At 51.3% G+C, this 68,581-nt stretch overlaps 4 protein-coding genes and 1 long non-coding RNA gene across 9 annotated transcripts; 2 read left to right on the top strand and 3 right to left on the bottom strand.

The window, feature by feature from the left end:
* Positions 1–1,950: 1,950 nt before the first annotated feature.
* Positions 1,951–11,748, top strand: TRIM41 (tripartite motif containing 41). Of its 4 annotated transcripts, none has more exons than XM_079772770.1 (7): positions 1,951–3,072; positions 3,889–3,945; positions 6,949–7,044; positions 8,791–9,021; positions 9,551–9,573; positions 9,716–9,843; positions 10,248–11,748. In XM_079772770.1, the coding sequence occupies exons 1-7, from the start codon at positions 2,224–2,226 to the stop codon at positions 10,850–10,852; spliced, it is 1,989 nt and encodes a 662-aa protein (XP_079628896.1). In that variant the 5' UTR covers positions 1,951–2,223; the 3' UTR covers positions 10,853–11,748. The 4 variants fall into 4 exon arrangements, with proteins under 4 accessions (XP_079628896.1, XP_079628895.1, XP_079628898.1 ...); XM_079772769.1 differs by having other exon boundaries at positions 8,758–9,021; XM_079772772.1 differs by lacking the exon at positions 3,889–3,945.
* Positions 11,749–13,005: 1,257 nt separating this feature from the next.
* Positions 13,006–17,413, bottom strand: RACK1 (receptor for activated C kinase 1). Its single transcript, XM_079772823.1, has 8 exons — positions 17,192–17,413; positions 16,056–16,227; positions 15,458–15,605; positions 15,156–15,251; positions 14,679–14,789; positions 14,114–14,254; positions 13,442–13,552; positions 13,006–13,139 (listed from the first exon to the last, which is right to left on the bottom strand). Exons 1-8 carry the CDS (start codon positions 17,298–17,300, stop codon positions 13,074–13,076), a joined length of 954 nt encoding a protein of 317 aa, XP_079628949.1. The 5' UTR covers positions 17,301–17,413; the 3' UTR covers positions 13,006–13,073.
* A 95-nt stretch (positions 17,414–17,508) lies between these two features.
* Positions 17,509–22,942, top strand: LOC307100418. Its single transcript, XR_013813603.1, has 2 exons — positions 17,509–18,173; positions 20,281–22,942. It is a non-coding gene; the product is annotated as an uncharacterized lncRNA (long non-coding RNA).
* A 4,715-nt stretch (positions 22,943–27,657) lies between these two features.
* TRIM52 (tripartite motif containing 52) lies at positions 27,658–31,881 on the bottom strand. Its single transcript, XM_079772825.1, has 2 exons — positions 30,720–31,881; positions 27,658–28,509 (listed from the first exon to the last, which is right to left on the bottom strand). The coding sequence occupies exons 1-2, from the start codon at positions 31,506–31,508 to the stop codon at positions 28,504–28,506; spliced, it is 795 nt and encodes a 264-aa protein (XP_079628951.1). The 5' UTR covers positions 31,509–31,881; the 3' UTR covers positions 27,658–28,503.
* A 10,614-nt stretch (positions 31,882–42,495) lies between these two features.
* Positions 42,496–58,048, bottom strand: LOC307099453 (BOLA class I histocompatibility antigen, alpha chain BL3-7-like). Of its 2 annotated transcripts, XM_079771025.1 has the most exons (8): positions 57,794–58,048; positions 53,554–53,661; positions 49,110–49,370; positions 47,804–48,079; positions 44,501–44,776; positions 44,283–44,387; positions 43,953–43,985; positions 42,521–43,702 (listed from the first exon to the last, which is right to left on the bottom strand). In XM_079771025.1, the coding sequence occupies exons 2-8, from the start codon at positions 53,600–53,602 to the stop codon at positions 43,683–43,685; spliced, it is 1,020 nt and encodes a 339-aa protein (XP_079627151.1). In that variant the 5' UTR covers positions 53,603–53,661; positions 57,794–58,048; the 3' UTR covers positions 42,521–43,682. The 2 variants fall into 2 exon arrangements, with proteins under 2 accessions (XP_079627152.1, XP_079627151.1); XM_079771026.1 differs by lacking the exon at positions 44,501–44,776 and having other exon boundaries at positions 42,496–43,702.
* Positions 58,049–68,581: the final 10,533 nt, after the last annotated feature.

The raw sequence follows: 68,581 nt of genomic DNA, 5'->3' as shown, positions 1-68,581 counted from the left end.
CGGACCGCCTGGGGAGCCCACCCACCAGGGTTCGCGGCCTGGGCCCCACCCCCTTAGGAAGCACAGGTCCACCTGGAGTTTCCCCTCCCGCACCCCGCAGCGCCGGCACTCGCTGGGGATTCTGTACTCCACGCAGTCTTTTTTTTTTTTTTAATTAAACGACACATTTAAAAAAAGCTTCAAGTATCACAGTATTTTTCTCGCACAAATAATCTATCTGACAGAGATGCGAACAGCGACATCTAATACGGTGCTACAACCTGGATACGATTTTCTCAAGTAAAATCAGTACCACAAACCCATTCGGAGCCCCTGCTCTGAGACTGGGACCCCATGAAAGCAGATCTCGAGGTATTTTGGGGCTCGCGGAGCAAGAGTGGTGCACAGCTGACCGAATCGATGGCACTTAGAAAAAGTTTTTTTTTTTCTTTAAGGTAATACATTTATTTGGTTCGAAATTCAAAAGATACAGAAGGACATACATGAAAAAAAAGTACCGTATCCTTCCCATCCCGGACCCTTGGCATTCCCAGAGAATACCTGCTACGGGTGTTCTTCCAGAGATGGCCGACGACGAGGGCAATACCGGTAGCTAAATCTTATTATCTCACTGTGTGCTGAGCAGCATTCTATCGCTTTGCATGACATTAACTCTGGTTGCACAAAACAAAACCCTCTAAGATAGGAACATTATCCTTATTTCATGAGTAAACACAGGACTATAAAATATCAAATACATTTAACACTTCCCCCCTCTCCCTTTTTTAGACGGCAGTACACTCTACACAGCTGGGTGCCTTGCTTTTTTCACTTTATCCGTATTGAAGTGCACGCTCCCCCCCGGAGCTCGCCCGCGCCGTTCTTTCTCCGCTTCTCCCGCGGCGTGCACCCCGTAAACCCTATGGGTCCTACGGGTCCTTACCAGGCCAGACTTGGAGTGGGGGGAGCAATGGGCGCCGAGCTCACCGCCTGGACCTGCCCCAAGGCCCCCTTTCCTTTGCCTCTCCAGTGAGCTGACAGCATCCCCGCCTCGGCTCACTCATTTCCCATAACATTTCTAGAAAGCCAAAGCAGAGCACTTGTTCGCTTGTTGCTTCTAACTTTAGCCCTTCCTTGTTTCACTGTCCCCAGCTTTAATAAACGTACTTTCTCTCTCTCTCTCTCTCTCTCTCTCTCTCTCTCAAGAAAAAAAAAAAAAGGCTTGACGAACACGCCTTTTTACAGTTCAAGTGCTCCATCCAGTGAATGTGCATGCAATGACTTGCCACTCCCTATCCCTTTACTGTGTGCGGTTAGGAAAGTTCCTCTAACAACGCGGAGCGACCAGACGGCAGTTTCTAAAAGGGGGTGGGAATGCCCTGGAGTGCAGAGCGGGGGAAGTCTCTGGTGCCCCCACCACACTTCCTCAGACCCCGCCCCGTGACGGTCACCGAGGGACGCCCCGAGTCCTCAGACACCCAAGTCCTCTGCCTAGAAGGGCCGGAAATACTTCAGGACGCTCACCGGGGCCCGCCCCTCTGCTTCCGGCATCAGCTGTGAGGAGTGCTTGCTGCAATCTTTGGTGCCCGGCCGGTAGGATGGCGCCCGGCCGACGCGGTCATAGCACCGGCAGCGGACGGCCACAGAGGGTCCCATCGTCTCCCGAAATTTATCCCCAGTGGCGGGGGCTGGGAGTGGCCGGTCTTTCTGTTTCGTCCGTGTTGCTCACGCCCCCGCACCACAGAGATGTGGACCTCCATCGTCCTAGCCCTCCCGCCCTCTTCCAGAGTGGATGCTAGAGCGTCTCATCGCTTCCTGTCGTCCGCGTCGGGGCGGGAAGGGAGCGTTGCGCGATCGCGGAAGGAACTCGCTAGCTAGGGTGGCTTGGCGGTACCGGAAGTGTTGGGAGGGAGAACGGAAGTGGGGGGGCGGAGCCAGGAAGTGAGGAGGGGCGGGGGTTTATGAGGAGGCCCGGAGAGCGTTGGGGGCAGATTTGCACTCAGGGCTGCCTGAGGGACTTGGCGGCAGCGCTCAGCTGTGTTCTCTCCCGTGGCAGAGACACGCTTGCAGCCGGGGAGAAGGGGACTGTGTGGAGGGTGGGCTGTCGGGAGGACATTTCTCTACCTGCGCTTGAGGCGAGGTGTGCAGAGACAGGGCTGGGGGTGGGGCCGGGTCGTCAGGGCGTCTGAGAGGGAAGACCTCCCTCGGCCCCCTACCTTTTACCCTGGCTGAGTGGACACTAAGATGGCTGCCGTTGCCATGGCACCCAACCCTGTGCAGACCCTTCAGGAGGAGGCGGTGTGCGCCATCTGCCTCGATTACTTCACGGACCCCGTGTCCATCGGCTGCGGGCACAACTTCTGCCGAGTGTGTGTGACCCAGCTGTGGGGAGGGGAGGATGAGGAGGACAGGGACGAGTTAGACCGGGAGGAGGAGGAGGAGAATGGAGGAGGGGAGGAGGAAGTGGAGGCTGTGGGGGCCGGTGGGGGCTGGGACACCCCCATGAGGGATGAAGACTATGAGGGCGACTTGGAGGAGGAGGTCGAGGAGGAAGAGGAAGGTGTGTTCTGGACCGGTGGCATGGGCGGGTCCAACAGGGATAACATGGACAACGTGTGGGAGGAGGAGGAGGAGGAGGACCCGGACTACTACTTGGACATGGAGGAGGAGGAGGACCAGGACTACTACTTTGACATGGAGGAGGAGGACCCGGACTACTACTTGGAGATGGAGGAGGACGAGGAAGAAGTGCTGGAGGAGGAGGAGGAGGAGCTAGACCCTGTCACATCACTTCCCCCGCCTCCAGCCCCTCGGAGGTGCTTCACCTGCCCCCAATGCAGAAAGAGCTTTCCCAGGAGAAGCTTCCGCCCCAACCTGCAGCTGGCCAACATGGTGCAGGTGATCCGGCAGATGCATCCAGCACCTGGTCGGGGGAGCCGTGGGAATGAGCAGGGCATTTGTCCCAAACACCAAGAGGCCCTGAAGCTCTTCTGTGAAGTGGACGAGGAGGCCATCTGTGTGGTGTGCCGAGAATCCAGGAGCCACAAGCAGCACAGCGTGGTGCCATTGGAGGAGGTGGTGCAGGAGTACAAGGTGAGAGAAGTAGAAGATGGGAGTTTAGAGGGGGAGGAGAGGAAGTGAGGAGCTGGGAAAAGGAAATGTCTCCCCCCCACCTCCCGCCAAGAATCTCGTGTAATCGCGAGGTAATAGTCCTTGTAAACACCTTTGGCACCAGGGTTAGAGGGAGAAGGATCCTGTGCACAGACAACGCAGACATAGTGAAGACCAGGAGGACTGGCTTTCTCAAAGGAAATTGGGCAAAGCTGGTGATGCCATATCACTGGGCTGTGTCTGGGGGGGGGGGGGGGGGGAGGGGGGAGAAGGGGGACCACTGCTCTTTCACACTTTCACTGTCCCTAAGGGTAGGAGTGCAGGTGACAGGCCCCTAGGGCCTTACCACCAGTCTCATGTTTCTTTGGGTGGTCTTACGTCTGTCCTTGACTGAGACCCCTGGAGATGGGGCCTCAGGAACAAGAAGGGCTCTGAGGAGTAGGCGCATAATAACTCCTAGCATCAGACCCAGAGGCTCTGAAATGGCCTTCTAATGGGTTCTCCGCCCATCCCATGATATGGCTTGGTTCTCCCCCTGAGGACTTTGGCTTCAACTGCAGCATTATGATGTACTGGCCAGAACTTCTTACCTTTCCTGGGAATTCAGAAAAAAGGGAGAGACTTTTAAGTTTCTGAATGTCTTTGAACTTTATTTTCTTCAGGATTAAAAGTTAATATTTATTGAACATGTACTGTGTACTCCAGTATATACTATACTAAGCACTTTTCATGGACTGTCTCATTTAAAACTCAAAACAACCCTGTGAGTTTGATATGGTTTCTATTCCCATTTTACAGATCGGGAAACAGAGTCAGAGAGATTTAAGTAATATACACAGGGCCACACAGCTGCTAGTAAGTGATGGACTTGGTTATGACCTACTCCCCTACCCCTACCCCATCCCCCCACCCTGGTCTATACTGTTAACAAGGTCACTACTATTTGGATGTCTGTTTGTTTGACTTTTCTGACATACAACTTCATCTTGGAGTTTGAGTCTGTTTTGCTTAATATCTTGCCCCCTACTTTTGACCCTCTTTTTGGACATTGGTAACGGAGATTTGGCTGTGAGACAGCCAGCACAAATATCACTCCTTAGAGAAGGCCTGGATGTGTTTGAAGCAGTGGGACTGGGAAGAGGAGAAGGTAGTTTCTATGTGATTGGCCCAGAACTTTTTTGTTTTATGACTTGTGTTTTCATATCTCCTGATTCCTATGGTAACCCCCCCTTTAGGTATTATCATTGCTCTGATTTTAGAATAATGAGTCTAGAACTTCTCAGCTATAAGTCGTACAGCTAAGACAAACCAACATCCCTTCATGACAGGTTAACTCTTCCTTCCAAACAGTGATTGTCAAACCTGGCTGATTGGCCAAATTACTAGTGAGTGTTTTCAAAAGTAGAGTGGACCTTACCACTAGAGATTCTGAATCAGTGATGGGAGAGTATCTTTAGGAAGCCCAGCCTGTGATGGGACTCACTGCATTAGTAATATCACCTGCTTTTTTTTTTTTTAAATATATTTTATTGATTTTTTACAGAGAGGAAAGGAGAGGGATAGAGAGTTAGAAACATCGATGAGAGAGAGAAACATCCATCAGCTGCCTCTTGCACACCTCCTACTGGGGATGTGCCCGCAAACCAAGGTACATGCCCTTGACTGGAATCGAACCTGGGACCTTTCAGTCCGAAGGCTGACGCTCTATCCACTGAGGGCTCACCTGCCTTTTAGGCCATGCAATATTAGGGGAAGTTGCCAGCTCCTTTTGTTCTTCTTTTTTATATCCCCTCAGTTCCTAGACAATTCGACCCATGAAACAATGTGTAGCCAACTTTGTTAACTGGATCCCAGGGTGGAATATCAATGAGCATTCCACCCCTTTTCACGCTCCCCTGGCAGGACTTTTGAAGAGTTTCTGAAACTGGATTTTAATTTGTGTTAACCACATCTATTCAGTTCCACTCCAGTAGGCTCTGCAATTTGGGGAGGTCACATAGACACAAATAATCTGACAGTAACTGATCAGCAAATGTCAATACGTAAGTTTTATTATATAGAACTAATTTGAGTGATTCCCTTTCTAAGTTATAGGCTATTTTACAGACAAGTAAGTTTGTTTTGTTTAGATACGTACACTGACTAGCACTAGCTTGGCACTGTGTTGTAGAAATATTTCTTTATTGAGTAGGTAGTAACATACAAATGCTGTATAAATAAAGCTCCAGAAAAGTTAAAGGTCCTTGAAAATTTTTCTTACATAGTACTCTGGATTTCTGCTTATGAATTTTTAGTCAACAATTTAGGAAAAATATTAAGTGGAAAATTTAAGCATCGTAAATTCTGTATTAATAGAGTTGAAATTATTGACACTACTGGACGTAAGTGGAAAGTGATATCAAAAGGCAAAGTTTTGTGTAGTTTATGCTGTTTTCATGTTATGGATCGATTGTAATCTTATTATTACTATGATTTTTGTCTGCAACTACTTATCTGTGCAACTATGGCCTTTTGGCCTCGCTGGCATGGCTCAGTGGTTGAGTGTTGACCTGTGAAGTAGGAGGTCACAGTTCGATTCCTGGTCAGGGCACATGCCCAGGTTGCAGGCTCCTATCCCCAGTGGGGTGTGCAGGAGGCAGCCGATCAATGATTCTCTCTCATCATTGATGTTTCTGTCTCTGTCTCCCTCTCCCTTCCTCTCTGAAATCAATGAAAATATATTAAAAAAGACAACAAGAGCGGCCTTTTGTACCCTGAGTCAGTAATGTCTGTAGTTCAAGGGTCATTGTCAGGTTTTCATTGGCAGCTTAAGGCCTAGGTAGGGAACACTAGGTAACATTTACTGATCTGTTGCTATATACCAGACACTGTGCTAAGCATACTACCCAAGGGGTAGGTTCTAGTATTCCCAATTCCCATTTTAAGATGAGGAAACTGGAATCATGGCTTGCTTCAGGACACTTGGCTGCATTTAGGATCAGATTGGAGTCTAGGCTTGAGCTTTTCTGCCCTGTGTTACCCCTCAAGGAAAAGGAGGGATAAATGCAGAAGACATAAAAAAGGAAATAAATAGTTTGGGTTAATCTCACCCATTTTGGTCTCTCTATAGAGAGTCCTTTAAAGAAAAAGACTGCTACAAATAATTGGAACACAGAGCTTAAGTGCATATTTGTTGTGAAGGTTAAGTATTTAGGAGGAGAGAGTTTTTGTTTTTCATTCAGCAAGTGATTGAGTGGGAGAGCAAGCAGATGGACAGGGAGAAACACAAATTAAAGTGGCGACCCTGTCCCCAAGAGCCCCTGTCCTGGGAAAGGCAGGCAAACTTATAATGATTACAGTGCCTGGGAAGTATTATGAAGCCAGAAAAAGACAAGATATGGCTCAAACTAAGACTGTAGAAGGGGTAGGCTAGAAATGTAGGGGCAGTTAGTCTCATACTTTGCAAGTGGTGGTGAACGACTGATGGATTTTTATCACATGAAAATAATCAGAAAAGTACTTGGAGATGAAAGTAATGAAGAAGATTGCTATGAGGGGCCGGGACCACAGGCAGGAACTTCATATGGGAGGACTTTGTGTGGTGAGGTGCTCAACCAGGCACACTCCACCCGAGTGGGGCTCTCTAGTCAGGGTCCCACCTTTAGAAAACGCACCCAGGGCTGTGGACATGAGTGCAGGTGGAGGGTTGGAGCCTTTGCCATCATCTGAAGAGAAGGAAGAGGAGGATGGGAGTATGATGCTCATTTGATAACTGTGATGGGGATCAGGCTTTGAGACCCAGCCCACTGCAGGGAGGATGGGGAAGAGCAGGTGCTTCTCCAGCCCGGGCCATTAGCCTTCCTCTTACTGTTCCCGCAGGCCAAACTGCAGGGGCATGTGGAACCTCTAAGGAAGCACCTGGAGGCTGTGCAGAAGATGAAAGCCAAGGAGGAGAGGCGGGTGACAGAGCTGAAGGTGGGTGAATGTCCTTGACAGGCTGACTGGCTCTGTGGTCAGGGCAGGGAGGATGGGCTGCCCACTCGCACAAGTGGTGACTAGAGCTCCTGAAGAGGGGCAGCCAAGGCCTGGGGGAGAGGTAGACACCCTCCCAGGGTCCTGAGGAGAGAGGGGCCTTAGAGGGTGAGGAGTTATATACATTCCCAGATTCCAGAATGGCGAGAGAGGCCTGGCTTGGAGAGATTGGGTGTCTGGCTCAAGGCCGCAGAGTAGGCTTACCACTCAGGACATTTAACTCCAGAGCCATTGTCCCACCACGCTGTGCCCAGCACACTGGATAGCAGAGGGCAGAAGGAGGCAAGCCAAAATCCATCAAGCAGCCATCAGAAGCCCCTGATCCCAGGATAGGTGGCCGGGGGTAGGCAGAGCAGCCCTGAGCATGAGAGGGGGCCAGTGGAGGGGATGAATTAGTGAATGTTAGGATTGCAGAGACCCAATATCCTCTAGTCCAGTTTCTCAGCCTTTTTTCATCAGTTCTCACCTCTCCCCAAGGAGTATTTTAGCTATTTCCCCCCCAATTCCCACCCCTTGTCCCGTCTGTTTTTGTAAGGCCACCAGGCACTGGAATGGCCTGATGCTGAGCTTCAGATACCAAGTCTGGGACATCCCTCCTGTCGGACCTCTTCCCCCATCTCTTCTCTGCCTGCCACTTCCCAGGGCCTGTCTGTGCTTGTTGCCACCTACACTTTATATACACTCCCAGATTTAGGGATTCTGCTGCTGGTGGCTGCCTTGCACTGAGTGGTGGAATCTGGGTCTGGGAGTTGGTCTTGCCTCCAGCTTATTGCTCAAATTGAGACTCTTGGGCTCCTGGTGTGCAGAGAAGGTGTAAGAATCTGAGTGGCACTGGACAGAGAAACTAACTGTTCACTTCACCCACTTGGCCAGTCAGGACTTTCCTCCCCATCTGGCCTGTCACTCTTTGTCCCAAGAACGTCTCTAGCTGATGATACATGGGCAAAAAGCCTGTCCACCATCTGGGATTGCCCAGCTCAGCAAATGGGTGGGAGTGGACAGACATTTTCTATTATAATAGATGTACCTACATATTAATATCCTTGATTTTGCCTCAGTCTTTAAAGTATAAAATATTATCTGGCCCTTTATAGAAAGTTTGCCTATTTCTGATCTAGAATTGAGTGACTTTCCCAAGGTCACTAGTGATATATCCAGGACCCTAGCTTGATATCTTGATTACTGATTTTTTTATTTACTCATTTCATAAGTTCTTACCAAGCACCTATTCCATGGTTGGCACTATGCCAGGGTCCAAGGATCCTGTAGCAAACAGAGTTTATGGTATAGTGAGAGAAAAGGATATAAAGGGTACTCCAATGTAAACATAACATTTCTAATTGAGAGATATGCCATGAGGAGAGACTGATATTTATGGGGGTGGTCCTGATTTAGATATGGAGGGGAGGGAAGACTTCTCTTAGGGAATAGTAAAACTTAGACCTAAAATGAGTCAAGTTGGGCAGCCAAGGTGGAAAGAAGTATTGCAGGCAAAGGCGAGTGAGTTTCGGACCAGGGTGTGGCGAGTGATGCCTGGTAAGGCTGCGAGTGGGAAAGGGGACAGATACCTCTTTCCATTTGGGATATAGGGCTCCTTTGCCTTGGACTGAGGGGCAGCAGTTGCCAAATTGGAGGTTTATGTTTCTGTGTGTTGAGGTGGTATCCACCATCCCCTTTGCATCATCCCAGAGCCAGATGAAGTCAGAGCTGGCAGCTGTGGCCTCAGAGTTTGGACGGCTGACAAGGTTTCTGGCTGAAGAGCAGGCAGGGCTGGAGCGGCGCCTTCGAGAGATGCACGAAGCCCAGCTGGGCCGGGCGGGAGCAGCGGCCAGTCTTCTGGCTGAGCAGGCTGCCCAGCTGAGCCGCCTGCTGAACGAGGCCCAGGAACGGAGCCAGCAGGGGGGCCTGCGGCTGCTCCAGGTGAGCAGGGTCCACTTCCCTGTCTGCTCCCCAGCACCCTGTGTTTAACACCTGCCCATAGCAGCCTTTTTTTACTGGGATGAATCCACAGGGATTTCTCCTGAAGACCTAAAGGTCTTCTGAGGCTGAAGACAAGAGTTATTGTAATATGTGGTGTGTGATTATACCTAATGAAAATAAAGGAGTTTCAGTTGTAAGGAGGAGGGTTTTAAATGAGAGTTGAGGAAAGAGTTTTTGGCAGTGACATTCTGAAAAAGACAACCAAGTCATATTGTGAAAATTAGTTTACTGGGGTTGAAAATTCTATTCCTAGGCTCACAGCAGGATGAGATGAGTTAGGTGTGCTGAGGCACAAGGATGACTGAGATGGATGCATGTTTAGAGGAGGCCTTGAAGTGCTTTTTCTCACTCCCTGTTTATGTTCAGTCTTTATGGCTAGAACCAGGCAGGGAGAAAGGAGCCATCCCTGCACAGCTGACTCTCTCTTTGTCTTTCTCCCTCTCCTTCTTTGTGTTTCTGTTATTCCCAGGACATCAAGGAGACTTTCAATAGGTGTGTTCTCACCCTTTATCCTTTGTAACCTAGTGGCATCTGGTTCCCCATCCCTGCCTCTTTTGGCTATCCTGCCCCTCTCCGCCTCTCCTTCCCCTGGGAATATCATGGTCCCACCCCCTGCCTGGTCCCCTTCCTCCAGGTGTGAAGAGATACAGCTGCAGCCCCCAGAGATCTGGTCCCCTGACCCGTGTCAACCCCATAGCCATGACTTCCTGACAGACGCCATCGTGAGGAAAATGAGCCGGATGTTCTGTCAGGCTGCTCGAGGTAGGGAGGTCACCTGTGCGACCTTCCTTTGCCTTTACCTTCACAGACCTGAGATTAGGTTCTGAGGGAAGATTGGGGGCTGAGATGGAGCAGGCTACAGGTAGGCCATCTGGGGCTTCAAGCCAAGACTGCTGTCCTAGCTCAGGTAGGTGTTGGGGGTGAGTGCTGGCAAGAAGAGCCAGGGCCAGAGGGAAGACCTGTCCAGTGTCCTGGAAACAAGAATAGGGAAAGTGTTAGAACCCATAGGAAGCTGATCCTGGCTTTAGGAAGGGGTGGGACACTAAGGACTGCTGGGGTCGAGAAGGTGAATGGGGGGAGGGCATTAGGAAAGGCTGAACCTTGGAGTTGGCTGCTGAGGGGCAACAGTGGGCCCATCCCTGGTGAATTTGTCCTCTTCCCACAAGTGGACCTGACACTGGACCCCGACACGGCTCACCCGGCCCTGATGCTGTCTCCTGATCGCCGGGGGGTCCGCCTGGCAGAACGGCGGCAGAAGGTTGCTGACCATTCCAAGTGCTTCTCAGCTGACTGCTGCGTACTGGGGGCCCAGGGCTTCCGCTCTGGCCGGCACTACTGGGAGGTAGAGGTGGGTGGGCGGCGGGGCTGGGCTGTGGGTGCTGCCCGAGAATCAACCCATCATAAGGAAAAGGTGGGCTCTGGGGGTTCCTCTGTGGGCATCGGGGATGCCAGTTCTTCCTCACGCCATCACCACCGCCGCCGCCGCCTCCACCTACCCCAGCAGCCCCTGCTCCAGAGGGAAGTGTGGTGTGTGGGCACCAATGGCAAACGTTACCAGGCACAGAGCTCGACGGAGCAGACACTGCTGAGCCCAAGTGAGAAACCACGGCGCTTCGGCGTGTACCTGGACTATGAGGCTGGGCGCCTGGGCTTCTACAATGCAGAGACTCTGGCCCACGTGCACACCTTCTCGGCTGCCTTTCTGGGCGAGCGTGTCTTCCCTTTCTTCCGGGTGTTCTCCAAGGGCACCCGAATTAAGCTGTGCCCTTGATCAGCCTACCACCCGCTGGGGCCCCTCTGGTCAGCACTGGTGGGGCGGGTGGTGGTGGAGGGTGGCCCAAGTTTTGGGGCTAAAAGGCTCCCTAAGTTTTCTGCATTGCTTCCTGCTCTTCCTTGACCCCCCTTTTCCCTGTAGGAGCCTAAGGAACCTTTCTGGCCTCCAGCTCTGCCTCACCTGCATGGGTCCCTGATATCAGCTGCCTAGTCTTCCCTTCCTGTCCACCCAGGGACCAAGTTTGAGTAGGGGAGGGAATACTTAATTTTATTAACTTCTCTTTACCCATCCCTGCTTTTCAATCTTCATACCAGTTCCCAGGCTGGAGGATTTGGGCAAGACACGACTATCCCCATTCCAATTCCATTTTCTAATGGAAGTTTAACTATGGAATTTGGAGTTTTGAGGGGAGGCAGGCTGGGCAAAAGGTAGAGCTGGGTAATAAAGAACCATCTCCTCTGGGAAAGGAAGGATTCTAAACTTCTATCCCAATTTCTACCTCCATAGACTGGCCAGAATTTAGTTTCAGTGAGATCCAGAGTGGTAGACATGATTGAAACCACATACCATTATATCCCCCCCCACCCCAGTAAATTATTTTCTCACCCTTCCCCAGCAAACCACACCCTACCCTTTTCACTGCCAGACTCCTTTCCCCTTTGTTCAGCAGAGGTTCATATTTCCATCCTCTCATGTCTTCAGTTTCATTTGATGAGCTCTGATGGGGAGCAGGGTTTAGGTCCCTAGGAGAGCCTTGGGTATAATATATTTTTCTAGTAACCCTTTGCCTTGTGTCACTTATCAGCTTTTTGTCCTGTGCTTTGATGGCCCAGGTCAATTATGTTCCTGGGGGAAAGGGAAGTTGGGTTGTGGAAATAAAAAGAAAAAAAGTTTTGCTTCTTTTGTGGAGTCCATTCCTTTAGATGAGCAGAAACGCTACTAAGCATGAGATCCTGTTTAAAGAGATTGGAATATAAACCCTACCCTTCCTCCCATTTGTAAGACCTACCTACTTTATTGGCATCCTCATCAGACTACTTGAAGATCATTTGCTGATGGCTCTCCTACTGCTTTGATGCTTTAGGACTGTTTCCGAGTCTCCACACTCCTGGCTCAGGCCCATTTTCAAAGTATAGGTGACTATTATCTAGAAATCCCATGAAGTTGGAGATAAAGCTAGAGATGCCCCATTACTAGGAGGAGGAGGAAATGGATTCTCCTATGTAATAAAAGCCTAATATGCTAATGACATGCTAAAGCTGCTCAACCACTCGCTTTGATGTGCACTGACCACCAGAGTAGACGCTATGAGTGGTAGGTTAGCTTGCTGCTGGGGTTGTGAAATCTGGACTGGGCAAGATAGGCCGGATACACACGGACCCAAAACATGTTCCTGGGTCCAGTAGGGTCCCTCAGCCTGGCCTGCATCCTCACAATCTGGGACCCCTGGGGGATGTTGGCAAGCCAGTTTTGGCCCAATGCCGGAGGGCTCCAGATGCAGGGCTGGTGAGTACTGCTGCAGTGGGGCCAGGAACAGCAGGAAGGAGCTGTAGGCTTCAGCTTGATCCCAGCAGGCTACCCGGAGGGACCCCACCCATGCATAATTCGTGCATCAGGCCTCCAGTGTGTCTATGTACATATATGTATATATATATGGGCTGCTTCAATAGCTGTTTGTAATTTAGCCAGTTCTGTGATTATGAGTAATTCTAGACCACTGTATATAATTTTAAATCTCCCGTATGGGAGGAGTGAAAAGGATTTAGGTAGTTCTTTTGGTGAGTTGACTTGCCTTTATTAAAAAGTAAGTCTCCATCTTTTTCTTTTTTCTAGTAATTCTCCATCTTAAAAGACCCAATATGATGTAGACTATGTTAGCCTTAACCGAAGTTTCAGTTGGTTGAGCCTTATCTCATGCACCCAGAGGTTGCAGATTCAATTCCCAATCAGGGTATATGCCCAGGCTTAATCCCTAGTAGGGGGCATTCGGGAGGCAGCAGATGGGTGTTTCTCCCCGAAATCAATAAAAACACTGAGGATCTATCTGAAATAGGAATATTATGAATGAGGTACCAACATAGTCTGACTTCTCCCTCTTCCCAAAGCCTTTACCTGGCCTGTGCCTCCAGAATAGGACGCAGCTTTTTTCCCTAATCAGAGAAAGACACTTTCTACAAGCCAGAAAACCATTTTATTACTAAAGCTCTGCCATATATCTCTAGCGGGTGCCGATGGTCACCTGCCACACTCGCACCAGGTTGTCTGTGTAGCCAGCAAAGAGAGTCTGCAAAGGAGAAATGAGTGATGTCAGGGTCATGAAACTCTAGTCCCATTAGTGAAGAGGGCCCTTAAGATCCCCACTCTTCTAACTACATGATTATGGGTGATTATTCCTAGAGGAAGCAGCAGCTGGTAAGTAAGGACCAATATGCCTGTAAATTGGTCAAATTAAACTGAACTGAAAGCAGGTAATCACTACCCTCCAGGCCAGCGGTCGCCAACCTTTCGGGACCTCACGGACAGACCACCCGTTGGTAACTGCTGCTCTAGACCACAATCTTCCCTCCAGATGGTACACCCACTTACCTGGCCATCAGCAGACCAGGCCAGAGAGGTACACTGGGGTGGCTCTGCCTTGCTGCTGGTACTGATAACTTCTTGCTTCAATTCATCTACAATGATCTTGCCTTCCAAGTCCTGGGGAAGGAGCAAAATGGAGGTAAGGCAACTTTGCATTTTAATGCCACTGATACTAAAAAACACCAACAAAACCCCAAAACAAAACACAACAACCCAACCCCCCCCCCAAAAAAAAACCAAACAGAAAACAGAAGCCCCCTCTCAAAAGTCCCTTTATACCTCAATAATCTCAACAGAGGATATTTTTGCCACCCACACTTGGCAATGCCTAGAGACATTTTTGGTTGTCACTAAGGGAGTCTGCTATAAGCACTTACTGGTGAGTAAAGACCAGGTTTGCTGCTAAACATCCTAAAATACAAAGGACTACTCCACCCGCTCCGGCAAACATTCAGACGAAAATGCCAACTGTGCTGCGGTTGAATAAGCTGCTCTATTTGGCCACTCCTTTAAGTAGGCGAAGATCTAATCACTGCAAACCCCAAACCCAGGAAGTTTTAACTAGCTTTTGCTGGGCCTCCACTGACACCCTGACAGCAGTTGTTCAGGAAACCACCACAATGATGCCATGGCTTAGAGTACAGCTAGGTACCTGTCCTCAGCGCAGCCCCTACTCACCCAGATCTTGATGCTGGGGCCAGTGGCAGCACAGAGCCAGTAGCGATTGGGGCTGAAACACAGGGCGTTGATGATGTCCCCACCATCAAGTGTATACAGATGCTTGCCTTCGTTGAGGTCCCACAGCATGGCCTGGCCATCCTGGGAGAGAGCAAAGTTGAGTCAGGGTAATGCGACCTCTTCCAGATGTTAATCCCAGCTGTCTCAAGATTATCTTAACTACCCCACCCCCGTACCCTAAACTTCCCCAAAACGAATGATTGAAGTAGCAATATTTACCTCTATACCTTTCCTTTAATGCACCACCTCCCTCACCAAACCTACCAAGAGTCTGTGATCTAAATCAAACCACTGTTTGTTAAATGAAATTCTAATGTCATCAATAGCTTCAAAAGAAAACAGATTTATAGAAGACAATCGGTTTCTTTTGAACAGTATAGTATTCCTTCAAGATGTCACTTTCAGAAAGCAATCTTCGGAAATATTTTTTCTTAGATTACTATCTTGTCAAGTATTCTTTCTAAGACACTGTACCCATCGTGTAGGAGACTCCTGGCCCAAGTACCTTGCCTCCAGAAGCACAGAGGGATCCATCTGGAGAGACAGTCACAGTGTTCAGGTATCCTGTGTGGCCGATGTGATTGGTCTTCAGCTTGCAGTTTGCCAGGTTCCATACCTAAATTTGGGGTGGTGGCGGTCATAGATGAACTTGGCTGTGGAGCTGTCAGAGTCAGAAGAGCTCAAGCCAAACAGAAAGGGCCTTTAAAACTCGTTTAAAAGCATTCCTGGATCTGGTGGTCATTTTTCATTCAATCAGTAACCAAAAAAAGGTCTTGCCACTTGTGGACAATTAGGATTAAAACAGGTAACAAATGCTCTGTTGCCTCATAAGGGACTTAGGCCCATCAATTGGCTATTTTAGATCAACTAGGAAGAAAAAAAGTAAACTGAGGGACAAATCTTTCGAAGTGTATAACCATCTGGGAGAGAGTAGGAACACATTCCAGCTGGCAAAGACCCTACACCCTGGCTCCAAGCTCACCTTGACCAGCTTGTCCCAGCCACAGGACACGATGATGGGATTGCTGCTGTTGGGCGAGAAACGGACACAAGATACCCACTCTGAGTGGCTCTCATCCTACAGATGAAAATGAAATTAGGAAAAACCATCCCGTCCATGAAACTCTTGACCCCACCCCTCAGTTATAACGAAAATCTGTTTTCACACCTCCAAACCCAAACCTTCAAGATCAATGAAACTTTCATCAGATGAAGCCTGAGATCACCACATAAGGCCCAGGTTCAGAGGGTGGGAGAGCACCTTAACATGTGTCTTCACTTTACCTGGACGGTATATTTGCATACACCCAGAGTATTCCATAACTTGATGGTTTTATCTCGGGAGCCAGAGACAATCTGCCGGTTGTCAGAGGAGAAGGCCACACTCAGCACGTCCTTGGTATGGCCCACGAATCGGCGCGTGGTGGTGCCCCTGAGAGGAAGGACTTGGTCACTGCCTAGACACACTTTGCAAGCGTTCTTCCAGTGAAGCTGCATTTCCTCCTACAACCCCGGACATGGATCTGCACACAGCAGACCCTTGGTTAAGAATACGCCAGAGGATTCTCTTCAGAATTGCAGGACATGTCCTCACTCCCACACGGGGTTGGCTGACAATGTCGCCTGTCATCACCAGGATCCTCCATTATGTTCCCAAGGTAGAACCTGTTCAAACTCTTGCCGCCTCAATGGCAATATCTGGCAAGACTACCCAACCAGACCACTCCTCGGCACTTTTGTATAAAAAACGAAAGCAACAAGGAGAGAGAGCAAGCACCCCAAGTACCCTCTCTAGGTGCTCTCTGGACTTACAGTTCCCACAAGGGACGGGAAAGCCCATGGGAACCTACCTCCCCCCAGAGATAACAGAGCAGCTACTTGCGTTGTGAGATCCCAGAGGCGAAGGGTTCCGTCCCAGGAGCCAGAGAGGGCAAACTGGCCATCGGAGGAGATGACCACGTCACTAACGAAATGGGAGTGACCCCGAAGAGCACGCTGTGGGATGCCGTAGTTGGTCTCATCCCTGGTCAGCTTCCACATGATGATGGTCTTGTCTACGGGTAAGTAAAATAGGAAAGGAAGCCCAGTGAGTAACCTCACAGGCCACTTGCTCACCTAGTGGACAACCCAGGATGCCTCAAGGTCCTCGGTGGGTCTGCAATCTAACAAAGGAAGGACAGGTAGGGAGGGAAACTGCAGGCCCTGAACACATTACCAGCCAAGGCCAAGTGACTCACTATTCAAGGACCAAGTGGGGCCAAGCAATACCATGAATTTAACTCAGGTGTGCCTAACTTCACCGGAGTCAGGGACGCTCTTTCCTGACCCAGGCCAATTCAACATCAGTCTTATCTGACGTCTAATGCAAAACACAGCAGCTCGGGTGTGGGAAGACTAGCTGTGGGCTGCCAGCAGTGCGCAGCCAGTCAAATCACTTCACTCGCTCCAGGGTGGATGCTTTCACTGAGACCTGTTCACGGAAGCTTTCCGATTAAGCGCCAGACACGATCAGGTCAGGTCATCTTTCAGCTCTAATTGTGGGCGCAAACGGAAGGCACAAGAAGCTTCCGAACGCAGTCAGGTGCAGATGAGAAGAAAACCGAAGACAGAGGGCAGGCTCGGGCCGGCCGGGGACTAGTTCCGCGCGGCCCCCTCGGTGTCCACCCACTTCCCATCGGGCAGCGGGCCGGGCGGCAGCTCAGAAACAGCCTCTGGTTTTCAGCACGAGCACTCAGATGGCATGTTGGTGTCATCACCGCCCCGCACGACCCGTAGGCTCCCGAGCACTTGAACACACCGGCGGGGAGGCAGGCAAGAAATAAAAAAGCCCCCAATCCTGCAACCCTCCCGGCAGCCACTGGCTGACCTGTTTCCATGTCTGCATCCCGGCTGAGGCCTGGGCACAGGTCCGCACACCCCTTCCACCCCGTTTTCCCGGCCGCGTGCCACTGGCCCAGCCACGCGACAGGTATAACCTCTCCTATCCTCCAGTCCTCCGCCCCGCACCTCAGCTCGTACCTCGAGAGGCGGACAGTATCATGTCCGGGAACTGGGGAGTGGTAGCGATCTGGGTCACCCATCCATTGTGGCCCTTGAGGGTGCCACGAAGGGTCATCTGCTCAGTCATGGCGGCGGCGGGTGTGCGTGTCGCCGCAGCGACGAGGATGGACCTGGATACTTCAGAGAGAGCAGCAGCACAACCACCACCGCCGCAGCCCTGCGAGGAAAAGAGAGAACATCCCCCGCCGGAACCGGAAATACCCGCCCTCTTTCGCAAAATGGCGGCCCCCATGATTCAATTCCGCGCAAGATGGCGGCGCCACGTAGAGTATATAGAGCGAGGTGAAATGACAACGCTCCAAACAGCGTAATTTGGTAACGTGTATAAATATTCTGAAACCAAGACCACCATGTTTCAAAATGCTCCTCGAATCCTGATTGGGACGTGAAGTCTGAGAAGCGGAAGAGGGACGTGCAGGCAAATCTCCTTGAGGGCTGCAGAGACTTCCGGGTCCCTGCGCGCCGCCGCGCGAGCCTGTCCTCCGCGCTCCGCGGCCCGGGTGGCCGCGCTGGGGATCTTAATGTCCAGGTCGCAGTTGTGAGTAACCGTGGGCAGTACGAAAACCACGGCATTATATTTTTAATATAAACGGTGCCCAGGACTAGTAAACCCTAAACGATTTCCGCGCGCAGTGGCGGCTCTTCCCTCAAGAGGTTTACGTCCTGATGGTTTTGGTGAGACACGCCGTGTCCGGAAGGATTCAGTCCCCCCCGGACTACGGCAAGAACGAGTTCCGGAGCGGGAAGCCGGGGTGAGCGGGAAGCCGGGGTGCGGGCCGCTGGCCGCTCACCCCGCCTCGCCCGAGCGCGGATCGCGGGGGCAGAAACGGAGCGGGTCCGAGAGGAAGGCCTCCGGGTTCCGATCTCCGGGGACTCGGTCGAAAGCCGGCTCCGGGCCTAACGACCTCACAGAAAGGCCCGGAGGGACAGGCCTGGACAGGTAAGCAGTTTAATAGGATCACCTGGCTGCCTGCCGGCCTCCCTTTGAGCCGCTCTGCTTGCGGGTGCCCCCCACTGCTGCACATCCCTGATAAGAGAATGCCGGCAGCGCCCCCTCAAATGCTTATTTTTTAAATCCTCGCCTGAGGATATGTTTATTGGTTTTTAGAGAGGAAGGGGGGAGGGGGAGCAAGACAGGCAGGCAGGGAGAGAGGGAGGACAGGAGAGAGAGAGAGAGAGATCGAGATATCCATATCCCTGGTTGCCTCCCTTTACACGGCCGACCGGGGACCTGGTGGGCTGACCGGGAATTGAACTCAGCCTTTCGGTGAATCGCCCGGCCGGGGCTCAAATGCTTTTTTAAAGGGCGGGGCACAGATCAGGATGATGGCAGCTATATCATCTAGGCAAAATAAAGAGAGAATTGTGCACAAGTACCCACTTTTCTGTGTATTGACTTTAGTTTCAGGCCTGTGGAATGAGATGGGAAGTTACAGTACCCACCTCACATGGTGGTGTGGAGAGTAAGTGAACTCAGACAGGTAAAGCGCCCCTTACTTAGTGAGCACCTCTTGGGGACCAGGCCCTGTTTTAGGTCTTGGGGAGGCGGGACCCATTTTGGGGGGCTAGATGGAGCTGGGGGAAGGGATATTGTGGGCAGGGAGCAAAGACAAGGAGATGTGGGGCAGATCCCAGTGGATATAGGGGGAAATTAATGTTCCACTTGGAGGGAAGGTATATGGGAGGAAATGTGTCTGTTGGAAAGAGCTGGAATGTTGGAGAAGCTGAGACTGAAAATGAAATGGAGGTGTGGGGGCCACACAGCCTCAGGGAAGGACCTTGGCAATGTGCCCGATGGCCTTGGGGAAGGAGGGCAGAAGTTAGGTGAGGGGCAGAGACAAAGCTGCCATGGGCTGTGGCTGCTCAGGCGTGCGGAGAAGGGCCATGATCCCTCCCTTGAGAGCGCCTGACCCTCTGGTGGCCTGCAGACTCCCCTCCTTCCTCAGGGCTCTGTCCTGACTGCACCTCCACAGCTTGATGATTCATCCAGGTAGCCACCTGCACCCCAACCTTTAACTTTTCTAACACTGCACTACACCCCAAGCCCCTGCCTTTACCCACCCCAATATCAGCTCGCCGCTTATGACTGGTCAGGCCAGGGACTCCATGTATCTGGGTGAGTAGATGCTCGCTGCGCAAGGGCTTCCCTGGCTGTTGGTCTTTATACGCAGAGGATTTCCTCTTTGCTCCTCCCGCAGGTCTACGGGCCTCTTCCCGCATGGGTCCCTTACTCTGTGAGATGATTCTGGCAGTGTCCCCTCTTATGGGTCTCAGAGGGGATTTGGACTTTGCCCTGGAGCACACAGTCCAAGCTGGCGATGCCAGTGGCGGAGAGGGAGAAATGGAATATAGTGGACTTTGCAGACGACTGGAGCCTGCAGGATTTGGGCTTCCCACTTTGGTGTTTTCCTCCAACCACTGCCCAGCCTCTCCTCCCTTGGAGGAGATGCAGGCCACCATGCCCCTGAGGGACAATCTTGAACCAAGGGAGGTGTCTCCTCAACCCTGGAGACCACTCTGGGTAAAGCTAGGAGTGGAGACAGGGGTGGGGCATCCTTTCCAACTCAGATCAGCTGGAGTTAAACCCCATCCACACCTGCTTCCCTCAGGGGCTCTGTGGCTCACTGCTAGGTATACAGGGCCCCCATCTGGCCCAGCTCAAGGGCTCACCTGGACTCCTCACTCCTCTCAACCAGGAATCTAGATTCACTCGTCGTCCTCAAAGAGAGCCGAGAGCTGAGCTCCTTCCATTGGGGTGACGTCCCTCAGCTGTGGGATGTATCTGAAAATCAGCTGTGCCTCCAACGAGTCTTGTCCAGAACATCTTTTCTCTAGCCTCTTAAGAGGTGGAAGCCCGCTGGAGGACCTACCTGGCCTTTGGGGAAAATTCCAACTGTATTCAGAGCCTCCCCCACCCCTAAACGCTCTTTTAGGCAGAACTCTTTTGGGCTGGGCTCAGCCCCACCAATCCTAGCTGGGAATTCAACTGGGTCTCACCCACTTCTTGTTAGAACCCCGGGGCTTCCCCCTCTCTCATGTCCCTATAGGCATCTTCTCCATTCCACACAAGGTAAGGATCCCAAGAGGAGACTGGAGAGGTTCTTCTAAGGAACTCTGTCTCAACATTCCTTTTCTGGAGGGAAGCCCACAAGACCTGCATAACTGGAAAGAGCCCCTTGGACTTCTTGCCAGAGGCCCATGATTCCTTCTCCAAGGAGCAGAGACCTTCATTCCCTTTCTGCCAGCACTCAGGTGAAATAGGTTTTCCCTTGAATGCTCAGGTGAGTGCTGTTGTAGGTGGTAGTTGTGAAGCTGAGGGAAACGAAGGCCCACCATATCCCACCTCACATTTCTTAGTTAAATCTAAGCTTCTTTAAGGTCTCAGCTCAGGTTGCCACGTCAGGAAAGTGCTCTGTGACTTCAGTTCTCAGCCAGGCTCCTTTGTTTCATGCCCTCATAGTGTGCTGGGCCTTCATAACACTTAGCTCAATTTGCTGTTGAACCCCTTGGGGCTCTCTTCTGAGTACTCTGAGGACAGGGACTGGTCTGTTTCTGCTCACATGTTGCATTCCCAGCACAAGCTAGAGAGTTTGGCATGTGGAAGAGTCTAATCTTGGTGGCCAGCCTCAGACTTAAAGGGCAAGTGACTAATGCGAGGGAGGATGTTCAGGAAACAGGATCTGCACAGGGAAGAGGCGTACAAGTGGTATGCATGCAAGCTTGGGAGAGATGGTTTCAAGAGGAAAGGGAGAAGAGAATGAAACCAGAGATGGTGCTAAGGAAATTGGAATTTGTCCTGAAATCAAAGGACTTCTTTTTAGGATTCTCATCCCTCTCCTGCCTAGACTTGAGTTTGCTAAAAGGTATTGGTTATCACAATGTAGGCTAGGTTGAAGTAAGATTAGAAACAAGGAGTTCCGAAGCTTGTCAGGAGAGTCTCTAGGAGGATCATGAGACCTATGAAGGGAGGGACTGATGACTTACCAAAGGCCTTGTGAGGAGTTGAATATCTCTTCCAATCCATCTCTCTTCTCCCTACGCTACCTTCACTCCAGAGTTTAGTATTGGAATGTATATAAAAAAATATTTAATGACTGAGGCCTATAGAATTAGCTTAAAAAGATTGCTGACAAGGAAACATGGGGGTATAATGATAGGTTCTGTCCATTCCTCCTAGTAAGAAGTGGGGATGTGGCATTAAATCAATACTGGGAACAGTACTTACAAGAAATCACATGCCTTTTTTTCCCTCTTGATAAAGACTCGGTGTTCATCTTAGGCAGAAATCTGAGATCTAACAGTCCCCCAGGAAGCAGGTCCTAAGGCATTCTGTTGGGTCTTCCCTGGGAGAGGGACTGTGGGGCCCCCTAGGCCTCGGGTGCTTTACCTGATGTGCAGAGTCAGAAGCTGGGGAAGTGGGCCTGGTCCAGGCAGGACTAGAAGAAATGAAGGGAGAAGGCAAGCTTTTGGCTTTATTAAAGGATTTAAAGCAGCATTAGGTGGTAGGGGAGAAATAAAAGTTGTGACCCAAGGTGCCTTTTCTGAGTTTATTACCAGGAAGAGAATTTCATACGAACCAGGGTCAGGAGAATGTATTGAGATGGAACCTTGAAGCTGGTTAGCTTACCACAAGATAAGAGGGCTGAAGAGGAGACAGTATTTCCTGCTCACACTTGGGTTATGAAGCCAGGTCTGCTGAGAAATTCCATCCTTTGCTGTAGGGGGAGGGGGGATTATGGGTGCCTAGGAAATGGCAGACGAAAAAGGGTTATGTGACCTTCAGGGAGCTCTTCCAGGCCACGTGGATCCCCCTTTGTATTTCTGGGCCCATCTTGGTGCCAAATGGAATTGTCAACCAGAAGCCTCAGACCAACTCTGGATCCAAGTACATTAGGATGAAGAAGTCAGGAAGGCCTAAGTTTGAACATCAAATAGCTATGGAGGAATGAGAGTTCCGGTGTATGTTTAATATATTTTTATTGATTTCAGAGAGGAAGGGAGAGGGCGAGAGAGAAACATCAGTGATGAGAGAAAATCATTGATTGGCTGCCTCCTGCATGCCCCCAACTTGGGATTGAGCCCACAACCTGGGCATGTGCCCTGACCGGGAATCGAACTGTGACCTCCTGGTTCATAGGTGGATGCTCAACTGCTGAGCCATGCAGGCTGTGCAAGCCTTCCTGTTCTTTAATACAAATCTCTGAGATGTCCATTCCCCCCTTTGGAAGGGGGAGAAAAGTACTAACTTAGAGGCCATTTACTTCCTCTTTGCAGGTCTGCTGATAACAGGAGCCTTGTTGCTTCTCCTCTATGTCTCCCATGCAGAAATGAGCCATTTCCCCAAGCACAGAATTCTCATACTGTACCTCTGAGGACTCTCTGGTTTGTGGGCCAAAACTGTCATTAAAAATGTAATATATCACCACCATTACCTCTCATGGTCTCCTTTTTAGCCCTGTTCTTCCTACATCTCTCAATTTCCTCATTAATACTGTCAACACAAACTGCTTTCCCTTCTAGGACTCCAAGTCCTCCTCACCATCCTCTGTCAGGATTTGCTGTGAAATGATAAAGGGAAGAATTCACTTACCTGCTTAATACTAGGTTTTGCCCTACATCATGTACCAAATAAAACCTCATTTATACTTTTCCTGTTTTGAGGACCCAGTCTCCCAGCTTTTTTTGTGAAGGGGTTAATACAATTTTTTTTTTTAAAAGCTAAATTTCTATTAAAACCCTGTCACATCCCGTATAAGTGAAACTGGCTCAAGGCCGTTTTGGTTACATTTTTAAAAAAATACAAGAAAGCCCTAACCGGTTTGGCTCAGTGGATAGAGTGTCGGCCTGCGGACTGAAAGGTCCCAGGTTCGAGTCCGGTCAAGGGCATGTACCTTGGTTGCGGGCACATCCCCAGTAGGGGGTGTGTAGGAGGCAGCTGATTGTTGTTTCTCTCTCATCAATGTTTCTACCTCTCTATCCCTCTCCTTTCCTCTCTGTAAAAAATCAATAAAATATATTTTTTAAAAATACAAGAAAGCCTTTTAAATATGTTCTCCTTATATGCCTAAAAATAATCATTTTACAGCTTTTCTCTCCTGATTGGGTAAAGAAATTGCACTTGTTTTTTTGGCTTATTTTCATCTTTCCTTTGGACTTGCTATTATTCTTTAGGGCCTTAGGAAGGAGAATTCAACGTACTTTAGCCATCAGCCAAGTATAACTATTTAAAATCAATTAAAATTAAACACAATTGAAAATTCAGTTCCTGAGTTGCACTAGCCACATTTCAAGAGCTCAAAGTCATACATAGCTAGTGGTACCTGCTGTATTGGACAGCATAGATTTAGAACACATCCATCAGTGTAGAAAGTCCTATTAGATCTAGTATAGGACTAGTAAGCCTGCCTCGCCCTCTTTGTAATTCTATATAATAAAGAGCTAATATGCAAATGGTTGTCATGCCATCATAGCTCAGACACTCAACACTGGGGAGAGAGGAACGGGGACCAGCCAGGCACAAATGAGCTCGTGAGAGAGGAATGGGGACCAGCCAGGCACAAATGAGCTCGCAAGAGAGGAATGGACCAATCAGACTGAGGTCCGGGAGAGGGACAAGTCGCCTGCCCCGCAATCCTGGGCGCCAGCACCTGTGGCTGTGGCCCAGGAGAGGGACAAGCTGCCCGTTCTGCGGTCCCAGGCGAAGCTGCCTGCCCACAGTCCCCTGCTGCTTCGGCCTGCCCGGGTGAAGCCAGCTTGGGTCCTGTGTGCCTGCGGCTGGGCAGAGGGAGGGGGTCCTGGGTGCGGGGCGAGGCAGAGGCAGTTAGGGGCAATCAGGCCAGCAGGGGAGCAGTTAGGGGCAATTGGGCAGGCAGGTGAGTGGTTAGGAGCCAGTGGTTCCGGATTTCAAGAGGCAATCAGACACCCCCGGAGGGGTCCTGGATTGGAGACGGTGCAGGCCGGGCTGAGGGACCCCCTCCCAACCCCCCTGCCGCCCCATGCACGAATTTGGTCACTGGGCCTCTAGTCTTATTTTATTAGTCAATACATATTTGTAATAACTTCACTGTTATAGGATAACTTTCAGGGGGGCTCAGGGATTGGGGTGGGAAATAGCAAGGAAATTATAGGTCCTATAAAAGTTTCAGGAGGCATGGCATAGTGGCCAGAGGTTGATGACCAATGGCAGGGGAGTCTTAGCTTTTAAGGAAGTACTTTAGGGGCTGATATTCATATGTACCAATGCAGGGCAACCCACACTCTGACAAGAGTAGATAGGCTCTGGTTTCCTGTATTAGTTTTGCGTAATACTTAAAAAACAAAAGACTGCCCTGTGGCCTTGCTGAAACAGTAACTAAAGTGATTGCTTTTTACTAATAATTTCTAGATCTTGATTTCATATACTGCTCTGTCACTGTCCTGTTCTCCCAAATGTCAGTGACACAGGCAGCGTAATGTTTATAAAAGGCTTGCTGACCCTGCTATCTGCAAGCCAAGAGCTGGGAGAAGTCTGGGTCCTATCAATTAACCTACTGATGTTAAGACTACATTTAGTAAGGGTCCAGCTAGGTAAGGCTATTCTTCCACTGAACACTTGAACAACTATGCCAGGCACTGGCTATAGGGCCTAAGTGAGGCTAGTCTGTGGATATGACCAGTTTCCCTGCATCTACAACCGTAGTTATCAACTAGGGATGATTGTGTACCCTTACTCCCCTGACATCTCATCCTGCAATGTCTGGAGACGTCTGTTGTCACAACTGGTGGAGTGGTGCTACTTACATCTAGTAGGTAGAGTCCAGAGATTCTTAAGTATCCTACAATGCACAACCCTCTGCCCATCACCAAAAAATTAGCTCAGTAGGATAGTAAGTAAGGCTAGCCAAGTATCTGATAAATTGGGAAGGAAAACAATTAGAAGTTGGTGGAACGTTAGCTAGTGTAATGAGTGTTTTTAACTGCACCAGAAAGCTAAGAGCTAAGATCATAGTGCAATTGGAGTTGAGGATTTCAGGTATGTAGCAAGTCTGTGTGAAAATGAGGTCCCGGGAACAGCCACAGGAGTAGAGAGGAGCAAGTTTAAACAGTCTGACTTTGATACAGTGGTCAGTAGCTAAACCTAGTAGGGAAGACATGCAATAAACAGATGAGCATCTGGTGGATATGGATACATCAGTTTTGCTCAACATTTTTGTAACGCACACCTCTACTCATAGACCTAAAAATCTTACATTTTCCTTCCAGTGATATTTAAATTTTCAAAATTAAGTATCACAACTAAAATCAATTAAAAAAATGGTAATCTTGGAAGGCAAAACTTTATTCAGATGATGTGATAACCATGTCACAGTTATACCTTAACTTTTTTTCCTGGGCAGTGTAGAAGATGCAACAAAACCTACCCCGTTTAACAACATTCTTTCACTGTTTTCTCCCCACAGCTAGATATAGCAAAAAAAGAAAAAAAAAAAAAAAAGAAGCTTTTACGATACAAGGAAAAAATGGAATGAGGTATTCTGTTTAGTCATTTGACATCTAAATTTCTCTAGAGTATCTGGAAGTTGTCTGGTATAAACAGTCGGACTTTTGAGTTCCATAAAATCCTTCTGAAGTTCTTCCAGTGAAAACTAAATATCAGTGTGAAACACATTCTTCCCAAAAGCTACCAAAGAATACATCACCCCAAAATAGTTCTGTATATTTCACTTTTTTTCTTAAAATAACATTCATGAATCTGGTCCTCAAAAGACTGACCAAGAAAATTAGACATTGTTAGCATGAGTTTGCTGTCTGTAGCTGGATTTTTGGCAAATTTTGCTTAAAGTATTTAATAATGAGCAGTGCTGGTGTTTGCTCCTGGACATTTCAGGGTCAATGTATTTTAAACTTCAATGTGTTACATTCTGAAAGTTTTAATTTTTAAAGTACAGGTTCTTGTTGTTGATGTTCAAAAATCAGGGTTGTTCTGTCATTGGTATTCCAAATTCTGTTATTCTGACCATAAATTCAGCTGAATTCAGTTCTTTAACGACCAAGGAACCTCAGTATACAACAAAACACTCTGAACAGCATTCAGATCTTCAAAACCCAAGGCAAACTGGGATCAAATGTAACGTTTTTCAAACAATGATGCTGACAGCAAGGCTGAAGATTTCCAGTAGATTGTGGGCAGGTAGATGGAAGTCTATGGTTGGCATTGACTATTGCAGAACATCTTGAATACCGATTTTCTTCAATTTTTGCCCCCCAAAACGAAACAAACAGATCTAAAACATGCCATTGCTGTAGCACCATCAATAAATACTATAACGTTTCAACAAACTCAGTTTACTTGATACAGTTTCAAAAAAAAGTTGTCTTTAGTGGTCAAGTACGAGGCTTATGAAAACAGCACATCCATGGTTTTTTAAGCCTAACTGTGATAATAAGCAAAGCACAATTTCCTTTGTCAGTAGATTCATCTCAACTAATAGCAAAGAAAGATGAGCTGATGTTTTTTAAAACCTGAAGAGTGATATGCTCAGTCATCAATTTGTTGTTAAAACTGCAGAAGTAAATGAAGAAATTCTGGGATTCCTCAATTTCCTCTTAAAGTTGTGACAGTACTTGGAATGTAAGGTTTCACAAGTTTCTCCTTTGCAATTAAAAGGGCTATTTAACATTAAGTTTTCATGGCCTTTGAAGATTCCTGTTAATATTCCAATACAGTCCAATCTTAAAGCTGCAGAGAATTGTGCTTTGCAGAACACTGTTTTTAATGGCATAAATTTAACAGTGTTTGGCATGGTGTCACTGCCCAACACTCAAATAACTCAACTGGAGAAGTAGACCCTATCTTCTACATCATAACGTGAATATATGCTTGATAAAAATCTCAAAAAAAATTGGCTGTCATCTTTAGCTATGTCAAAGGAAAAAACATAAACTAGGAGTATTGATGATGGAAGCATCTGGTCCCTCTTGCAGAGCGATGAATGACTTTATAGGCGGCAGCTGGGTGGCAGGGCGATACAGGCATCCAGCTATGCCCGAGCCCCCGTAGGTGAAATTCTTTGTTCATTTTCTTTTTATGCACCCATCTGCCGCCTAAAACCTGACACCATTTAATGGTGCCCTTGGTCAAATCTAAATGATCTTACTTTCATAATCCTCTGATTCTAGCTTGAAGAGTCAAGATGAACTCTAACTCATGGGATGGACAAAAAGGAAGATGTAAATAAGTTTTCAGAGCTAAAAAGCCTCTTTTTATACAAAATTAAACCTTAAACTTTAAAAGAACATTGACTTTGGGGGGTGGGGGTGGGAAGAGATTAACCAAAGAACTTATATGCATATATGCATAACCCATGGACATAAGACAATAGTGGGGTGAAGGTGGAGGAGGCACATGCAGGGGGGGGGGGGAGGGGGTAGGTGATATCTGTAATACTTTGAACAATAGGATAAAAAAATTAAAAAAAAAAAAAGAACATTATAACTCAAAACAATATAACTATCCTGGATATGCAATAGTATAAATGAACTCTGTGGCTACCTAGCCTGTTAAATACCTCATTAAGTAGTATAGGCCTCATCTGAATGCTCCTTGCTCTACCCACTATAACTCCCCATACCCTGCAATGCTGATATAAGTTGTGTGTGTGTGTGCGTGGGGGGGGGGGGGGGGGAGAATGCCTTTCTCTCCTATTCCTGAAAATCATTGATAAGTAACAACTCTATTCATAACGCCTAAATCTAAAAAGCCTGACCACTCCAAAGTAGATAAAAAACTTGTATTGAATTAGTAGCTGACGAGAGAATTCATGTAACCAGAACTGTGAGATGGATAATGTATGTTAAATAAGCTATTGTACAAAAATAGTTCTTTATACAATGTTAACTATTATAAGACTTTTGTTTAGTAAAATTCTAAATCATGTGCATTCACCATTGAAAGCAAGTTACAAAACTGAACTGTATAAAGAATGAAAGAATATGCCAATTACTATCAATTTACACATAACTTACATAAAACAAAAGATTTTTACCTTTTCATTGTAATTCCTATGTTTGGCAGTGATATCTAAGTTCTGGTGTGTATTTCAAAGTAAGCCCGGCCAGTGTGGCTCAGCAGTTGATCGTCAAACCCGGAACCAAGAAGTTGCTGTTTCAATTCCTAGTCAGGGCATATACCCAGGTTGTGGGCTTGATCCCCAGTAGGGGGCATGCAGGAGGCAGCCGATTGACGATTTTTCTCTCATCATTGATGTTTCTATCTATCCTTCGTCCTTCCTCTATCTCTAAAAATCAATAAAAACATTAAAAAAAAAGAGTAAAGGTTTTATTTTAAATATTCTATATTTCAAAAGGGATTATCCCCAATTTCTTTAACTGAATTTGTTTATAAATAATTTTCAGGTTTCAAATGAGTGTTTTCTCACCTTCCCAGTTGAAGAGACCACCTCTTTTCTCTTGTTTAAACTGGCTTTTAAAATTCCAGTTTCAAATCCTTTCCAGAAAAATTCTAACAGAGGAATGTAAGGTTACTTTTCCACAGCTTCAGTGTACTAAAACCCCAATGTGTACAGAACATAGTTCCATTTGTAGGCAAATTTAATTATTACCCTGGTGGAAAGTGGGTGCTTGGGTTTGTCCTTAAAGTCACCTTAATATGGAATTAGCAGTGATTTGTAAAGATTTATCTTAACTGTGTAGTTACCAATAGCTACTGTAAAATGAGTGTGTGTGGGGGGATAATGTCTAATATATGATGTTCTGCTTGTGTTTTGACTGCAACTCAGAGTAAGCAATACCTTTTACTCTGGACCAAGTATACACATGTGTATATATAATTTACAAGTTTTATAAAACAACTAGAGGTCTGGTGCACGAATTCATGCACGGGTGGGGTCCCTCGGCCTGGCTGGGGATTGGGGCCCAGTCCCAGGCTGGCCAGCTGGGAGTGGGAGGGGTGTGGGAGAGGGACTGAGGGAGGTTGGCTGTGGGAGCACACTGACCACTAGGGGGGGGCAGCTCCTGTGTTGAGTGTCGTAGCGACCAGTTGAAACAGTTTTTATAGATACCCTTCCTTTGCTCCATGCACTCTGATATTTTCTATTTAGTTTTTTTTTTTCTATTTAGTTTTTAAATAATGCTGGGCATGACTCATTTATTTTAAGACCCACTAACTGGTGAAAACACACAGTTTGAAAATCACTGCTGTAGGAGAACATGAGGAAATACATTTTATAAATTGTAAAGCACTACTGAGATGTGAGCAGCTGCTACTAAATATCCTCCAGGTTAAGGCTTTTATGGGCCTGAAGACAACCTCTTCTTCCTTGGGTACTGCAAGGGGCCACATCACCTAGGTTCTGGTAAGGAAGATAGTATTCACACTGACTTGTCATTGAGTCAACTTTCTAATACTCAGATGAGAACTAGAAAGCAAGGCATTAACCAAGTCAAAATCCAAAGAAGGGAAGACAAAGTAAAATATAAAAGTAAACAGTGCCTTATGGTTTATAAAATATTTTAACACATGATCTCTCTCTCTATATATATCTATATCTATAGATATCTATATATCTATAGATATAGATATATATATATTAGAGAGAAGAAGGGAGGGGGGAGAGAGAAACATCAATCGCCTGCCTCCTGCATGCACCCTGACTGGGGATTGAGCCCACAACCTTGACATATGCCCTGACCGGTAATTGAACTGGCGACCTTTCTGTGCACAGGACGACACTCGACCAACTGAACCACACTGGCCAGGGCACACGTGATCTCTTAATTGTAACAAGCCTAGGGAAAAAGTAATGCTGACAGGTCATCTGATCCTAAGTCCTTCACTCTACATCATACTAGGGAAACAAAGTGATCAGGACATGGCCAGTTGGTAGTGGGGCATGGCCAGCTGCTCTTAGTAGTCCCGTTATGTTTTGATACTGCTTGTGCTTAGAAGTCTATTATCTTCAAGTACTACAGCTTTCCATTCCTATGTGTTAAGAGTCCTGGAATCTTGGTTAGGGATAAACTCAACTCACATCAGACAGAAATTAAGTGCTAGGGATCTGTTACCTCTATCCCTTATACCTAGGTCAGTGGTCGGCAAACTGCGGCTCGCGAGCCACATGCGGCTCTTTGGCCCCTTGAGTGTGGCTCTTCCACAAAATACCAGGGCCTGGGCGAGTCTATTTTGAAGAAGTGGCATTAGAAGAAGTTTCAGTTTAAAAAATTTGGCTCTCAAAAGAAATTTCAATCGTTGTACTATTGATATTTGGCTCTGTTGACTAATGAGTTTGCCGACCACTGGGGTAGGTTTACTGAAAGGGAATGACAACAATGGTCAGCTTCTGTCATGTTTTTGCTCAGCTTCCTCTGGGGAAGACAGCCTCAGCCTTTGTCCACATGTGTTCATCCTTCTCCTCTGTAACCCCCACCCTCAATCTCTAACAAAAAAAAATTAAACAAACTTCCATATTCCCTAATTTAAGCCTCTCACCGCGTACTCCTGCGCCACCTCCTCCAATGGCACCACGCTGTGCTGCTGGTGGCTCTTGGATTCTAGGCACACCACACAGATGGCCTCGTTGTCCACCTCACAGAAGAGCTTCAGGGCTTTTTGGTGTTTGGAGCAGATACCCTTGTCATTCCCCAGGCTCGCTGAGTACGGAGTGGGGCACATATGGCGAATCACCTGGACCATGTTGGCCAGCTGCAAGTTGGGGCGAAAGCTGCGACTTGTAAAGCTCTTTCGGCACTGGGGGCAGGTGAACGGCCGCGGAGGGGCCGGAGGGGCCGGGGGAGGAGGCTGGTGGGTGTCAGGATACAGCTCTTCTTCCTCATCATATTCTTCCAGTACCTCCTCCTCTTCGTAGATGTCAATTCCCAGGTCTTCCAGGTAATAGTCCCCATCTTCCGCCTCTTCTTCCGGGTCCCACACGTAGTCCACGTTGTCCCAATTCCTTAGGCCACTGTCTCCGACCCAGGGTTCGGCCTCTGGGCCCTGGAACAACTCGTCAGCACTCTCCTGGTACAAGACCTCTCGAATGGCGTTGTCCCATCCACCGGCGGCCCCCACGGCCTGGCCGTCGTCGTCCTCCTCCCAGTCACCTTCCTCTTCGTCCCTGTCCTCGTCTTCCTTGCCCCACAGCTGGGTCACACACCCTCGGCAGAAGTTGTGCCCGCAGCCGATGGACACGGGGTCCGTGAAGTAATCGAGGCAGATGGCGCACACCGCCTCCTCCTGCAGGGTCTGCACGGGGTTGGGAGCAGTGGGATGGTCGGCCATCTCAACGCGCTGTCGGCAGGTGTTGGTCTCAAGGAGCGGGGATGAGACCGACTCCGCCCTCCCCCTCCTCCTCCCCCTCAGGCCGCAGAGAAGCCTCGCTCCCTCTCAGGCTCTTCCCGGCTCGAGGCCGAAGGCCCCGGCCCAGGTTCACGGCCGCGCTCCGCGGGCAGCGGGGTGGACCGGGCCGCGGCCTCACTCCCCTTCGAGGCTCAGCAAGCAAACGCTGGTCGCGGCACGCTTTTCCCTCCCTCGCAGTTTGCCCAATCGGCGTCCGCCTCAGCCGCCGGCTTCCTCACCTAACGGCTCCCGGCGACCAAGAGTGACGGGGGGAGGGCGCTCTAACCCGCGGGAGGGCGGTCTGGGCCGACGGCGGACCTCGTCTCTATGGTGCGCGGGGCCGCGCCGCCGGGAGCCGGGTGGGCGGCGGGAGGGCACTGCCTGCGGGGAGCGCGTGGAGGCCGAGGAGCAACTGAGCTGTTGAGCGGCGTGAGGACGCAGACACAGGGTCCCGCAGCCGCTCGGGGAGCCGGCTCCGAGCCCGACCTAGAGGACGCTGCGTGCGCAACCAGCCCAAGTGCCCGCGCGCCTCGGCGCTTCCAGCCGGAGGGAGTCCTTCGTGACCGGAGGACCCCGCTTCGCAGCGGCCGCGCTCGGGGTGCGGGGCGGAGGAGCCACGTGGGATTGAGCTGGCGGTGGCGTGGAGTGGCCGCAAGGTCAAAGTATCTGTCTTTGGGATTGGTGTGCCTCCACCTTAACTTTTCAAACCAGTGCACCCTTCTTGCTGTGTCTGCAGAGCCTCTGCTTCCCCACCCTGACTTCTCCCACGACCTTCACTTCTGAGTTCATCTCCACTGTCCCGCGACCCCTCGGGTACCTCAGACTCAGCGTGCCCTCACCAGCTTCTGTGTACCCTTTCCCTCCTTCCATTCTTCATCCTTCCATTCACCATCCACTCGCCCATCCATGCATTTTTCATTCTTCCATCTAGCCACCCAGTCATCTCATGCCTGCATAATCCATTCATTTATCCATCCACTTTGATCTGTCCACGTTATAGGAACAACAATAACAAAAAAACGAGTAAGACATAATTAGCCTCCTCAAGGAGTACAGAGTTATAGGCGCGTGGTTACCGTTCATTGAAGGTTCTCTAAGGTGTTTGTTTTTTTAAACTATTTTTACTTGACCCTCAGTAAAAAGTATATTGCATATATTGATCCAATACACACTTGCACATCTGTAACAGAAACACAGTTTCTGGAAATTATTCTTATGGCATTCAAGGCAGCTTGATGTGTTCTATTTTGCTTCAGTAAATGCTGTTCAAGATCCACTGAAGTGATTCCACCCCTCAGTACTTGGTCACTGTTTGGTTTGAGGAACATCACCTGCCCTAATGGAACCTTCAACACACCTTGGAACCCCCTCCCCCCTCTGGGCCTGAACTTGAACTGTAAGTGTCACAAAGCAAGGATGGTTGTAACTGTGCTGTCCATGTACACATAGTTTTCTATCCTAGTGGGGAACATACATCCAGTGCTCCCTACATATATGCTGAGTACATAAATGAATCAAGTCCCGCTGATTTTTATCTTCTCAGACTTAGGCTTTCTTCTTCCCTGTTTCTGCCATTCTAGATCTGACCCCATCATCTTCCGTGCCTGCAACCAAGGTACATGCCCTTGACCAGAATCGAACCTGGGACCCTTGAGTCCGCAGGCCGACGCTCTATCCACTGAGCCAAACCGGTTTTGGCATATTAGCCTTTTATTATATAGGATTCTCATCACCTTCGACTATATTCCTGTCATGTACTACTAGATGTGCCTTGGAAGAAACTCTTCCCCCATCTTCTATTTTCTTCCACTTTGAATAGAGTCAAGTAATTGGGACCCTGTGGTGAAAAATAGCCCATCACGTGTCATCCTAATGGTTCTGAGAGCCTTATGTCTGGAGAGGGTGGGAGTTGAAAGCCAGGCCTGAGCTGTCTAAGCCAGGACACCTATCCTTGGTGTTATTTGTTAGGGAACTATCAAGTAGATTCCCAGTATGCAATCTGGGAGCCTTCTTGGAGGTCATGGTAGAACCCAAGGAACCATGGGGGCAGGGGGAGGGTGTGGGTAGGTGGGGAAATCTGAGCACCCCCAGAAATCTCGGGTCTACCTCCACTCATTTCCCACCCTCAGGTAACCACTATCCTGACTTCTATTTTATTTTACTTTATTCTTTTATTAAATTTATTGGGGTAACATTGGTTAATAAGTTTATACAGGTTTCAAGTATGTAATTCTACAATATATCATCTCTATATTGTATTGTGGGTTTACCACCCCAAGTCAAGTCTCCTTCCATCACCATTTATCTCCACTTTTTAAAAAAAATATATTTTATTGATTTTTCACGGAGAGGAAGAGAGAGGGATAGAGAGTTAGAAACATCGATGATAGAGAAACATCAATCAGCTGCCTCTTGCACAACCCCCACTGGGGATGTGCCCACAACCAAGGTACATGCCCTTGACCGGAATCGAACCTGGGACCCTTCAGTCCGCAGGCCGACGCTCTATCCACTGAGCCAAACCGGTTTCAGCTATCTCCACTTTTTCTCTCTCCCCCCACCCTCCTTACTCTAGCAATCACCATACAGTTGTCTGTGTTCATGAGGCCTTTTTTTTTCTTAACCTTTTGGCACTTGGATGTCGAGTGTGACTCCACACGGTTAGCATCGGTAGCAGCTCGAGAAAAAAGCAAGCGAGTGCAAAGGGTTAATTGCTTTGCCCTTCTCTCCTTTGCTGTGTAAAAGTTAAAAAAATTTTTTTAAAAATTGATTTCAGAGAGGAAGGGAGAGGGAGAAAGAGAAATATCCATGATGAGAGAGAATCATTGATCGGCTGCCTCCTGCATGCCCCACACAGGGGATCTGCAACCTGGGCATGTGCCCTTGACCAGAATCAAACCCGGAACCCTTCAGTCCACAGGCCGATGCTATCCACTGAGCCAAACCGGCTAGGGCCAAAAGGTTTTTATTTGATATACTCCCATTTGTTTATTTTTTCTTTCTTTTTTATGGATTAATCCTCATTTGAGGATATATATATTTTTCCCATTGGTTTTTAGAGAGACTGGAAGGGCAGGGGAGAAAGAGGGAGAGAGAGAAATATCAATGTGAGAGAGACACATTGATTGGTTGCCTCCTGCACACGCCCTACTAGGGACCGAGCCAGCAACCTGGGCAAGTGCCCTGACTGGGAATTAAACTGTGATCTCCTGGTTTATAGGTCGATGATTTAACCACTGAGCAACACCACTCAGGCACTTTGTTCTTCTTTTGTAAGATTGCTGTGGCTATTCGAGGTCTATTGTGGTTACATATAAAGTTTCGAAATATTTGTTCTAGTTCTGTGAAATATGCCATTCGTATTTTGATAGGAATTGCATTGAATCTATAGATTGCTTTGGGTAGTATGGACATTTTAATGATGCTAATTCTTACAGTCTATGAGCAGGTATGTGCTTCTACTTATTTGTATCTTCTTCAATTTCCTTTTTCAGTCTCAGAATTTTCTGAGTATAGGCCTTTTATATCCTTGGTTAAAATTATTTTGTTAACCTAAAAAAACCATTGAAACCTGTAAAGAATTTTTGTGAGTTTATTTGAGCCAAACTGTCGCCATATACCTGAAAGCAGAACCTCAAGGAATTGAGATAACGCTCCGGAGAATGGTGGGTTACAACTGTATTTATACATTGCAACCAAAGGAAGGGACATAGGTGGGTTACATGAAATCCATTGGTGATAGATTAGAGAGGCGGGAGAAAGCAAAGCAGGGAAACCCCTGGGATTGGATAAAAAGTAAAATGATGGACACATACTTAGGTGGGTGCAGGAACAATTAACACGATAATGAAGGAATTTGTGGTATCTGTCCTGGCACCCAGCACATTTGGTTGTGCCCCAAGGGGTCCAGAAAAAGAGAAGTTACAAGTTACCCATACACTTCAAGGGTATGTTATCATAGATGCAAAAGGACAGATAGGCTCAGTTAAGGTAAAGGTTGACCTTGTCAGTGAAGATACCAGCCTAGGACGTAACTGCCCACCATGACTGCTTTTAGTTAAAGTTTAATTTCAGACCATCCTTTGTGGTTACTTTAGGTCTCTGAGTTTGCAAGAACGTCATGCAGGCCTCCCCTGAGCTTGTCATGTTAGCATGTGGCCCCTTTTGTCCAGTTTCTAAATATTTTATTTTTTTGAAGCAATTGTAAATGAGATTGTCTTCTTAGTTTCTCTTTTCATTATATAGTTTATCCTATATAATAAAAGGCTAATATACAAATTATTATATTTTTATATTATAAACCGGGAGTTCGACTGGGAGTTTAACCTGGAGTTAGACCAGGGTGGGATCGACACCCCCCCCACAGGTCCCACCCCTGATTGGCACCCCCACCCTGATCAGGGGCTGATCGGCTAAACCTCACCCATGCACGAATTCGTGCACCGGGCCTCTAGTTATTGTACAAACAGCCACTGATTTCTGAATATTAACTTTTTTTCTTTCTTTGCCACATTCATTTATTAGATCTAGTAGTTTCTTGTTGGAGTATTAGGGTTTTCTATGTACAATATCATGTCCTCTGCAAATAATGACAGTTTACTTCCTGCTTTCCAATTTGGATGCCTTTTATTTCTTCTTGTCTGATTGTTGTGGCTAGGACTTCCAGCACTATGTAGTCCTTGGTTATAATGTTTTGGTTTAGGTAGCCTTCACTTGGTCAGATTGATGGCTCTATAATTTAGCTGTAAATCTGGTTTGGGGCTGAGCAGGTGGGAGCAGCCTTCACCTACTCTGCAGCCATCTTGAAATCTCTGTTCTCATTTTCTTTTGTTTCAAGGTATCTTTTAATTTCTTCCTTGATGTCATTGTTGACCCATTCATTGTTTAGTAATGTTATTTAGCCTCCATGTCTTTGATTTTCAGCTTCCTTTTTGTGATTGATTTCTAGTTTCATGGCATATAGTCAGAGAAGATGCTTGACATTATTTCATTCTTTTTAAATTTATTGAAACTTGTGTTGTAACACATGGTCTATCCTAGTGTAGATGAAAGGGGCCACATGCTAACCTGACAAGCTCAGGGGAGGCCTGCATGGTGGTCTTGCAAACTCAGAGACCTAAAGTCACCACCAAGGATGGTCTGAAATTAAACTTTAACTAAAAGCAGTCATGGTGGGCCTGGTATCTTCACTGACAAGGTTAACCTTTACCTTAACTGAGCCTATCTGTCCTTTTGCATCTATGCTAACATACCCTTGAAATGTCTGGGTAACTTGTAACTTCCCTTTTTCTGGAGCCCCTGGGGCACAACATAATGTGCCTGGGCGCCAGGACAGAGACCACAAATTCCTTCATTGTTATCATGTTTATTGTTCCTGCACCCACCTAAGTATGTGCCTATCATTTTACTTTTTATCCAATCCCAGGGGTTTCCCTGATTTGCTTTCTCAGGCCTCTCTAGTCTATCACCAATGGATTTCATGTAACCCACCTACTCCCTTCCTTTGATTGCAATGTATAAATATAGAAGTAACCGGCATTCTCCAGAGCATTATCTCAATCCATTGAGGTTCTGCTTCCTGGCAATTGTTGACAGTTTGGCTCAAATAAACTCACAAAAAATCTTTACAGGTTTGAATGTTTTTATGTTAACACTAGAAAATATTACATGGGCACTTGAATACATATATTCTGCTGCTTCGGGGTGAAATGCTCTGAAGATATCCATTTGATATAGTGTGTCATTTTAAAAAATATATATATTTTATTAATTTTTACAGAGAAGAAGGGAGAGGGATAGAGAGTTAGAAACATCGATGAGAGAGAAACATTGACCAGCTGCCTCCTGCACACCCCCTACTGGGATGTGCCCACAACCAAGGTACATGCCCTTGACCGAAATCGAACCTGGGACCTTTCAGTCTGCAGGCCGACGCTCTATCCACTGAGCCAAACCAGTCAGGGCTGTAGTGTATCATTTAAGGCCACCATTTCCTTGTCAATTTTCTGTCTGAAAAATCTATCCATTTATTACAATGGGGTGTTAAAATCCCCTACTGTGACTGTATTACTGCAGTCTCTCCCTTTATGTCCATAAAGATTTGCTTTACATATTTAGGTGCTATGTTAGGTGCATAAATGTTTACAAAAATTACATTCTCTTGTTGAATTGCTCCCTTTATCAGTATGTAGTGTTTTTGTCTCTTACTATAGCCTTTGTTTTAAAGTCTATTTCATCAGATATAAGTATTGCTACCCCAGATTTTTTTTTTCATATCTGTTTGTATGAAATAACTTTTCCCAGCCCTTTACTTGTAGTCTATCTGTATCTTTCATTTTGAGGTAGATATCTTGCAGCTGTCCCGCCCACTGCTGCTCATAGCTCACTGCCCCGCCCTCCTGTAGCTCTCCTCTGCTCATAGCTCACTGCCCCACCCTCCTGCTGATTGGTTGTTACGTGATGAGGTACTGACTAATTTGCATATTACCCTATTATAAGTATAGATTATTGTCTGTATTCTCTATGCTGTACTTTATATCCTTGTGACTATTTTGTAACTGCCAATCTGTACTTCTTCATCTTTTCACTCCTTTTACCCAGTTTCCCAGGAGGCAGCTGATCGATGTTTCTAACTCTCTATCCCTCTCCCTTCCTCTCTGTAAAAAAATCAATAAAATGTATTTTAAAAATATATTAAAAGAAATGCTGGAGTACACCCTCAGGTCTCTCCTTGCCAGATACCTCCCCAGAGCAGTCCAGGCCAGGCCAGCCTGGCACATCCCACCAGTCCTCAGAAGCACATAAACTTAGAGCTCAGAAGTGGTGTATTCTGGCCATCAGGGATTTTAGGGAGACCTCAGCTCTGCCTATGCCCTGACTCATTGTCTCAATGGGCTTTCTCTTCAGTCACCTGCCTAGCTGTTGAAGATGCTGAGTGCCAGGCACCTCATCTCTTGATCGGGATGGGGGCTGGATGGAGCACCAGGGAGCCAGGATGTTCCTCCTGCATCCTCTCCCCCGGTGCATAGCAGGGAAGAGCAGGGAGGCCGCGTGCTTAAGAACTACTGGAGAGCCCCTAGAGAGCCCCTCCTCAGCCCCATCGGACTCAGGGTCAGGCAGGGGCCAGGCTACCCACCTGGGCGCCTGCAGGTCACCCCTGCGTCCCCGCCCCCAGCCACTGCTAGGGGAAGAGGGATTTCAGCACAGCCTCACTCCCTGAACTCAGCCCAGCAGTAACTAGACGGCTCTGGCTCCCTGGTCACTGCAGCCAGGAAGCCTGGAGGGGCCTGAGTGAGTGAGGGTCAGCCTTTGCCATCATGGCAGGCTGGCTCCCTCCTCCCGCTGTTTGCCTTGAGGTGAGGCTGTGTGTCTGCACTCTGATCTTCCTATTCCATTATGCGGCAGTTCCGGGCCAAGGAGAGGCTAAAAAGATACCCACACAACAGCCTGTGCCCTCAGTCACTCTTCTGCTTCCGCCCTGTGAGCTTCTCCAAGAGGTTAGAAGTGAGAAAAAGATGAGCCCAGGGAGGGGCCTTCCTGCCAGCGTTGTCGCCGACCCCGAGGCCAGCCCCTGGCCGCCTGGGCACGTCCTGCGATAGTCACCGGGCCATCCTGCAGACCGGGTGTGGGCGCTTTGAAACCTCAGAGCAGAGAGGTCCAGAGAGGCTTCCCCGGGGCGACGTGAATTCTGGAGCGTGACCTCAGGCGGCAGGCTTGGCCGGACAGTGAGGGTAAATGGGGGGAGTGCGGGTGCACCGGAGGTGGCTTGTAAGAAAGCCTCGCCGTTTGCTGGGTGGGAATTCTAATACTTTTCATTGAATACCCACAATTCATTATCACTCACTAATGAATTCATCAATTCGGCACATAATCCCAAAGCATGACTCCAGCCGGGCCACAGAGCAGCAGAGAAGTCTGCTCTGAGTGTGGGAGCCTGAACAAGGTCCAGGTTTGGATCCCGACTCCAGGGTGGTCAGCAGGTGAGGTGTGTGCCAGTGGTGTGGTTTGAGGGACAGGCGCTCAGGGTGACCTGAGGACTGGAAGCCTGACTTGGCTCTTCACCCACGGGCAGGTGCCCTGCCCTGTGGGAGCCAGGGGCCGGTCAGCAGGTGGAGAGCCGTGGTTCTGAGCCGAGGACAGCTGGTCTGGGCCCGGGACACAAAGCCAGTGCCCCGCTGGGCGGGAGCTGCTTTCCCCTGGGTCTGCGATTTGAGGGAAGAGCCCTGCTCAGCGGTCGCTCCGCTCCTGCCGGATTTGCAGGCCCCTCTTCCGCTCCTAGGGGGCCACGGTCTTCCTCCTTCGCCCTCCTGCCTTTGAACACTCGAGACTGTGGTGGCTGTTGGCCTCACCCAGGGGAACACGCAGGGCTAAGATGAACCGCCTCTGCGTTTGCCCTTTCTCTTCACAAGGTTCCCTCCTGGCAGGGGTGACTGGGGGGTGGCTCAGAGTCCAGCTGGGCCCAGAGCCCTCATCTTTGTTAGGGAACACTGACTAGCCATTGCTCTTCAGGTAAACAAAAGTGAAAGTGCTTGCGGTGCCTGGCCAGGTGGACCACCGTGCTTTCTGGGCGTGTTCATCCCTCTGTGGAATTAGACTCCGGGCCCTGGGTTTACTTCCTGCCGGGCTCTGGGTGCTGGTTGAATCATGTTCCATGGCCCGCTTCTGCAGGCGCACCAGACTCAGATCAGTGTGTGCCGGGGGTGCGGTGGGAGGGAACAGGTGCGTGCTCGAAGGAGCTCATGGCCTGGGCAGGAAGGACTCACAGGACCTCAGTGGAGGGAGGCAGCATGACGGAGCGTGGGGGCAGTGAGTGTTTCCAGTGGTCAGGGGCTAGTACAGGATCCCTTTAGTTCCATTTTGTGGTTCTATGGGCAAGGCCCTGAACTAGCCTCTCAGAGAAATAGGATTTTAAAAAGTTGAAGTGATGCCTATTTGCCAAGGACCTCGCCATCCATTTCCAGAGGAGACACCCCTGAAGGTCAGGATGACCTTGCTCCTGGTAGCAGGAAGCCTGCTAGGTTCTGTCTAGTGTGTGAAGTTAGGGGTGGGGGCTCCACTGTTAGCAAGAGACTGAGGAAAGTGGAGGAAGAGTCCCCCCAGGCTAGAGGCCAGTGTACCCCCTCTGTGGATGAACAAGGGGTTCTGTGGAAAGTAACCTCACAGGGTGATCTGGTCATAAATTCCTAACTGGGTGCTCATGGTGAGCAGGCATGCCCCAGGCCTATAACTTCTGTAGTAAACGGTTTATCTTCACCTTAAGCCGGCCCTGTCCATTGTTCTTGTGCATCTAGTTAGCACACCTCTGAGATGCCAGAACACTACCCTTTGGAAAACACATAATCTTGTTAATTATCCTGTAATCCCTCCAGTCATCTTCCTTAGCTCCTTCCTTTTTTAAAAAAAATATATATTTTTATTGATTTCAGAGAGGAAGGGAGAGGGAGAGAGAGATAGAAACATCAATGATGAGAATCACTGATCGGCTGCCTCCTGCACACCCCCTACTGGGGATCGAGCCTACAAACCCAGGCATGTGTCCTTGGCCAGAATCGAACCTGGGACCCTTCAGTCTGCAGGCTGACGCTCTATCCACTGAGCTAAACCAGCCAGGGCACTAGCTCCTTCCTTAATGCTAAATGCACAAAAGAAACCAAGAAGCTGTCTCCAGAGCATTTGCGATCTTTCTTCCTGGCATGTCAGCAATTTGGCCCAAATAAACTCATAAAAATTCTCTGCAGGTTTGGGCGGTCGATGTCAACATCTCTCCTCTGGACATTTCTCCTGCCTACCAGCCCCTTGGTCCCCCGAGGCCCAGGCCCCCAGGCAGATGTCATGTTGAGGTGAGAAGACGGCCAGGTGGGGGAGGATGAGCAAAGCCAGCAGCAGAGGGGCAGTGCAGAAGGCAAGGGTTTGCTGATGGACACCCAGGACAGATGTGAGCAGCATGGGCCTTGCCCTCATGCAGTTTCTAAACCGAGTAGTTAGTGAGGCCACTAGGAAGAGTGACATGACTCTGCCCTTTGGATCACAGGTAGGTGGGGCTCCACTGCTGTGCTGGGACTAGACCCGTCCGTGGCCTCCTGGCCCTTTTTCCTCATCTGGAAAAATGGTCCCATAACCCTGCAGCCCCAGAGGGAGTATCCAGGGGCCTGGACACAGAGCTGCAGAGCTGGACAGGAACTCCCAGCCATTCTGCCCAGGGCTCCCCCTTAGAGAAGCAGCCCTGTTGTGAGGGCTCTCTGAGCTTACAGCCCCCGGCCTCAAAGCCATCACGCCACCGGCCTCAGGCCTGTGCTTGCCTGGGCAGGACCAAAGCTTGGGGGGGGGGGGGGCGCCTGGTTCCGTGGAGGAGCCTGAAGTCTTGGGCAGGTTGGGGGACAGAAAAGTGATGACATAACTGCACTGATTCAAAGTGAAGTCTGGTTGGCCAGGAGCCTCCTCCAGTCTTCTTCCCAAACACACTCAGCCTCCCGCTTCCCCAGGGAAGAAGGCTGGACCTCCGCTCAGGAAGGCCCTACGTGCATCTGGGGCTGAGGGAGCCCTGAGGGTCCTCCCAGGCCTCGCACCCTGACCCATCTCCCTGTACACTCAGACAACTATAAAAATAGCACTCGTTTATTACCATAAAAACTTACTAAAACAGGTCCACAGTCCCGTACCAGAAACCCTCGCTCCTGATGTTTCAGATTTTAGAATTCTTTGGGCTTTAGAAAGGTGCTGAGGTGTGGGTGTGGAATATTGCATCACACAACCACAGGGTCTGGGGTGACACCCCACCATCAAATAGGCAGTGTTTATGTGGAAAAGGCACACTAGCAGAAGTAAATAAAGAGTACAAATAGATAAACAAACAAAACAAAACAAACAAAAAGAGTACAAATAGCCTCATTTCAGGTCAGGTTTTGATGCCAAAGTTTGGAAGAAACCTCTGGCTTGTGGCGGTGTTTTGGAATCAGAATTACAGACAAGGGCGCGTAATGGCGCGTCATGGCTCTGGCATGAGCCAGCTGTGGGACCCTGTGCCTCAGTCTCCTCACCTGGGGCACAGGCGTGCCACGGGGATTGAACAGCTTAGTCCGTGTAAAGTGCTTATGAGACAGGTCAGTAAGAAACTAGGAAAATGGAATGAGGAGACGGAGACAGTTGAACAAATGGCCAGAAAGGCTGAGCAGGAACAGTCCGCTAATAGAGCACAAGGCCCTCTCCTCCCCAACAGAAGGTGCCAAAGAGCAGATGGTTTAAGTCTCCATAGTCAGGGAGGTAAGTAACAAAAAACCCTTAGAGCCAGGCCACTCCAAGGTAAAGGTACAACCAACGGCCCCAAATTGCACCATCACAGAATGAAAACTGACACTCTAAGTCAGAGGGGGGCCGAAGGCCATGACACTTCCTGAACGGACCACATTGGGAACAAGACCCCCATCCAACCAGAGGCTGAGTCAGCATTTGGTGCCCCTCCCCCTTGGAAACATAGAATCCCAACCACTAACTGACCACACACACACCATCACCAACACATCAGTCACCCTAATGCACACACATACCGCTCTCACCCACACACCCTTACATATCCTTACCCTCTTCCCCACAGTCACAGGGTGCCTGAGGCTAAGTTGAGATTTACACTTAATATGAAGTCATTCTGCAAACTGTCAAGTGTAAAAGATCTGAGGAATTATTACATTAAAAAATATATGTGTGTCTTTATTGATTTTTTAGAGAGAGAAGAAGGGAGATAGAAACATTGACCACCTGCCTCCTGCACGCCCCCTACTGGGGATTGAGCTGGCAACCCAGGGGTGTGCCCTGACCAGGAATTGAATTGGTGACCTCTTGGTTCATAGGTCAACCACTGAGCTATGCCAGCTGGGCAGGAATTATTACATTTTTAAAGGACTTCAGGAAGATGAAAAAACCGTATTAGTGGCACAGACCACTTGTAAGGAGGGTGAGGAGGGCTCAGTTTTGGGGTGGGATGGGCCCCCCATGGTCAGATCACATCTGCCCGTCAGTGCAAGGCGCTTCCAGGCCCCGATCGCCCCATAGAACACCTTCTTGGTCTTCGAACTTCTGTCAGGAGGGGAGCTGAGCACCCCTGTTCCCACTGGGCTCTGGGAATTATGGGGGTCCCTCTCCACCTGCAGGGAGGAAGGAGGAAGGTGACCCCAACCCGCTCCTGGTTCCCACCAAACCAGGTGGTGACTCCCAGGAGTGCCTTACCCTGCCCTCTCTGCCTGGCTTCAGGGCTAGGAGGGCGCGGGCTGAGGCTAGGCTGCAGGAGAAATCCCCGGTCCTAGTGCCTGGCCCCCATCTTTGGTTCTAAGGCCCCACAGTCATGCTGGGAGCACCTGGGGCTTCCTCTCCAGAGCCCGCCCGTCCCACAGTCACCTGGGGCTTGTTTGTAGGATTCTGTGTTCCTGGCTGTGGGGAAAAGAACACAAAGCAAGAGGTGAGGGGAGGTGAGGTGAGTGGGGGCCTGGGTCTCCCTTCCTTCGCCCTCTCCCCTCTAGGCCCTTCCAAGCTCAGGCCCAGCAGTCTCCCCTGGCTGGGGCGTCCTTGGGGCCCTGGTACGGTGTGCGGCTGTGGGCAGGGGGCAGGCTCAGCAGTAGCTGCTGCTCACCAGAGGGAAAAGTTGCAGCTGAAGGGATGGGAGCAGGGTATCCCCCTGTGAGGCTGGACCAGCCCGAGGGCCTCCCACCTTGATTCTACCCCACCTACCTCGAAGGCACGTCTTCCTCGTGGTCAAGATCACAACTCCAACCACCAGCACGAGCAGCATAGCGCAGGTAACCACGGCAACGAGTGCTTGACGAGGGGGTGGTTCTGAGGCAGGTGGAGAAAAGGAGGCACCCCCAGATAGACCATGGGACTATCTCTGAGGGCCCTGGGCCCCTCCCTGCCCTCATGGCCCCCACCAGCCAAGCCCAGCTCCTCACCCCAAGCCACAGTGAGTGTGTGGTTTAGGCCAGAGTGCTGCACGCGGCAGGTGTAGCCAGCCTCCTCCCCGGCCTGCACCCACACGGCAGCCCACGTCTGGTAGGTGCCGTCCCCGCTGGGGCGCGTCTCCACGTGCTCAGTCTCCAGGGCCAGCTCCTCCTCCCCCAGCCACCAGCTCAGTGAGATATCCTGTGGGTAGAAGCCCCGGGCCCAGCACCTCAGTGTGGTACCCCTGCCTTGGATCATGTGCCTCGTCACCTGCACCGTGGGTGGCTCTGCAGAGAGAGGCAGAGGGAGGAAGGCTGGTGAGGGGCCACTCTGCCTGTTCCCTATGCTTGACCCCAGGCCCCTCCAGCATCTTCCATGGTGGAGGGCAGGGAGGAGGTGAGGACAGGGCTCTCTCCAGGGGGGCACTCAACCAATGTTAGAGGCAGGGACAACCTTTTGTCAACCATTCCAAAGGGGCCCTGTCCTGGGGATTCCCATGGCGGGGATGTGACTTCCTGCCCTCACCTCCAAGGGAGTCCTGGGTGGGGCCATGGGGCCCTTTATATATATTTTAAAACAGATTTTTATTCAGAGGAAGGGAGAGGGGGATAGAAACATCAATGATGAGAGAGAATCATTGATTGGCTGACTCCTGCATGCCCCCTGCTGGGGATCAAGTCTGCAACCCAGGCATGTGCCCTGACCCGGACCTCCTGGATCATAGTTCGGAGCCACACTAGCAGGGCTATTGGGTCCTATATTGACATCACCCCCTTCATGCCACAGAGACCCTAGGGCAGTGATGGTGAACCTATGACACGCGTGTCAGCACTGACACGCGTAGCCATTTCTGATGACACGCGGCCGCTGAGGCAGCCGCATGCCGAGGATGAAACATTTGCTGCTCCTGAGGATGAAACATTTGTGAAATAATGTTTTTTCCTCAAAGTGACACACTACCCGAGTTATGCTCAGTTTTTTGGCGAAGTTTGACACACCAAGCTCAAAAGGTTGCCCATCACTGCCCTAGGGTTTTCTTAGAGAGACTTTATGTATTTCCCCCATGACCTCCTGCACACATTTAGGTGCCAAATAAGAGGTTGTTAAATGATGCTCCTTCCCTCACCTTAGAACAAGCATGGTTGTGAGTATGGGCTCTGGAGCAGGACAGCCTGGGTCCTGTCCACAACCCTCTGCCTCGCAGGCCCTAATGGGGACCCATCGTTTCTTCCTCTCAGAGTTGTTCTGAATGACACAATCTAGGTGCCACAGTTCATTTTATCTACACTAATAAAAGAATAAGATGCGAATTGACCGTACCTTCACAACGCCCACCAGCCAATCAGGAGTGAGTATGCAAATTAACCCACCAAAGAAGGCGAGTTAATTTGCATACACAGGCACCAAGCGGCGGGGGGGGGGTGCTGGGGGGGGACGTTGTCGCTATGGCCAGCAGCCAGGGGAAGGAAGGCCCATTCTTGCACGAATCTTCGTGCATCAGGCCTCTAGTGTGTCAATATGACTGGGCCATGGGGGTGCCCAGACATTTGGTGAGACAGTTTTCTGGGGTGTTGAGGGCGCTTCTGGGTGAGAGTCACACTGGACTCTGTGGACTCAGTAAAGCAGATGGCCCTCCCCAATGTGGGTGGGCCTCATCCAATGCCCTGAAGATCTGCATGGGACAGAGGCTGCGAGAGGGAACTCCTGCCTGGCTGCCTTAGCCAGGACACTGGTCTTTCCTGTCGTCACTCTCCGTGGGTCGAGCCTGTCAACATTTGGCCAGAACTGTGCCATCGGCTCCCCCAGTTCTCCAGCTTGTCGACTGCAGATCTTGAAACTTCTAAGCCTCCATGGCCCCATGAGTCAATTCCTTATATTACACCTCTTCTCTTTATAGCTACAAACCTGCTGGTTCTGTTTTTGTTTCTGTGGGTAGCCTGCCTAACCTCCCAGGAGAAGGAGGTAGAACCTGGTGCTGAATGGAGTCCAACACCACTCATTTAACAGCAATATGGTGCCGTAGGGACGTGTGGGCGAGTACCACCACCCTCTTACACTGATGAGGAAACTGAGGCACAAGCCAGGCAGCAAGTCCTGGAGCAGCTGTGGGTCTGTCTGGAGGCTGGGTTCAAGTACCCGAGCTCTAAACCACGCGCTCTCTCTCATATACAAGCCTTCTCCTGATGTTACTTGTCCTAACCTCACTTTGAGGACTGTCTTCTCCATTACCTCAGCCTATTCGCATCCCACCACTCGGTGAGCAGATGTCCATGGCGTGCTGAGCCCCGGCCCCGGCAGCCTGCGGCCTCTACCCTCGCACCCCTCTTCCTTAATATCCATCCCAGCCCTCTATCTCCCGCCCTGCCAGCCAGGGTCAGGAGTCTGGGAGGCACCAGGTCTGGGGAGCATGCTTAGCATAAGGCTGTGTGGAAGGAGGGGGCGAAGCGTCCCCAGCAGTCCTGCCGGTCCTGGGGGTGGTGATGGACGCTATCCCCGGAGCCTGGGTGTGGGGAACGGGCTGTAAGCTGACACGGTCCTTGCACCTGTAGGGGCTAGCAAGGCTGGCACCTACCCGCACAGATTTCCCAGGCCTGTTTGGATGGCAACTGATCAGTATAACGAGAGCAGCCCCTGCCTACAGAGCTTTCCCAGGGTTTGTTCATATGACTGCTATCAGTAGGATAAGAGCTACTTTCATGGCTTACCAAGAAATATGTATCCAACTAGTGAGATTTATTGTAACAAGAAACCTGTCCTTCAACTTATCCCTCCAGTAGTGATTTTAGAGAAACAAAGAATGTTTTCCTTGTGAGTGATTCCCTGCTTAGTGTCTTATGCATAAAAAGCACTGTGTCACTAATAAAAGTTGCCAGAGCTTCTCGAGAGCTGTGGACCTCCCGAATCCCGCTGTCCTGTCTTTCTTTCTCTTCTCAAATCCCACCTCCCTACCTCAGCCCGGTTCAATCGTCAGGCTGGACCTGACACCTGGGGTTGTTTCCCAAGGAGCAGAACCACAGGAAACCCCCAAAGGACTTTATGAGCCACCAAGCTTAATCCATTCTCTCCACAGATGAAGAAATGAGGCTGAGTTAGGGGGGTTATTCCCCACGACCACCCTTGGACAGGGGATTCCAGAACTCCTCCCCGTCCAGCTCCCCCCGAGTGAGGGCCTGAGCCGGTCCTCCCTGCTCTGGTGATTGGCCATCTTCCTGGGCCCCAGCGGGTGTCCCCCCACCCCTCAGGCTTCTTTGTCAAGTGGGGCGGCCCTGGAGAATGGGAGCATGGCCCCTCTGCCCCCTCAGGCCGGGCCTTACCTCTGCGGGTGAGGCTCTGGCCGCCCAGCTCCAGGTAGCGGCGCAGGGAGGCGAGGCAGAGGCCTTCCAGGTAGGCCTTGTCATACTCGGCGTAGCAGCGCTCCGACTCCCACCAGCGCTTGGTCCGCACGGCCATGGGCTCGGCCGACACCCAGCTCAGCGTCTCCAGGTCCAGCGACAGGTGGTCCTTCCCATCAAAGCCAAACTGCCAGAAGCTGCTGGAGTGGCCATCCTCCTGGATTTCACAGCCGAACATGCGCTGGGCGCTGTGTGTGCCTGGGCGCGCGGGCAGGAACCACGGTCAGCCGGGTGGTGGGCTAGGGCTGAGTCACTGTCCTGTAATCCCCTCCCCTCCATGTCATTTCCTTAGTTCCGTCCTTAATGCTCAGGGGCCTCCTGAGTGCTGGGGGCAGGGCAGGGCCCCTGGGCAATTTGGATGAGCAGCTCGGGCTGAGAAGACTGACTGTTGGGCCTTTCATGTGGGAAGAACACTCAAGTTCATAACTAGACACACTGATATTTTCTGTGCTAGCGAGAAGGAAAAGATTTGGTTCTTATGGGTGTAAGATGCCCTCGCCATTAGAAGGGGGACGTGTGAAATCTGTGCACCTGGGTGGTCACTCTCCTACTGAGGGCTGGCCTTGCTTCTGGGGGCCCTGGGCTGAGCTCACCCTTCCCCGTCTCGGTCCTTTACACCTGGCCTTTGGGGCCTTTGTATCCTGTGGGAGTCCGGGCCCAGGCGGGAGGGTACAGTATGAAGGATTCCGTGCCCCACGTGGCACGTCCGCAGCCCTGGCCGTGGGGTGAGCTCGCTGCTGCGGAGTGAGGAGGCGGAGGGCGGGAGAAATGCTCCCGTCCTTTGCTGACATTGGGCGGATCAGGGGTCCTCCTCCGGATCTGTCTCCTACCCTGTGCTGTCTGCCCAGTTCAAGTTCATCTGGCCTCCCTCCCCTCCCTATGGTGCCTGGGGGTGGGCACGATTTGAAGCATTTGGGATGGGTGAGGCAGGGAAAGGCCGCCCAGTCTGCTGAGGTCTGAACCCCATTCTGCTGAGGTCTGAACCCCATTCTGCTGAGGTCTGAACCCTAGCTAGCTGAGGGGGAGACGTCGTGGGCTCCCAGCTCCTGTGGGTGCTTCCTACACTGGCCTGTGGGCCAGCTGCTGATATCACAGCTGCTTCTGAAGGCCCTGTGCCCCTGCGTGGCTGTGGGGGCAGGAGACTGGGGAGAGCCATGCCTCAGGAGTCTGCCCGCACCCCGGTCCCCCGGAGGAAGGAGGGCGGCTGGGGCAGGGGGCGCTCACGCACCGCCACTCTGGTTGTAGTAGCCCATCACCGTCCACATCTCCACCTGCTGCACCTCTGCCCAGGCCCTCTGCTTCTGGGTCTCCATCTCCCAGTAGTGGGCGTCCACGGGCGCCATCCATGGGGCCTGGGGCTCGGCCCTGCCCACACGACTGTCATACCGTATGAAGGGCTGGTCGTTCACGTAGCCCACAGCCAGGAACTGGGGGAGGCCGGGGCCCGGCTCCGACAGGGCCAGGTAGTGGTAGCGGAGGGAGTGCGTCCCTGTGGAAACACACACTGTCTCAGGCTCACACGGTGTCAGGCTGCACCAGGGGTCGGGTCAGAACCTACCCAGAGAATTCCCTATCTTTTTATTTTATTTTTTAAAAATATAAATTTTATTGATTTTTTACAGAGAGGAGGGGGAGGGGTAGAGAGTTAGAAACATAGGATGAGTGATCAGCTGCCTCCTGCACACCCTCTACTGGGGATGTGCCCGCAACCAAGGTACATGCCCTTGACTGGAATCGAACCTGGGACCCTTCAGTCCGCAGGCCGACGCTCTATCCACTGAGCCAAACCGGGTAGGGAAAGAATTCTCTATCTTGAGCAAGAGCAAGAACTGGCCATTTCAGTTACAAAAACAGGGCGTCTGAATGGTTTAAACATTCAAACACTGAGGCCAAGGTTCATGCGCTGAGGCTGGTGACTTGACTCCACCAGTTTTTGGCTCCTCTCTCAGGGCCTACTCACTCATACCCTACACTCATCTCGAGTAAGTGTGAGTATCCGGTTTCTAATCTCACAGTTAAAAACGTTGTGGTTGCCCTAGCTGGTTGGCTCAGTGGATAGAGCATCAGCCTGCAGACTGAAGGGTCCCAGGTTCGATTCTGGCCAAGGGCACATGCCTGGGTTGCAGCTTGATCCACAGTGGGGGGGTGTGCAGGAGGGAGCCGATCAATGATTCTCTCTCATCATTGATGTTTCTATCTCTCCTTCTCTCTTCTTCTCTGAAATCAATAAAGAAATATCCTCTCTAATAAAATGGTAATATGCAAATTAACCATCACGCCGCTACATAAGCCACACCCACCAGCCAAGCCACGTCCACCAGCCAATCAGGGCGAGTATGCAAATTAACCCAAACCAAGATGGCTACAGCCACAGAGAGCAAGGTTTCCCAGGTAACAGAGGAAGCCAAGCTTTCCATAGCCGTTGCAGGCCTAAGCCTCCACTCAAGCTACAAAGTTTCAATTATAGAAGGTAAACAAATTCAAACAAATGGTGGCAGAATGGAGCTTGAGAGAGCAGGCCAGGGTTGCCGGCAGCAACAGGGGAAGCAAAGCTTTCCACACACCCTGGCTGGGCTCACACGCTTAAGGCTACAAAGTTTCAATTGTAGAAGGTGAATTAACTGCCACAGAAATGGCTGCCGCCAAGGAGGGAGCAGCAGGCTTGGCTCTGCTCCAGGCTACAAAGTTTCAATTGTAGAAGGAAAATAAATCCCAGATACCAGGGCCTCCGCTTAGGTTGCCAGGGGGCGTGGCCCGCCTGCAAACCACCACAGACCCCTCGCTCAGGCCGCCCCACGCCCCAAGGGAACCCCACCCTGATCCGGGACACCCTTCAGGGCAAACCAGCTGGCCCCCACCCGTGCACCAGGCCTCTATCTTATCTAATAAAAGAGTAATATACAGATTGATCATCACTGCAACACACAATATAGCTGCCCCCATGTGGTCAAAGATCCTGCCCCCATGTGGACACAAGATGGCCACTACAAGATGGCCAGCAGGGGAGGGCAGTTGGGAGGCACCCGGCCTGCAAGGGAGGGCAGTTGAGAGGGACCAGGCCTGCAAGGGAGGGCAGTTGAGAGGGACCAGGCTTGCAAGGGAGGGCAGTTGGAGGTGATCAACCCTGCAGGAGAGGGCAGTTAGGGGTGACCAGGCTGGCAGAGGAGGGAAGTTGGGGGCAAACAGGCTGGCAGGGGAGCAGTTAAGCATCAACCAGGCTGGCAGCAGAGTGGTTAGGGGGTGATCAGGCTGGCAGGCAGAAGCAGTTAGGGGCAATCAGGAAGGCAGGCAGGCAAGCAGTTGGGAGCCAGCAGTCCTGGATTGTGAGAGGGATGTCCGACTGCCCGTTTAGGCCCGATCCCACCAGGATCGGGCCTAAACGGGCAGTCGGACATCCCTCCAGGAGTCCCAGATTGGAGAGGGTACAGGCTTGGCTGAGGGACAACCCCCTGCCGTGCATGAATTTCGTGCACCGGGCTTCTAGTATATATATATTCTTTTTTAAAAAGGTTGTGGTTTTTAAAAAGTTGTTTGTTTAGAAGCTTAACTCATGTGGAACTGTTCATTCCCCAGAGAAGCTGATAAAGGTTGACCATCATTCTTGGCTTGAACCTGGGCTGCGGAACTGGTGGCACCTGGACTTCAGCCCCCTCCCCTATTCCCCCCTCCCCCACTTCCACAGCAGACATTGCTAGTTGATCTCTTTAAGTCCAAACGCTGCGTCAGCTGGCCTACCATGTCTCCAGAAGCACCAACTGATCCATTCCACTTGGTGCTGGAGATGAAATCAGTTTGGCAGCCAATCCCCATGTTACCGTTGTCACTAGCTAGCTGGAGCGAAGGGGAGGCCAGACATTACATGAATGCAGGATAAGCAAGATAAATGAATTAAATGCACAACCGGCTGGACAGCAGTTAAGTGCCAAAGGGAAAAGAGTAAGGATATGTGAAATGTTAAGGGAGGGGTTTAAGGTCTGAGGTAGAACCGTCAGGAATGGCCTTCCCAAAAGGGGAACTTTTGAGTGAAGACTTGATGGAGCCAGCCATGTAGAAATCTGGGAGAGAGCATTCTGGAAGAGAGAAAGCCGGTGCAAAGGTCCTGAGGCAGAGGGTGTTTGGAGACTGCTGTGATAACGGGAAATAAAGTGGTCGTGTGGCTCGGGCCGCAGTAGGGATGAAGAAGGGGCTGAGCCAAAACCGGTGTGGCTCAGTGGATAGAGCGTCGGCCTTCGGACTGAAAGGTCCCAGGTTCGATTCCGGTCAAGGGCATGTACCTTGGTTGCGGGCACATCCCCAGTAGGAGGTGTGCAGGAGGCAGCTGATTGATGTTTCTCTCTCATCGATGTTTCTAACTCTCTATCCCTCTCCCTTCCTCTCTGTAAAAAATCAATAAAATATATTAAAAAAAAAAAAAGAAGAAGAAGAAGAAGGGGCTGAGTGCTGGCTGCTCAGGCGGGGCCAGGTGTCTACAACGGCCTGACCCAGCTCACCTCGCCCCCATGCGAGTGCTGGTTCCTGGCCTTGGCTTCTGCTGCACCCTGGATTGCTTCACCCACAGCTTGCTCCTGGCATTGGGTGCCCATCCCAGGAGTAAGGGCCACAAGCTCTTTATCACAGCTGACTCCCAGGTACTGCCCTGCACGTACCCAGTGAGGAGCCTGGCATCCCTCCTGCCCTGAAAACCCCACCACTGTCTGCTCTACCTGCCAGGTGGCCCTGGGGGCCCAGCCTGCTCTCTGTGGGGCTTCACACCCTGACCACAGCCCTCTTTTGCCCCGGAAGGCGGTCTGAGCTGTGACTAGACTCCCACTTGCTCACCAGTTTGTCAGGAGGGATCAGCATGCCTTGGGCTCCAGCCCAGAGTGTGGCAACATCAGCTGAGGGAGCAATCATCAGGCCACTCCCTGGCTCTGGAGGTACTAGGTGCCACCCCTGCCAGGCTGGGGTCAGTGCCCGGCACTGTGGGGCCACGGCAGGAGGAAGTGAGGGCCACATGACAGCTGCTTAGGGGAACCTGCTTCTGCTGTGACGTGGCCCAAGGAAGTGGCCACATGCCCACTGCTGCCTCAGGGCCTGTCTGTGTCGTCAGCCCCACGGTCCCTTCCTGGTCACTGGGCTGTGTGGCCAGTGCCTCAGTGGGCAGTCCTGCTCCCCGTAAACAGTCTCCCTCCCTCTGACTGTGGTGGGGAGCGAGAGGCCTGGCCCCTTCCCTGCCCCCCGCAGGAGACCTTTTGCCTCTGCTCCACAGCCCACGGGCACTGGCACTCCAGCTGTGCGGCATGAGGGAGTTATGTCACAGCCCCGGCCTGCTCTCTTTGCGAACCGCCCGCACGCACGGGGCGCTCACTGAGGCAGTGAAGAGGCACAGCAGTGGCAGGAGGAAGGCCCAGACGTGGTTTCCCAGGCTCCCTGCTGTTTGCAGGGGAGAGGCGGCTGGGAAGGAAAGAGCTGGGTGGGGAAGCTTCCTGAAAAGCCAGCCCTCTGGAGACCAGGTCCCTGCCCCCAGGCACCCTTGGGAGGCTCTGGCCTCTGTGTCTCCCACCCTGGCAGAGTCCCCCTCCCTGAGCCAGTCCCCCCCCCCCAGACTCCCAGACTGCGGATGTGCCCACCTACAGGCTGGGGGCTCCTGGCCTCCGCCACCCGGTCCCTCCAACAGGCGGGTAGGGCCTTACCTCCAGGCCATGGCTTGTTTTCTAGCTTCAGACCGGCCAGCTCTGCCATCACGGCCTTCGCTAAGGAAGCCGGGGCATCAGCCACCACGGGCAGCCCCCAGGGGCTCTCTGCAAAGGGGGGATGGAAAAGGGAAGCATGACTCTCCAGGCATAAACACCCGACACATCCTCGTGTCTGCTGGGAGAGCAGGTATGGAATGGCAATGAGAGGCCCGGTGGCAGGGGAGAGGGGCGTGGGCCTGGCCTCGGAATCACCAGAAACTTCTCCAGCACGCAGGTGCAAAGCCAACAAGGCGTGTCGCAGGCCTCAGTGCCGGAGTGCTTTCTGAGCTCTGTAAGTATCGATTCATGGTGGCTTCACAGGCATTTCCTGTGAGGTAGTCCCTGGCTGCTCCCACTTAGAGAGGAGGGAGGCCAGGGCTGGGCTGCCCCTCGTCTGCCCAGCACCGCCCAGCAGCGCTGATAACCCTGCCACTGACGTGGATTTAGCTGTTCTGGGGCGGGGGGAACTGGACACTGCAGGTGTGCAAGCTCCCAGGTGACCCTCATATGCTGCCAGGTGGCCAGCCCACACCTCCTGGCCGGCATGATCACTGCTCAGCTCTGCCAGCCCTCACCTCCTTGCATTGGACAAGCATCTATTGAGCACCTACCACAAGCCAGGCACTGAGCCAGGTATGTGTGTGGGGGGGTGCGGGTGGGGACAGAGATGACCTGAGGCAGACATGGCCCCAAGGGAGATCAGGTCTAGCAGGAAGGGGGACAACTGAACACTTAAACCAGATTCAGTAAGGCTAGTGGGAGCTGAGGAGTGTGGGGTGCAGGAGGTACCAGGTGCTGGTACCACTCTGGGGACAGGAGGGTGCTGGGTCAGGAGTCTTGTAGATCGAGCCAGAGGAAACCTCACCGGCTGTGAGTTTCCAGGCAGTGGGGTAGGTGAGCAGGGAAGAACATTCTAGGCCAGGGAGTCTGCAGGTGTTATCCCTGGCCCAGCTGCATCAGTGTCACCTGGGAACTTGTTAGAAATGCACGTTCTTAGGCCCCTGCCGACTGAATTAGGAACGGGGTGGGGCCCAGCTTTCTGTGGTTCACAAGCCCTCTGGGCGATTCTCAGGTGATTCTAAAGTTTGCTCTTGGCAAAAAGAACTAGCCAAGTATGAATGCCTGGAGGAAGACTGGCGTATCCAGGAAAACCAAGGCCAAGGGCAGACTGCAAATTTAAGAGATGAGTCTGGGAGCCTGTCTGCTGTGGCTCAGTGGTCAAGCATCGACCTATGAACCAGGAGGTCACGGTTCGATTCCCAGTCAGGGCACATACTCAGGTTGCAGGCTCCTTCCCCAGTAGGGGGCGTGCAGGAAGCAACTGATTGAAGATTCTCATCATTGATGTTTCTATCTCTCTCCCTCTCCCTTTCTCTCTCTGAAATCAATAAAAACATACTTACAAAAAAAAGGGGAGATGAGTCTAGGGAGGAGAGAAAGGGCTAGATTGCCTCTCTATGCCTCAGTTTCCCCTTTAGAAAGTGGGGGATAATAGGATGGTTGTGAGGGTACGCTAAGTTAATATTGCAAAGTGCCTAGCATAGTGCCTGGTGTGAGGGGGTGCTGTTCAAAGCATTTGTCAAATCAGCCCACGGGAAAGGCCACGTTGGTGCAGATCCTAAGGCTGGAATCCAGGGTGGGGTCTGGGCCAGAGAAAGGACGTGGCTGAGGTCGGCATGGAGGGGGGCCCTGAATCCCTGGGCTTAGCTGAGCCTTCCATGGAGGAAAGGGCTGGGGAAGCTGAGTGGGAAGGGCCTGCAGAACCACCTGAGGAGCAGGGGGGAGGGTAGCGGGAGGCCAGAGAAGTCTCAGGAGGCCTGTGACGGCCCGTGGGAGCATGCCTCAGTGCCCACGCCAGCCTCTGAGGTGCCTGCGCCGGCCTGCCCTTCGCACTGCTCCCAGCTCAGCGCCAGCAGCACGCCCAGCCGGGTGCTCAGGCAGACACCCCAGAGCAATCCCCTCAGCCTGCTCCCACCTCCCAGCCCTAACTCCAGTTCTGCCTTAGTACCCAGCTTTGTAACTAGCTATCTATTTTTTTTTTTTTTTTTTTTTTGAGGAAGGGAGAGGGATAGAGAGCTAGAAACATGGATCAGCTGCCTCCTGCACACGCCCCACTGGGTATGTGCCCGCAACCAAGGTACATGCCCTTGACCGGAATCGAACCTGGGACCCTTAAGTCCACAGGCCAATGCTCCATCCACTGAGCCAAACCGGTTAGGGCTGTAACTAGCTATCTTAATAATTCTGTCCCTAGTTGTCTTGTCCCAAAGGCCACTGATTAATTCTGCCGTCTAGCCTTTCTCACCTGGTCAGGACACCCTGCCTGAGGCAGCATGAACTCCAGAGCCAGCCTTCTGGGTCCAAGTCCTAACCAGCCAATTAACTGCCAACCCCGAGGAGCCAGTTAACCTCGAGGAGCCTCGTTTTCCTGTTTGCCCTGGAGACAGATATACCTGAATCTGCAGTGTGCTGGAGGCTCGGCTTCCCGCTGCACACTCACCTCTGTCCCCTTCCACTCCTCACCTCCCCTGAGGGTGCCTGCTGGACCCTCTGGCTTTGTCCCCTCCACGTGCCATCTCTCTCCTACAGTTTGGCACACACCTGGGTTTATCCCTCCACCTCTCGCGTCCTTGCTTGGGGTCCCATCCCCCTGGGCCAGCCCTGACCCTTCCCCCGACAAGGCTACAGGGCCTGTATGCACACACCCATGACCATCCCTGCCCGGCACAACTGGGACCACCCGTGTGCCCCTGTATGCCAGGGAGGGGCTGTAAGAGGCTCTTACCCTGGGGTCCACAGATCCCTGTGTGAACCTGAAAACTTGAGTTCGAGAGCCTAGATTTGGAGGGAAGATATAACCTGCTTATTTTCACAGACTTCTAGCTCACATTTAGCCTTTCCTCTCATGATGATGGAAGGCAACGGGGTGCAGCAGGATTCCTTTGTAATCCTGTGTGTTTCCTTTTATGTATTAAGAACATTCTGAGCCCTAACCGGTTTGGCTCAGTGGATAGAGCGTCGGCCTGCAGACTGAAGGGTCCCAGGGTCCCAGGGTCCCAGGTTCGATTCTGGTCAAGGGCATGTACCTTGGTTACGGGCACTTCCCCAGTAGGGGGTGTGGAGGAGGCAGCTGATCGATGTTTCTAACTATCCCTCTCCTTTCCTCTCTGTAAAAAAAAAAATCAATAAAATATATTAAAAAAAGAGAACATTCTGAGGCGGTATCTAAGCCTTAGAGTCTAAGGCACCTAGTGGCCTCTGTGGCCTTATTTGGAGTCTGCAGACTGTAAACTGAGGATGTTCTGAAAAGTTGCAATGGCTTCCTGTAAGTGAAGCTCTTATAACAGATGTTCGCACACAGGACCCCAGCTAGCATGACTGCGCGATGGGGACACTTCCCGACTTGGAACAAACACTGCGCAGCTGGGCGGCGCCCTGGGCCCGCGTGGGCAATTCGGAATGGGCGCGGCCAGCTCTGCGCACCAAAGTGAAACTGAGAAAGAATGGAAATTCCGAGCCAGGTTACTTGCTCCTTTCTCTTCACCCTCCACCGCCGCCAGGGCAACCCGAGAGCCTCGCCAAGGGGCCAGGGAGACCACCCCCCCCTCCTCCCCGCGATGGACCGAGCACGGCCGAGCTCGGCGGGGGACGTGTCGGCTCAGATCCCCGCCCGCAAGGAGCTTGCCTAGGGCTTTCCTGGGGGACCCGGCCCGGGGAGCCGAGCGCGAGCGACAGCGGCGTCCTCCGGAGGGACCCACGGGGACCTTCAGGGAGCTGTGGCCTCGGCGGGTGCCGGATGGGGTGGGGGGGTGGGGGGGTGGGGTCACTGCCTATGTCCCGTGCCCCGCCAGTCCCCACGGTCCCCGCCCGCTGGCCGCTCACCCGGATCCGGGGGCCACAGGTGGAGGCGGCAAAACAGAGGACCTGCCTAGCCCAATGAACTAGGCTTTAAAGCAACCCCCAAACCTGTCACCCCACGGGACACCTGGCCGCCGGCTTGCCCGAACGTTCCGGACCCCCTTTCCCCACCGCAGATTCTGGGCCAGCTCCCCAACTCCCCCCCCCCCCCCCCCCCCCCAACCTGGAGGCGGCCTCCGCAGTCTCAGCCAACGTCTCCTCCGCCTTCCTCCACTCCCACCGGCACTCGGGCGGGGGTGACTGGGGTGCGCCCACCACCCGGCCCTCCGCTCCCGCTCACCGGCCGCGCTCTCCCGCACCAGATCCCACAGCAGCAGGAGCAGCAGCGGCGGCGCGCACGCCGGGCTCCGCGGGCCCTGGGCCGCCAGCCTCGCGCGCAGCTCCCGGGCGCTGGCCCGGCCCGGTTCGGCTGGGGGGCCGGTGGTCTTGCGTCAGCGCTCGGAACCTTCTGACCGCGGCCGCCTCCTTAGCCCGGTCTTCGAAGGCAGAACGCGTAGCTTCTCCAGAGGCGCCAGCTAGTAGGTGCGGCGTGGCCCCGCCCCCGCCCCGCTCCGGCCCCACCCCCGCCCCCGCCCCGCCCTCGCTCAGGCCTGGCTCTGGCGGACTCTCTGCTGGCACCCTCTGCTGGTCCTCAGAAGGAGAAAACCAAGAAAAGTGTGAAAGAAAACCAATCATATTCGTAATTATGAAATATAGCTTATATGCTTTTCACCACCTCATGAAACGATATGCAGCGGTGGAGCCAAACGACGTTACTGTCATTTGGGAAGTAGGGCAGGTGTCTGCCACAACTGTCATGTGATTCGAAAACACCTGTGGTTTCTGTTGGGGACAAGGCACGGGTCCTGCTAATTCTACTGCGCTTTGCTTACCTCCATTCATGTCGGGGAAAATGGCTACATTACAGATAGCGCTTAGTAAAACGCAAGGTTATTTTTCCCATCCAGGTTTACAGCCCCCCTGAATTCTGACCAGGGAGCCCATGTTCAAGACAATAGTTTTCAGCTGGGCAATTTCTCTTATTTGAAAACTCATGGGAGGTCTTGTCCCAAGTGCTTGATGGTGTTCCAGGGACATTGGCCAAACTCTTCCCCACCCCTGGCTCCATTCTCCCTGATCTCCAGCCAGACATCCCCTGGGATTCTCCCCCAGTGCTCCCTATGGGGAGCTGAAGGCTAAATCCTTCTATAGTTTCACCTGAGACCTTAGGTCTTATGGGAGCTATTAATTTCTCATCTTCCACAATCTCTCTCAAGTGTCACCTGCCAATAACAGGCTCCCTGGCTAAGGTCTTCACTGCTCTGGCCTGAGGCCTTTGCAAGGAGGAGGATGTATGAAAGATGGCAAACAGGACACGTTTGTCCTGAGTGATGCCAGCTGGCTCCAGGGAGCATAGTGTCCTCCTGTGTGGGAGTGCTGGCTGCTATTGCCCATGAGCAGCAGGAAATGATAGTGCTCTGGGCTAGAGCCCTTGCCCTCTCTCCCAACCTACACCTCGAGGGTCTGCTCAGCCCACCTGAGAAGGATGAGGCAAGAGAAGAAACACTAAAGATGGTCCAGGTCCACAGGCAGGAGGGACGCTCAGAGTGCGTGGAGGAAGAGAGAGGTGTGTAAGTGGACAAGGGCTCCTGGCCACAGAGGATTGGAAGCCACTGGCTTTGCTCATGCCGAGAAAGCCACTCCCAGCAAAGAACATGGCTGGGACTGGCAACCCTGGTGGGACAGACAGCCTTTCAACGTTTGCAGCCTCTTAGCAGAGCCAGCTCCATGTTGAAGGGCAAGTCGGAGGTTAGTGCTCCCTGGCTGGAGAAAGGTTATCCTCTCCCCACCTCACCTCAGTGCTTCCCCTTCACACTCGTGTCTGCAGAGAGGGCAGCAGGAGACAGGAGGCACAGAGGACTCTGAATCTGTGGGAAGCCCTCCTCCACTGTCCCCAAGCCAGGAAAATTCTCCTGTGACCGCAATCAATGACTCTACCTGGCTGCTCTTGTGACGCAACCCACATGGCTTCCCACAGTGGTGGCACAGGATGGACAGCTGGAAGATGAGAGGAGAGCAGAGGAGAGGATAATGAGGGAGAAGCTGTGTCCAGCTCTTGCTAGGGGATGATCACAGGGTACTGGGTGGAGAGGACCTGCTGACTGTGGGGCTGCCACTCCCCTCTTTCAGGAAGGCCCACTTTCTCATACATTGCAAAATCCCCCCTGGCAATAGGCAGATGAGGACAGGACCAAAGGATGAGAAGGACAAGAGGATGAGGAAGACAGCAAGATGCAAACAGCACAGCGGGAGAGGAGAACAGGAGGACAAGGAGGAGAGGAGAACAGGAGGCCAGGGGGAGAGGAGAACAGGAGGCCAGGGGGAGAGGAGAACAGGAGGCCAGGGGGAGAGGAGAACAGGAGGACAAGGAGGAGAGGAGAACAGGAGGACAAGGAGCAGAGGAGAACAGGAGGACAAGGAGGAGAGGAGAACAGGAGGACAAGGAGGAGAGGAGAACAGGAGGCCAGGGGGAGAGGAGAACAGGAGGCCAGGGGGAGAGGAGAACAGGAGGCCAGGAGGAGAGGAGAACAGGAGGACAAGGAGGAGAGGAGAACAGGAGGACAAGGAGCAGAGGAGAACAGGAGGACAAGGAGGAGAGGAGAACAGGAGGACAAGGAGGAGAGGAGAACAGGAGGCCAGGGGGAGAGGAGAACAGGAGGCCAGGGGGAGAGGAGAACAGGAGGCCAGGAGGAGAGGAGAACAGGAGGACAAGGAGGAGAGGAGAACAGGAGGACAAGGAGGAGAGGAGAACAGGAGGACAAGGAGGAGGAGAGGAGAACAGGAGGCCAGGGGGAGAGGAGAACAGGAGGCCAGGGGGAGAGGAGAACAGGAGGCCAGGGGGAGAGGAGAACAGGAGGCCAGGGGGAGAGGAGAACAGGAGGACAAGGAGGAGAGGAGAACAGGAGGCCAGGGGGAGAGGAGAACAGGAGGCCAGGGGGAGAGGAGAACAGGAGGACAAGGAGGAGAGGAGAACAGGAGGACAAGGAGGAGAGGAGAACAGGAGGACAAGGAGGAGAGGAGAACAGGAGGACAAGGAGGAGAGGAGAACAGGAGGACAAGGAGGAGAGGAGAACAGGAGGACAAGGAGGAGAGGAGAACAGGAGGCCAGGGGGAGAGGAGAACAGGAGGCCAGGAGGAGAGGAGAACAGGAGGCCAGGGGGAGAGGAGAACAGGAGGCCAGGGGGAGAGGAGAACAGGAGGACAAGGAGGAGAGGAGAACAGGAGGCCAGGGGGAGAGGAGAACAGGAGGCCAGGGGGAGAGGAGAACAGGAGGCCAAGGGGAGAGGAGAACAGGAGGCCAGAGGGAGAGGAGAACAGGAGGACAAGGAGGAGAGGAGAACAGGAGGCCAGGGGGAGAGGAGAACAGGAGGCCAGGGGGAGAGGAGAACAGGAGGCCAGGGGGAGAGGAGAACAGGAGGCCAGGGGGAGAGGAGAACAGGAGGCCAGGGGGAGAGGAGAACAGGAGGACAAGGAGGAGAGGAGAACAGGAGGCCAGGGGGAGAGGAGAACAGGAGGTCAGGAGGAGAGGAGAACAGGAGGCTAGGGAGAGAGGAGAACAGGAGGCCAGGGGGGAGGAGAACAGGAGGCCAGGGGGAGAGGAGAACAGGAGGACAAGGAGGAGAGGAGAACAGGAGGCCAGGGGGAGAGGAGAACAGGAGGACAAGGAGGAGAGGAGAACAGGAGGCCAGGGGGAGAGGAGAACAGGAGGCCAGGGGGAGAGGAGAACAGGAGGACAAGGAGGAGAGGAGAACAGGAGGACAAGGAGGAGAGGAGAACAGGAGGCCAGGGGGAGAGGAGAACAGGAGGCCAGGAGGAGAGGAGAACAGGAGGCCAGGGGGAGAGGAGAACAGGAGGCCAGGGGGAGAGGAGAACAGGAGGACAAGGAGGAGAGGAGAACAGGAGGCCAGGGGGAGAGGAGAACAGGAGGCCAGGGGGAGAGGAGAACAGGAGGACAAGGAGGAGAGGAGAACAGGAGGCCAGGGGGAGAGGAGAACAGGAGGCCAGGGGGAGAGGAGAACAGGAGGCCAAGGGGAGAGGAGAACAGGAGGCCAGGGGGAGAGGAGAACAGGAGGACAAGGAGGAGAGGAGAACAGGAGGCCAGGGGGAGAGGAGAACAGGAGGCCAGGAGGAGAGGAGAACAGGAGGCCAGGGGGAGAGGAGAACAGGAGGCCAGGGGGAGAGGAGAACAGGAGGCCAGGGGGAAGAGGAGAACAGGAGGACAAGGAGGAGAGGAGAACAGGAGGCCAGGGGGAGAGGAGAACAGGAGGCCAGGAGGAGAGGAGAACAGGAGGCCAGGGGGAGAGGAGAACAGGAGGACAAGGAGGAGAGGAGAACAGGAGGACAAGGAGGAGAGGAGAACAGGAGGACAAGGAGGAGAGGAGAACAGGAGGACAAGGAGGAGGAGAGGAGAACAGGAGGCCAGGGGGAGAGGAGAACAGGAGGACAAGGAGGAGGAGAGGAGAACAGGAGGCCAGGGGGAGAGGAGAACAGGAGGACAAGGAGGAGAGGAGAACAGGAGGCCAGGAGGAGAGGAGAACAGGAGGCCAGGGGGAGAGGAGAACAGGAGGCCAGGGGGAGAGGAGAACAGGAGGCCAGGGGGAGAGGAGAACAGGAGGCCAGGAGGAGAGGAGAACAGGAGGCCAGGGGGAGAGGAGAACAGGAGGACAAGGAGGAGAGGAGAACAGGAGGACAAGGAGGAGAGGAGAACAGGAGGACAAGGAGGAGAGGAGAACAGGAGGACAAGGAGGAGGAGAGGAGAACAGGAGGCCAGGGGGAGAGGAGAACAGGAGGACAAGGAGGAGAGGAGAACAGGAGGCCAGGGGGAGAGGAGAACAGGAGGCCAGGGGGAGAGGAGAACAGGAGGACAAGGAGGAGAGGAGAACAGGAGGACAAGGAGGAGGAGAGGAGAACAGGAGGCCAGGGGGAGAGGAGAACAGGAGGCCAGGGGGAGAGGAGAACAGGAGGCCAGGGGGAGAGGAGAACAGGAGGACAAGGAGGAGAGGAGAACAGGAGGCCAGGGGGAGCGGAGAACAGGAGGCCAGGAGGAGAGGAGAACAGGAGGCCAGGGGGAGAGGAGAACAGGAGGACAAGGAGGAGAGGAGAACAGGAGGACAAGGAGGAGAGGAGAACAGGAGGACAAGGAGGAGAGGAGAACAGGAGGACAAGGAGGAGGAGAGGAGAACAGGAGGCCAGGGGGAGAGGAGAACAGGAGGACAAGGAGGAGAGGAGAACAGGAGGCCAGGGGGAGAGGAGAACAGGAGGACAAGGAGGAGAGGAGAACAGGAGGACAAGGAGGAGAGGAGAACAGGAGGACAAGGAGGAGGAGAGGAGAACAGGAGGCCAGGGGGAGAGGAGAACAGGAGGCCAGGGGGAGAGGAGAACAGGAGGCCAGGGGGAGAGGAGAACAGGAGGCCAGGAGGAGAGGAGAACAGGAGGCCAGGGGGAGAGGAGAACAGGAGGACAAGGAGGAGAGGAGAACAGGAGGACAAGGAGGAGAGGAGAACAGGAGGCCAGGGGGAGAGGAGAACAGGAGGCCAGGAGGAGAGGAGAACAGGAGGCCAGGGGGAGAGGAGAACAGGAGGACAAGGAGGAGAGGAGAACAGGAGGCCAGGAGGAGAGGAGAACAGGAGGCCAGGGGGAGAGGAGAACAGGAGGCCAGGGGGAGAGGAGAACAGGAGGCCAGGAGGAGAGGAGAACAGGAGGCCAGGGGGAGAGGAGAACAGGAGGACAAGGAGGAGAGGAGAACAGGAGGACAAGGAGGAGAGGAGAACAGGAGGACAAGGAGGAGAGGAGAACAGGAGGACAAGGAGGAGGAGAGGAGAACAGGAGGCCAGGAGGAGAGGAGAACAGGAGGCCAGGGGGAGAGGAGAACAGGAGGCCAGGGGGAGAGGAGAACAGGAGGCCAGGGGGAGAGGAGAACAGGAGGCCAGGAGGAGAGGAGAACAGGAGGCCAGGGGGAGAGGAGAACAGGAGGACAAGGAGGAGAGGAGAACAGGAGGACAAGGAGGAGAGGAGAACAGGAGGACAAGGAGGAGAGGAGAACAGGAGGCCAGGAGGAGAGGAGAACAGGAGGCCAGGGGGAGAGGAGAACATCAGGCCAGGGGGAGAGGAGAACAGGAGGCCAGGGGGAGAGGAGAACAGGAGGCCAGGAGGAGAGGAGAACAGGAGGCCAGGGGGAGAGGAGAACAGGAGGACAAGGAGGAGAGGAGAACAGGAGGACAAGGAGGAGAGGAGAACAGGAGGACAAGGAGGAGAGGAGAACAGGAGGACAAGGAGGAGGAGAGGAGAACAGGAGGCCAGGGGGAGAGGAGAACAGGAGGCCAGGGGGAGAGGAGAACAGGAGGCCAGGGGGAGAGGAGAACAGGAGGCCAGGAGGAGAGGAGAACAGGAGGCCAGGGGGAGAGGAGAACAGGAGGACAAGGAGGAGAGGAGAACAGGAGGACAAGGAGGAGAGGAGAACAGGAGGACAAGGAGGAGAGGAGAACAGGAGGACAAGGAGGAGGAGAGGAGAACAGGAGGCCAGGGGGAGAGGAGAACAGGAGGACAAGGAGGAGAGGAGAACAGGAGGCCAGGGGGAGAGGAGAACAGGAGGACAAGGAGGAGAGGAGAACAGGAGGACAAGGAGGAGAGGAGAACAGGAGGACAAGGAGGAGAGGAGAACAGGAGGACAAGGAGGAGAGGAGAACAGGAGGACAAGGAGGAGGAGAGGAGAACAGGAGGACAAGGAGGAGAGGAGAACAGGAGGACAAGGAGGAGAGGAAAATGAGAATCCTCTAAGGGCAGGAGGACCAGGCCAGTGATCCCATTTCCAGAACCAAGCCTTTATACCCAGAGGGTAGAATTAGGCAGAGGGTTTTGCATGTGGCCAGGCTCTGGGTCAACCTGCAGTCCTTCTGGAGATTCGGAGACTCAGCCTCATGGTGACTTGTCTAACCAGGCCGGGAAGGGGGTCCCCTCTGACCACACCTTGGCTCCCAAGAAGCTCCTACTAAGACTAAGTTGAGTCCAACCCATTAGCTCCTCATCCTGGACCAGGGTGAGGATCCGTTCAGCCCCTAGTGTTCAACCTGCAGGTGTATCCTGGCTCCTCTCGAGGGGGCCCCTCCACAGCAACCACTGCTAGAATGTGCTGTCTCCCACAGGAAACGCCCACCCTGTGCAGCTTCCACATGCTCCTTGTGCTGAGCCAGGTCATTAAGATGTTCCGGGTAATCCAGAAGATGGCAGCTGAGTAGGTGGATCTTTCTTGCACCTCCTCCCGGAATCTAACTGGAATTAAAGCTAAATTGGGGAATGTTCACCCTGAGTTACCAGCTGAAGACTGGCTGAAGAGGAGACTTTTAAACAAGGAAGGGCAGAAACCACCTTGAGTTTGGTAGGAAGGGTGGGGTCATGAGAGGCGCTGGCCCAGCTCCCAGGAGCAGTGGGCCAAGGGTAAGGAGGGTTACCCCTGAGAGGAGAGGGGCCTGGAACCCAGGCAGGGCTCCCCAGCACAGACAGCTAGAGCTGGCAACAGCCACCCACACAGCAACCAGCAGAGGGGCTTCTATCTGCCAAGGAGCTGAACCTCCCAGAGACAAAACCACTTTTTTTTTTTTTTAAAGGGCTGGCACATAGAAGTTTTGTTCTCAGTCACTCACTCTAGGTTTCAGTGGATGTAGGGCAGTGCGGACTGGAGTCACCTGAGGAAAGTCAGGGGTGGAAGGAGTTGGGGAGAGTCACAGGTTGGGGAGTGGCTGCCAGGATCCCTGTGCTGAGTCATTTTCCCCATCCCTGATATCGCAGAAGCCATTTTTCCTGAGATTCACAAGCCCTTTCCAACAGCAGAACAGGCAAACATACCCCCGCCATCCTCCCACCCCATATACAGCTCATTTTATCTTAAGGAATCCCACTCACCCCACCCTATGGAATCCAGTGTGTCCCACCCTGCATCTCAATCCCTGCTGAGGAGGCAGCAGTCTCAGGGAGTGTCAATGACTGACTTTGGGGAGGGGCCATTTCCACAACATTCCTGGGACCTGGCTGGCACTTCTCTCCCATGGAAGAGTTGATAGAAACTCCTGGCTCCTGGCAGACCCCACTGGTCTGCCTAAGAGGGGCTCTGTCCTGCCAAGGATAAAGAAACATTCTGGGAACACACCCACCATCTTCCCTTGAAAACCGAACGTTTGCTGACCCAGTTTAGGGCCCCATGCTGCTAAAAAGCCAGCCTACGAGCTCAGCTTCGCCCCTCCTGTGGGCAGCCAAGCCCAGTGGAGGCAACCACAAGCTGTGGATCACTTCAAGCTAGCCAAACGTGGTCAGCTTCTGACATTGGGTAGCACAAAAGTACCTCCTGGGAGGCCTGAAAGTGGCATACAAAACAGCCTCAGACAACATAAGAGCAAGATCCAAAGGGAAATTCGAATAGGCACTAAATCTGCTGAGATGAACTTCACTCCCTCACCCCCATTATTTTCTTTATTTTTTCTTTTCTATTGCTTTGGTATTATTACTATTGTTATTGTTTACTCTTTTCTCTTGTGTTTCTTTCATATTTCATATTTGCCTCTATCCTTTTTTAATGTTTTCTTTTGCTTTATCTTTTTCTTCTTTTTACCGTCTCATAATCTTTCCCATTTTTTTTTTTGTAAAATATATTTTTATTGATTCAGAGAGGAAGGGAGAGAGAGAGAAAGATCAATGATGAGAGAGAATCATTGATTGGCTGCCTCCTGCAAGCCCCACACTGGAGATCGAGCCCACAATCTGGGCATATGCCCTTGACTGGAATCAAACCCAGGACCCTTCAGTCTGCAGGCTGCTGCTCTATCCACTGAGCCAAACCAGCGAGGGCTCTTCTAATACTCTTTTTATTTTTTATTATTATTTACTTTTTCTTATTATTTTTGTTCTCTTTCCTAATTCTCTTTTCTTTTGTGGTTGTTTTTGCTGTTGCTCTTGAGTTCTTTTGCATGTTTTCATTTATTTCCTGTTTTGCTTTGTTTTGTCAGCACCTGTGCAACAGCTCGCACATTGTGGTCAGGGTGAGCCTCACAGTTAGGCTGCTTGAGAGGAGATCCCACGCATGAATGGGACAACAACAATCAAGACCCAATTACAACAGGAGAGCCCAAATAACCCACAAAATGACACTCTAGAGCATCCAGCTCACGAGTTCAAGGACACCATACCACTGGGCCCCAAAGGAAATTTACTACCAAAGGTCACCACATGAAGACTGGGAGTCATAGCAGTTATATCTAATACATAGCAACAAATGCAAAAAGATAACTAAAATGGGGAGACAAAGAAACAACACCCAAATGAAAGAAAAGAAGGAATATCCAGAAAAAAGAAATAAATGATATGGAACTAAACAATTTAACAGACATAGAGTTCAGAGTAATGGTTCTAAGCATGCTCAAGGAACTTAAATACAACTACATGGAACTTAGTGAGAACTACATCAGCATGACAAAGTACATAGAAACCATAAAGAACAACGAGTTGGAAATGAAGAATACTATAGCTGACATCAACAATACCCTGGAGCCTGACCAGCATGGCTCAATGGTTGAGTGTTGACCTATGAAACAGGAGGTCACACTTTGATTCTCAGGCAGGGCACATGCCTAGGTTGTGGGCTCGGTTCCCAGTAGGGGGCATGCAGGAGACAGCCAATTGATGATTCTCTTCCTCTCCCTTCTTCTCTGAAATTAATAAAAATATATTTAAAAATTACACTGGAAGGAATTAAAAGCAGGCTTGATGAAACAGAGGATTAAATAAGTGATTTGAAATACAAGGTAGATAAAAACAATCAAATAGAGCAGCAAAAAAGAAAAAAAAAACACTTAAAAAGCATGAGTATAGCTCTAGCTGGTTTGGCCCTGGTTGTGGGCTCGGTCTCCAGCAGGGGGCATGCAGGAGGCAGCCTATCAAGATTCTCTCTCATCATTGATGTTTCTATCTCTCTCTCCCTCTCCCTTCCTTTATGAAATCAATTAAAAAATAAAAAAAAAAAGCATGAGGAGAGTATAAGGGAACTTTGGGACAACATGAAATGGAACAACATCCACATCACAGGGGTATCAGAGGAAGAAGAAAGTGAGCAAGGGATAGAGAACTTTTTGAAGAAATAATAACAAAAATCTTCCCTAACCTGTTGAAGGAAAAAGTCATTCAAGTTCAGGAAGCACAGAGAGTCCCAATCAAGTTGAACACAAAGAGATCACAGCAAGACACATCGTAATTAAAATGGCAAACATTAAAGACAAAGAGAGAATCTTAAGGCTAGTGTGAGAGAGAGACAGAAAGTTACCTACAAGGGAGCTCCCATAAGGCTGTCAACTGAAACACTACAACCCAGAAGGAAATGGCATGGAGTATTCAAAGCAATGAAAATTAAGGATCTGAAATTAAGACTACTATATGCAGCAAGGCTATCATTCAAAATTGAAGGTAAAATAAAGAGCTTCTCAGACACACACACACATAAAAGCCAAAGGAGTTTATTATCTATTACCAAACCAGAATTGCAAGAAATTCTAAAGGGACTATTGGAAGAAGAAGAAGAAGAAGAAGAAGAAGAAGAAGAAGAAGAAGAAGAAGGAGGAGGAGGAGGAGGAGGAGGAGGAGGAGGAGGAGGAGGAGGAGGAGGAGGAGGAGGAGGAGGAGGAGAAGGAGAAGGAGAAGGAGAAGAAAGAAAAAAAATTGTATCAATCATAACCTTAAATGTAAATGGCTTACATGCTCCAATGAAAAGAGACAAAAATGTTACTACATAGTACTAAAGGGATCAATCAAACAAGAGGATATAACCCTTGTAAACATATATGTATGCAAAAGAAAACATATATGCATGCAATATAGGAACACTTAAATACATCTAAAGACTCCTGGAGGACTTTTAGGGAGCGATCACCAGCAATACAGTCATAGTAGAGGACTTTAACACCCCATTAGCATTACTGGATAGATCTTTCAAACAAAAAATCAATATGGAAACTTCAACCTTAAATGACTAAATCAGATGGAACTAAAC

This window comes from Cnephaeus nilssonii, assembly GCF_951640355.1.
Source record: "Cnephaeus nilssonii genome assembly, chromosome: 5".
Classification (NCBI taxonomy): domain Eukaryota; kingdom Metazoa; phylum Chordata; class Mammalia; order Chiroptera; family Vespertilionidae; genus Cnephaeus; species Cnephaeus nilssonii.
Note: the sequence above shows the minus strand (reverse complement) of the source record. Positions and strands in the feature narration are given on the sequence as shown.

Excerpts from the sequence above, each read along its gene's own strand:
- RACK1 (XM_079772823.1), bottom strand. The coding sequence starts at position 17,300 with ATGACTGAGCAGATGACCCTTCGTGGCACCCTCAAGGGCCACAATGGA. Across the intron at positions 14,790-15,155 it reads GCTGGGACAAGCTGGTCAAG|GTATGGAACCTGGCAAACTG; the intron begins GTGAGCTTGGAG and ends CCCCAAATTTAG. Across the intron at positions 13,140-13,441 it reads CCTGGTCTGCTGATGGCCAG|ACTCTCTTTGCTGGCTACAC; the intron begins GTAAGTGGGTGT and ends TCTCCTTTGCAG.
- TRIM41 (XM_079772769.1), top strand. The coding sequence starts at position 2,224 with ATGGCTGCCGTTGCCATGGCACCCAACCCTGTGCAGACCCTTCAGGAG. Across the intron at positions 7,045-8,757 it reads GGCGGGTGACAGAGCTGAAG|GTGGTATCCACCATCCCCTT; the intron begins GTGGGTGAATGT and ends CTGTGTGTTGAG. Across the intron at positions 9,574-9,715 it reads ATCAAGGAGACTTTCAATAG|GTGTGAAGAGATACAGCTGC; the intron begins GTGTGTTCTCAC and ends CCCTTCCTCCAG.
- LOC307099453 (XM_079771025.1), bottom strand. The coding sequence starts at position 53,602 with ATGGCAGAGCTGGCCGGTCTGAAGCTAGAAAACAAGCCATGGCCTGGA. Across the intron at positions 48,080-49,109 it reads CTACTACAACCAGAGTGGCG|GCACACACAGCGCCCAGCGC; the intron begins GTGCGTGAGCGC and ends CCGCGCGCCCAG. Across the intron at positions 44,777-47,803 it reads CCAGAGCCTCACCCGCAGAG|AGCCACCCACGGTGCAGGTG; the intron begins GTAAGGCCCGGC and ends CTCTCTCTGCAG.
- TRIM52 (XM_079772825.1), bottom strand. The coding sequence starts at position 31,508 with ATGGCCGACCATCCCACTGCTCCCAACCCCGTGCAGACCCTGCAGGAG.